The sequence below is a fragment of the Symsagittifera roscoffensis genome, chromosome 6 (genome assembly GCF_963678635.1).
Source record: "Symsagittifera roscoffensis chromosome 6, txSymRosc1.1, whole genome shotgun sequence".
NCBI classification, from domain to species: domain Eukaryota; kingdom Metazoa; phylum Xenacoelomorpha; order Acoela; family Convolutidae; genus Symsagittifera; species Symsagittifera roscoffensis.
The window spans coordinates 47,690,206-47,762,294 of record NC_087067.1 but is presented as its reverse complement, the minus strand read 5'-3'; the positions used below and the strand labels follow the sequence as shown (position 1 = coordinate 47,762,294).

The following is a 72,089-nucleotide window of genomic DNA, read 5'->3' as shown; positions in this document are numbered from 1 at the left end:
AAGGCTCTATATAGAGCGTAACTGGCAAAGAAGAAGAAGAAGAAGAAGCGATAGTGTTGCCGCAACTCTATCAGACAGAACTATTATTCAGGTCGCATGATCAGATGGGCCATCAAGGGATCGACAAAGTGTATCAGAGGATCCTGAAGTGCTTTGAGTGGCCTGGAATGAAAAAGGCATGTGAGAAGTGGGTAACAGCGTGCCTGTCATGCCAACAGGCCGAGGATCCAAGGAAATTGCGATTTCCTTTACAATCGATCGAGTCGTCTGAATTCAACGAGGTGGTGCAGATAGATCACCAAAAGATATGCATGACAGACAGCGGTTATAACCAAGTCCTGGTCATGATAGATCACTTCACGAAGTATGCAGAGACCGTGCTCTGCATAACTGCCTCGGCGGAAGAGACATGCGACCATTTGATCAATACGTGGATAGCGAGACATGGTTGTCCGATGACGTTTCAATCAGATAATGGAACAGCTTTCGTAGGAGAGCTTACGAAAGAGCTTATGAGACGCTCACAAGTTGCTCAAGCTCACTCCACGACATACCACCCTCAGACGAATGGCTTAGTGGAAAGACAGAATAGAACGTTAGTGTCGATGCTGAGGGTATATTGTTCCAGATACATGACCGATTGGGACAGGTACCTTCCACAAGTGATGGCAGCCTATAATATCACGCAACACTCCACCACAGGGGTTAGTCCACACATGATACTAACTGGACAAGAGATGTCTTTACCCTTAACCTTTTTCTACCCAGAGTATGAGGGAAAGAAAACGTCTCCGCAGGTTTACGTGAGGGATGTGACCAGGCGTCAACAGGAGTTGAACGATTTATGTCGACGAAATACTCAGCAAGCACAGGCAAGGCAGAGGAAAAAATTCGACAAGAAAGCAGCTGGTGCAAAAGCTTATTCGGTGGGGGACTACGTATGGGTATTTCAGAACGTTATACTACCGAAAGGGACGAAAAAGCTCCTTAAAAAGTGGAGGGGACCCTTCATTATTACAGAAGTGCACCAGGAGGGACGCTTTTATAGACTGAGTACTTGCCGAGCCGCCCACTACGAGAACATTAAGCCACACAATCCATCGACAGAAGACTGGAAAAAGGGGACTATCTGATGATGGATCCTGCTTGTGAGGTCAACGAGAAAGGCACCAGGGAGAAGAACGATGGAAACGAAACATAGAGGAAGGAACAAATACACCACTGGACCTGGATCCAAACGAGAAGATCGAAGCAGATGATGAAACCTTACCCTACGCAGAAGAAGATTGGCAGGATCCCAAACAGACTGAGGTTCCCAAAAATCTGGAACAGATCTCCCGTTCACAATACAGACTCGACAAGGCGACGGGAGATGACCCAGAAAGAAATACAACCGTTACGGTGACGACTTTGTAGTAGACAGGATAGATCTGAAAAAGATAGTGGAAGAAATGGTGGGTCTAGAAGGCATAACAGTCTCACAAGACATTGACGTAGTAGATGATCACGACCAGGAATCGATCGAGGACAGGTCGAAACCCGAAGTAGAATTTGACGAGGAGCAACTGGAGTCCTACGAAGAAGATCTCATAAACCTGCGAGTCTTGGAGTGGCTGAACGAAATGACATCAGACCCTAAATAGACCAGTGTCACGATTCAAGACGTAGATCGTGAAAGCATGAAATACATCAAGACCGAACGAGATGATCCTTCCTGGGCTGCCCAGGAAGGGCAACTACTCATTCCGGCTTCTAACCTCGACTTGATATCCGGTATGCGATCGACGGGGACGTCGAAGGATCTTTTTGTCTGGGGACTGGGGGTAGGAATTACTCACACTGAAAACCTGATAATAAAAAAAATAAGAATAGCAAGAGAGACAGGAGACTTAGAAGCAGAAACAGGCAAAGAACCTAAGAAATCTGACATAGGGAGGGTAGTTGAGTCAAATTTTAACTTACCAAATGAGTATTCAAGTAACATAATATTAACAGACAGTGATTTCATACTCACAAATAGAACATGTGCGATAGCAATCACAGCAGACATGAGTTTTAGGACAGCGTTAGCGGCAGATTTTAAGAGAGAATACAAAAACGTGGAATTCCTTTGGAAGCAACGACCAGGAGTAGGGGGCGTAGCAGCCTTACCTCCGGCGGCGTCACAGATACCGGAAAAATACCTATGCTTCTTGGTGACGAGGGCGACGGAAAAGCAGCACGTGGACCCAGAGAACCTAGTCTTGTCCTTGACGAGGTTGAGAGTATCCTCGTGGAAATGGACGTGAAGCAGCTCTCGCTTCCAGTGTATAATCCGAACAGAGGACGACTGCATCCTAGGGAATTTACGCGCTTGTACACGTGATATTCTCTGATACTAATATACAAGTATATCTACATAAGAAATATTACTTAAGTATAGGCTGAGTGACGTGCAAGAGGGTGATAGGCTAAAGACTAAGTTATGTGGCGTGTGATATGTGTGTTATGTTATGTTATTTGTTATGTTATTAAGATCTTGGGTTAGAAGGGATTAGTGACCATGAACAACTGGATGACGATCTTAGGAATAGATCCAAAGTTTGGACTGTCCAATCTTAGGTCGAATTCCAAAATTTTAGAGACCGATTGATACTAATTAATTTTAGGAACAGAATCTTTTTATCTGACTGTTTTTAAATGAATTTTAACGAGAAGTTAAGGCGAAACTGACAAGTGTGATGTTCGTGACCTCTTTTCTAGATGCTGATTGATCATTTAATCGCTCACTTGAGTCAAATCAAATCAAATCAAACTTGAAGACAAGAATGGACAATTTCAATTTGGATGAATTAATGGACCTGGCAGAGGCATATGTGGGACCGATGGTAGATGCGATCTATCGTCGGCTGATGGAACGAGACTTCGCTCTGGAGGACCCAGAGGTATTCATGTTGCTGACCGCCCTGATAAACATCTTGGGGCATGACAACCGTGGGGACCGCCCCACGGAAGTCCTATTGATGGCAGCATATGGAGAAAGGGAGTACTAGACCGCCCGAACATGAGAGTGATGAGGTGGAGAAACGGGGCTCTCTCAGGGATTGACTTGGCGAATGAACCTGGGTTGGGAAGTTCTAGGACTTATCAATCAGGTGGGATGCCCATGTCCTCCAAGCCTAAACCTGGGTTGACGAGAATGCATCGGGAGATGAACAGCGAGGCTGCCTCTTCTGGTTCACAACTGAGAGCAGCTGTGCCACCAAAGAGGGCGAAAGTAGAACGAGGGGTTCAGACGAACCGAGCCATGCAAGACATGGATGGAGTAGACGACGAACTGGAAAGGACGAGAAGGGAGCTAGATGAGATGACTAAGACCATGCTCAGTACGGAGGAAGATCCGGACATGTGGAAGAGATTGTTCGAGGACCGTAGCAAAAAGCAGAGCGAAGAGATAGAGCGCTTGAGGCGGGACTACAAGGAATGGATGGCGTTGAAAACAGCCGTGGAGAAGGTGATACCTGCAAGGAGTGTTCCTCGTGGCAGTCCCCGATGGAGCTCTTGAAGCCTCGAGAAATTAGTCAGACAACGGAAACACGACTCCCGACAGCAACAGGTCGAGTGACAATCCCGGACCCTAGTGAACCCTTGGGTGATCCAGTCGTGGAACATACGGTGAAGAGGCTGATAGAGACAGCTGGACGACTAGTCGCCAACAAGAATGCACAAGGTTCCGGGGTGACTGCACCCTATGGAACAATCGACGATGCGGGCAGAGTACGGCTCTCTCGAAGCGTGATGACCAGAGAGGGAGTTAGCGACATGACACCAATGGGGAGTTCTGAGGCCCCAGAGAGAAAAATACGGAAGATGCCAGCGAAGAAGGTATCTCGGGTAATAGACGTACAGATGAACAATCAGTTGAGATATAGCTTCACGGGAGTCCCGGAGACAGATCAGAGAGCTTGCTTCAATCGAGCAACTTGGAGCCCGGCAGTAAACCTACAGCAACCGCCACTGGGGACATCACATCTGATACTGGGGAACAGCTTGGTCAGAGTGCTCTCGAACTTGAGGACCTCTTGGGTCACCACGGTGATGGCCTTCGGAGGAGCGACAATAGCCCAGTTATATCGGATGGTAGAACTAATGAATCCAGGGCGGATCCCCAGTGTGATGATCCAGGTTGAAACGAACAACATCTAGCGAAGTTCGAATGAGGAGGAAGCACTATGGGAATCGATGATGGTGTGCTTGTTTACTAATCTCTGGCAGAAGTTCAACTGCGCGGTACTGACCGTTTGCACTGTGCCAATGAATGCAAGGAGCTTGACAGCAGCAGGGAGAAGGCACAACGAAGGAGTTGTCAGATGAAACAATATTTTGAGGAATCTCGCAAATCGGAATGCCGGAAGGATGATCCTCATGGACATCGAACATGAGTTGAGAGCGATGGATCAGGCCACGCTGACCACGGACGGCATCCACTTCGATAGTATAGAAGGACAGGCTTGGCTGAACAGAGTCTTCCAAGAGAAACTGGATGAGTTGGAAGTAGAACTTTTGGACACAGGAGTGCTGAGGGAAGAAGGATCATCGAGCGAAACGGTGATTACCACCTTTGTGCCTCCTTACCTGGAAACACGCTTGGGGACGGTCCCAGCCGTCACGAATTATAGACAGCAGAGCTCCAGCGAACCAGTTCAAAGGGCGGATGTTCAGGATCGATTAGGAGAAGCACCGGTAAGGAGGACCATTCATCCTCGGAGAAGACTAGGACCTGTCAACCCAATGGAAGAGACAACTAGCACGTCCAGATCAGACACGAGATCGGAGACGACAAGTACCAGTCGAGAGGAGAGACGCCCGAATAGAGGCTCGTTGATGTGGTCAAGGCCAGTACCATCTCCCTGGCATGTATACAAAGACGAACTAATGAAGCTGGATCTCCAGAGGGTGAGCTTCATCGAAGATGCCACGAGGATGCTGAATGGAGCGAGGCTATCCGTCAGCAGACTGTACTCGATAACAGGCTTAGACTGGTTGATAGCCGCTAGCATAAACTTCAGTTCCACGACGGCCTTGAGATTTGCTGACCTAGTGGGACTGCCCTCTAATAACGCAATGGGACCAGTGAACGCCAGACCATTGCAGGATGTGAGGTTGAATCATGATGAGGGGAATCGAGAAGAGAGACCAGGAAGATTTCTGACGACGAGAGCGCCGATTGGACAACATGTGAAGATGTTCAGGCAGCTGACGACACCCCCTGGTCATGTGAAGGAAAGAATATACCCGACACTGGTGAGTCAAGATGGTGACGTCCAAAGATACGGCGGATTGAAAGCGATAAAGAAAGATGAGACCATCTTCGCCGCGTATGACAAAGCAGAAATAAGGAAGGCCAAAATCATGATAGTAGCGAATTCAAAGTTCGTGTAAACTTCCAAATCTCTGTTTTGGCAGGATGTCATAATGTTGGCAGCGGTCGATCTGGACCTACTGCAATCGGTATCTCTGGCTATAGGGGTACAAAGACAGACGGACATGAACCCAATTACGATCGTGTTTGCTGGCATCAATGACCATCTACACAGTAGAGGTTTTCTGAGCAGACTCAGAGATCCTACAACGGCAGAGATTGATGTGTGGCCAGCGATAAAAGATATCCTTGAGTCAATGGGTGAAGTGGTGGATGCGACGAAGGAGGGGTCGTTCACCAAGGTGACACCGAGAGTAGTATTCGCGCTGTCTCCGGGGTATTCATATCTCCCGGATGGACTGAAATTCGTGTATGCGATCGTGACCTTGCTTTCGGAAGGGAAATATGATGTGATCATATCGGCCCCAAATCGCATGATAGAGATGGAGAACCTGAGACCATTCAGGGCTGAACTACCCGCGGTGTGGTCAGATATCTCGAACGCGATGAGAGGATTCAAGGACCATGCGCTGCACATGTTAGTGTTGGACGAGGTGCTGGGGTTGGAACTGTCCAGTTTCAGTCGACAGCTCAAACTGAAACCGGGAATAGGCGACGAACATCGAGTGGTCATAGCGATGTCCAACGAATTATGGTTCCGAGCAAGGGAAGTGACAGGTGAAAACACGAGAAGGAAAAATTCCCAAGAGACTAGAGGTCAATTGGAGGCGATGGTTTTGAGAACCAAACCGGAAGCCAACCAGTGGCTACACCTAAGTCCTCGAGTAGCGGCATTGGGTGCAGATGCTTTTGAGCAAGGCCCCGTGATGATCACGAAGATCCATGCCTACTTGTCAAAGGAGGTGAACCTGGCGGAAAATGCTGAAGAAAAGACAGCTGAGTTTGTGAACAGAATGTGTCAGATCACCCTGGAAACCTTCTGGATCCAGGAAAAGAAGGGCCAAGAAGGCTTTGAACGGAGAGACAGCATGCTGGAAGGGTTGGGAGCCGGATGGACCGCGTCCTTCTTGGCAAAAGTCTACCCTAAAGTCTCTCATTACTTGACAAAGGAATTCCTCCAAGCGGTAGTGGAAGTGTCAATAGTGGAACTACTAGCCTTGTTCGTGACGTTTGGAGCAGAGAGTTTCGTGAAAGGACCGGCGATACTGCTCACCAAAGAAATTCAGAACCTGCGGTTAGATGGGCTTCTAACATTCATTGCGATTACCCACGCAAACTTGGGAGGACTAATGAAACTGACATGTTGTCCAGAGCAGATGAGAGAGAGGGTGAGGAATGTAGATATGAAGAAATCCACGGACTCGTGGAATAAGATAAGAGACCTGAGACACACTCTTATCCAAAATCTCTTACAACAAAATCGCTATGGAACGGGAGAAGATGAGACTATCGAAAGAGAAGAAGATGTGAGACGACATGTTGGGGGCATGTCCCTATTAACCGATCTGAGCTTGGCTATGAGCACCGATCCTTTAGCATTGATCAGAGGAGCCACGGAGTTTGTGACAGTGATCTATGGACCAGCAGTCACGTTTGCGTTCCCTGATCTAAAGGTGGAGTCGTATAGGAGGTCTGTGCTGCACCTGAACATCATATCAGCAGTGGACGGTAGTGTGCTGAACTGGTGTGAGCAGCACACATTGCGGGAGCTCATGAGTGAAGATCTATTGTTTGCGAAAATATCAGAGCCAGAGATGACAGTACTCAACTTTGACGATCACTTCCGTGATCGTATGGGAGAAGTAGAGAGAGGGCAAATCGAGGTGTTTCCGAAGCTCTGGAATCTGACACCCTATGACAAAACGAATGGTGAATTGACCGGAGTTCCTCGTCTCACTGCAGAACATCACAAGGTGAGAGAAGAGACGAAAGACTGGGGTGATTACGAGAAGCTGCCGGAGTCAATCCCTGAATTCCCTCTGATAAGAAGGATGTTGCTCGAAGCAGTCTCCGTGGTACAAGCTCCTAGGTTGAGAGCATTTGAAACCAATGAAAGGAGAATAGGGCAATTCGTGGCAACGATGGATACATACTTTGTGGGAAGGAATGCCGCCGTGTTACAGTTTACGCGATTTGCCTACACGGATCAAGCGACGAGGAGGCGAATAAGCAACGCTGCGACTCCCAAGCTTGGAGGATTTGATAAGGAGTGGTCGGGATTAGGCCTAGCTTCAATGAAGATGAGAGGCAGGACCGAACTGCCTGAAGCCTCCTTGATCCTGACTAGTGTGAAACCGGAGCTGACGGTAGTAGGAACGTTGCAGTGGTCCTCAAAGTGGTCCATGGAGAAGACGAAGATAGATCGGCCGGTACATTGATCATACCGAAGTTTCCGGAAGGAGCCGACACTGGAATGCAAGGACCCTCACGCTCGAAGAGGAATACGTCAGAAGGAGATGATGGACAGGGAGGAAGCCGTCAAACAGAAGAACCCATGCAACAAGATGCAAATCAAGCTGGTGGGGAAGACGACAGGGCATCGACAGGGGCAGTATCCAGCCTGGATTTCAATTTTCTCAGTGATTTTGAGAATAACGCGGATACGTTGGAGGCGACTGAGCCAGCAGATGAAGGCACATCGACACTGGAGCCTCCGTCAGCCTTTACAGAAATGAAACGGAATTTGCCGGAGAGCAGCTCTCCTGGCAATTCGAGAAATAACGAACAAAGGATCCTCATGGAATCACCTAGAAGAAGAAGAATAGAGGGCTCAGCCAGAGTACCTCTCTTGGGAACGCTGCCCGAAGAAGAGTGGGAAGTACATCACCGAGACCATGACAATAGGACAGGATGTAGATTGGACAGAGTGACGTTCATAGATGAAGTCTGGACAGTAGTTCAGAGCTATGGGACCCAGTCCATTTTGAAAACGGGTCTCAACCGACCATTGATGCGGGAAGTCCTTGACAAGCTGGATGAGTGTGAAGGGAGATTGAGTGAGTTGATTGACTCAGCCACTGATGAAAGTGAAGCGAACTCTCCCATCAAGATGACACCGCAGGACGATAAAGGAGAGGTGGTGTATCTGTCAAGAACCAGGAAAGGAACGATGCGATCGAAATTGGTGATTGATAAGATCAACGAGATGAAAATGAAGTTAGGCAGCAGAGTGATGCCGAGGAGAGTAGGAAAGACCAAGGTGGATTCGGAGATATCGGTAAAAGCTGTCAATTCAGCGAAACGAAAACGAGTCGAGGAGGTCATGGATTTGGGACAAGGTGATTATCAATTGCCTGGCACGGACAAACTGTTGTCCGATATAGCGATGGTGCCACCCATTCTCATGGCGGGGATAAAGTCAACAGGTTACAAATCCAAAAGGAGTGACCGCGCACTGACTGGAGCAACCTTAGAGATGGAAATACTCAGCCAATGTGGAGAGAGCACAATGAAAGACTTTAAGCCATCTCCCATGAATCACGGAAAGGGAAGTGTCGCAGGACAACTCGTACCAGTGGAGTATAACCGGCTGACAGTATCGGAGGCTGTGTCGATAGATGAACCCGCCGGTGGATACATGGAGATGTTGGAGTACCGAAACTCGGCTAGAGGGTGTGTGATGGCTCTGGAAGACAAGAGTGCCATGGAGGGTTATCTGGAGACAATGTTGCAAGGCACCACCCTCAAGCAGAAGGCGTACGGGACTTTGGCGTCGTCTGAGATACATGCAGAAACGATGGAGCAGTTGGTGAGCCTTCCATGGAAAGCAGTGGTGTTACGGCACTTCGAAGAAGAGATGAGGACTGCGCCAAGAATACACGCTCTCATGGCAGTACCTTATGTCAGAACCGAGTTACAACTGAGGTTTGCCTGGTGCATGATGGGACTGACTCGCGAATAATACGATTCAGAAGAAAGGAAGAGGTCAAAAGAAGAGAGGATTTTCCTTATGATGAACCTGAGGGATCTGATAATCCAAAAGGGAGCAGCAGTAGCGTGTGCGAAGCGGAGAGACGCTCTCTGTTTCATTCGATTCATGATAGAGCAGATTTCAGTACCAGCAGTGAACACCTGTGTCAAGATGCTGAGGGAGAGCGATGAGCGAGCAAGAGCCTTAGTCTTGCTAGCACTGCTTCAAAGCAAACCGAAGAGGGTGAATATGAAAGAACCCGAGGAGTTAGAGCCCATGAGAAAGATAGACAAAATCAGGAGATTTTCAAACAAGGAGCTGAGACTCACTAAAGAATCTATGGGGGCACTGCCGAAATCCAGTGAATACTGTGGACCGATCAAGGTGAAGTCGTACAGCTACGTATCCGGAATCGTAGGGATAGCGTACAACCCGTTCCTGAGTGAAGACATACGCGATTACGAACAGGCAGTGTTGCTAAGATTCTGGACGTCGAGAATTGTAACGATTAAGAGCGCTACCAACCCTCAGATCAAATTGGGACTGGTCTTGGAAGAAGAGGTGACTGCACCTTCCGTACCAAAATCCGACAAAAGAGTGGAATTTGGGTTGAGATTCTCAGATGAATTACTGAGAACGAGCTTGATGGCAGTGTGGGAGTTGATGAGGCCATCATGGTGTCCTAGTCCCAACGCTGACTCGATATTACGGGCGACACAAGATGTGCAGAGGGATCTGAATGCAGACTGTAACCTGCGTGAACTTAACATCATATATAATGTGATGATAACGGCCTCTAGAAGCAACGGGGAAGACAGAGTGGAGTTGCCTGGCTGGGGACCAGAAGACTGGGTCAAACCTGGTAGCTGTCTGGCGGAAGTCTGTGGACTGGAAAGTCACTCTATGGAGGTCTGGATTGTGTGAAGACCCTAGAGAGACAACACAAGCAATTGACGATACTGTTTGGGAATGTCGCGATGAAAGCAAGGACGGAAACGGAACTGATCGCGGATTGCCATGGAGGAACCGAGGTGAATTTAGTGACTGCACTAGGATTCTACAGCATGTTTAGTTCTTTAGAGTCACTATTGAATCTAGAACAGAGACATGAGATGGTCACCGCCATCAGTGTAGAAGTATTCCCAGGAGTTCTGCAAACCGAGCAGAAACACATAGGCAAATTGAGGGAAGCGATCGAGGCGGAAATGAACATCAGACACAGTGAGAGTTATTGTAGACCGTCAGGAGCACAATATTTGGTGGGATCGACATTGGCTCCAATGTGCAAGAGCAGATACCCGGTGCATTTCGTAGCTGTGGATGTAAAGAGTACGAGAACGATCGTGGATCAAGTCTTCTCAGTGCCTAAGTGTGTGAGACTGACAAGAATGTCCAAAAATTCTACGAGTTGCTATGTAAGATGTTCTCAGCAGTTCCAGAGAGAACAAAGGAGGAGTTGGAGCCGATACTGGGAAGGAAGTTCATGGGATACGTGAGTGAGAACTTCAGTGACTTTGAGAGACAGAAGCAGAGAGGATCAACCGTTACAGATTACAATACAGTAGACGAGAATGATGAAGTCCGCCGAGTGATGATGGAAGTGGAACCATTACTGGTAGCTTCGGGAAAACGTAATTGGAGGAGCATCATGTTGACACATGACGAGTTTCCCTGCCACTGCTTGCCGCAGACTTGGTGGTATCCCGAGCGTAGTAATCTGGTGTTGATCTGGGACTCTGGAGAGCTTCTCTCCATGGGTTTACCAGACTCATCACAGCCCATAACAATAGTGATAGTGAGAGTTATGATGGCGATACGATGGCTGGAATCTCATGTAAGAGAGAACAATAGTCAGGAAACGCCAACGAGAGAACAGTTGCAGAAATTGGATTGTCTGAAAGATTTAGGTCTTTTTGAGACAATGTGCAAGATTCTAAAAATTCCGATGGAAGTGAAGTGGATATGGGCAAGAAGAGGATTGATGCCATGGTTCAGAGCTAACATGACTGCATGGTTGTACAAATATGCTAAGAAGCATATGTCGAAGCACGGCAGAGTGTACAGTGAATATCAGCTGGACATTGGAGCAAGAGCTTTCAAGCGAGCTTTCGTGACTCATCGGAATGCAGTGACCACCGCTGTGAAAAGAATTTCCAGGACAAAATAACGCAGTGGAAAGGAGAAGGCAGAGATGTTGAAGGAAGATTTGGAGAGAAATGTGACGTTGTGTCTCCACAACAGCTTCTGCAGGAACAGACAATCTAACGTGGATCCCCTACCTTGTTGCAAACAGAGGATAGAAGAGCAGAAGTGTTGGAGGACTGCTTCCAACAGCGTCAGAATAGCTAACGATGTGTTGCAAGACACAGAAACTGAAAGTGCAGAGTCAGTATCACAGGAGGAAGAGATGGAACATTGATGAATAGTCGAGAGAACAAGAGGCAAAAAGAAAGAAAATCTGAAGAATTTAGAAGTTTTAGAACTTCTAAACGACGAAATGAGAAAAAACAAAGGAATGATGAAAAAGAAGAAGTTAAAACTCAGAATTGTTTTATGTGTGTGAAAAAACTCATAAAACTCATGTGTGTGAAAAGTGAGAAACCAAGCAACCAAGTTGCAATTGAAAACTGAAACATTTAGTTCAATTTTGAACGTTAAAGAATTTGTTGCATTTATAAATTTGCATTTTGATTTTTTAGTTAAGTGGCTTGAGAGACACTTATTATTTATTTAGAAAGGCTTGAGTAAAGAATATAGTTAAATATTCAATATTCCAGCCTGCATGATTGTTTTTCATCAATTAGGACGACTGATCACTTTGTGGTGACATGAAGGACTTGGATAATCTCTTGAAGAGGGAGATTGTTTTATTGTGCTTTCTAACCACAGAGTTACTTAGTTTTAATATTCAGGACAATGACAAGCAAGATTTCCGAAGGGAAGAAGCATAGTAGGATAATTTTAGCTTGTTGGTTGGCAGGACTGTCCTGCAAACCAACACCTTTTAAAATCTAGGAGAAAAAGTTTTAAAATCAGGATATGACATTGGAAAACAGAAAAGATGTTTTTCTCTTAGGTCAGATCCTCAATATGCAGATTAGTGAAAAATTTGAAGGCTATAGTGATGTAGTATGATGCCATTTATGTTCTGCAGTGAGTCTATATGACGCGGATAAAAGTGATTTCGTGCATTTTGTAAATTCTGTTCGATGACACTGTACCAATTTTACGAACATTGCGAGATTCAATGAGGACATTGACCAGACTGTCCGAGGAGTATGTGACATTCGACCAGAATGGAAAAAATGCAGAAGCAGCAATTTCGAGTTTTTAGCAGCGAACCTTCCGAATTGGCAAGTTTGATGGAATAAGAGCGTTATTCGAACGATTGGACAAATTGTGAAGGCTGAAGGATTCGGAAATTTCTAAATTTTAAAAATTCGAATTGATGACGTAATAGCTCTAAGAAACGTCAAAAACGGCCATTTTAGAGAAGAAACTGAAATAAACATCATAACATTAGTTGCGATAGCGATAACAGTGAAGATTGTGATTGAAAAACAACGACAAATTGCAGAGTTAGCACAGACCGTTCTGAGTTGCAACTATTGTGTCGCTACAATAGTTGCAAGGCCGTTGCGAACAACGGTGAAGGGTGGAAGACAGCCCTCCGGGAGGAAGATAAATGTCTTATTTCCCCGGATTCAAGAATCCGGAGGGGTCTCGGGACTGAAACTCTCAGCCTTTTATATAAACTTTTAGCTTCCCTATTATGTCCTGAATTGAATTTAATTAACATCTGAATTCATTTTACGAGGATGAGAAGCTAGGAGTTGGGGGAAAGGGTTGATCCATCTTCGATGGAGATGATGATTTTTATCTACTGAACAAAAACAATCATAATCCAATAAATAGTAGTAGCCCTGCTTTTAGGAGTGACCTCGTGGTCTGGGGATACTGAGACCTAGCCATGAGCTCACTATTTCTGCATGTAATTAAGTTAATTTGAGTGTTTTGACCGAAGCCGAAAGCAGTAACGTTTTTGTCGACCCGATGTTAGAAAGAACACCAAAAGAACTGGCTTTGGTAGAGACGGTGAAAAGCATGTAAATCTCTGTTCAGACGTTGGCCAGTCGTCTTAGGACTTAGTTTTATTTTCCGTCGATATGTACCTTCCGGGCGAATGTTACACAATTCAACTTTCTTGAGTGTGTTTTACATTATTATGTTTTGAGTTAGAGAGAGTTTTAGATTGATCCACCTGGAATGGATCAATGGTCCACTGTCTACTAAAAAGTACTGTATACGTAAGGTTGTGACTCTGTTTTTAACACGGCGTTCGCGTGTTTTAGGTATTTAGAGACCTGACCAAGGGGACGTTCTTTTTTTCTAGAGTGGGGTGGTATTTTGGTAGTAGCCTTTAAGCTGTAACACGCTTTGTAGTCTCGTGTCACATTGAACCGAATTGGCTTCGACCGTTTGAGGTAGAAAAACACAAGAGATAGTGTCCCTGACTCTTGACCCAATGGTTAGAGGGCCTTTTTTTCTTTAACCTCATACGTGACTTGAGTAGGCGACTCTTACATGATGTTTTTACGGCTCTCCTGGATGTTTGTACGACATCATGACTACGGGATTGAACCCACTTGACGCAGCTCCGGGCCACATGCCCATTCTAGAGTTCCGGTGGTACGGTTCAACGGGAACGTGTCCACCTTCTGGTTGTTTCGTAATAGTTTTTTTTTTTAGAAAACTCGAGAAAAATTCCCGGTGCGCTTTCCGAAACGAGGCCTAGCTAATCGAGTAAAGGGGGCCACTAGGAGGACAAAAAATGGAAAAAAGACAAAAAGCAAAACAAAAAACCAAAAAAGATCAGAAATAGGAACAAAAAACGAAATAAAATACAAAACGGACAGATCAGGTGGATCAAACCTTAATTTTAATTTGAAAAATATACACATACTGTTTTCAATAAGACCGATCGTCTCGATCAAACCAGCAAAGATGACTAGGTGCCCGACCTAGGGGCGTTAAAAGGGTTTTCAGATAGCTTGTAATCAGCGGACCACTGGGAGACATGACTGGAACAGGTGACCAGCCAAGTGGGAAAGTGGTACTCGGGATAGAGACCTCAAAGACAGAGGACACCTGAAAGGGAAAGAGACATCCAGCAGTTTGATCAAGGCAGAACAGAACAAACAGAGAAGGCTTTTCAGAGGTGTTCCGTTTGGTCAATCGGGTATCGGTAAAATCCATTTTACATTATAGGTGTAAGTGTATAACTGAATACGCGAATACCCACCGTTTTGAGGGAACGTTTTTACTTGAGCAGAGCTTGGAAACAGGTTCTACGGATTTCTCTCGAATGTTTTAGCAACCATGGCGCTCAGGGTAATTTTTGGCTTAAGTGGGGGGCTAGATAGGGGAAAGCTAGCAGAGGAGCTGGTTAAGTTAACGGTTGGTGGTTGAAAAATGTAAAAAGTGAGACTTTCTAATATTAATTAAACAATCGATATCGTTGATTTAGTTACATTAGAACAACTGACTTAAAGACTCACAACAAGAAGAGCAATGCAAAAGTACTCGATAGCGAACTCGTTATAAGGTAGATAACCTGGCCGGATCGGGTGGGGGGATCGGAAATAGACAGTTTTTGGAAACCAAAATGTAAAAACCCCATAAAACCGCTAGTAGGGATGAGGAAAAATGCGTGACAGTCAGGTACCACACTTTTTTTTACGAAAGACAAGCATTGTCGAAATTGCATTTCAGGTGCACAAGTTTTTCTTGTTTTTGTGATTTTTCTTGTTTGACCTTTACGGTTTTTGAGTTTGACTTTTGCTGATTTTTAGTCAACAGCGATCATAAAATAAGGTTAAAAGCAAGTCATATTTCGACTTGCATTGGAAACAGGAAACGAAAAGAAATTTCAGGGAACTTAGAAAAAAATACAATAACAGAATCTGGTTTTTGGGGATTTTTGACACAAGTTCTAGAGGAGGTACTGGGATATTAGAATAGACACCCTAACACTCGAGTTAGGGTACAGGGAGACTCTACAAACGATTTCCGGACATCAAGTGGTACTAGAAGGTCGGATACAGAATTTTAATACTTGGGCTACGGCAGTGGAAGCAGCACAAGAGTCTTGTTGGCAGTCCTGGGATAGTGATCTAAGGGTCCAAAACACCTGAGTGCTGGGATAGTTATCTAATGGTCCCAGGACCCTACAGAAAAGTCCACACGCTAAAGCGAATTGTCCTAGGACAGTACAGAAGGGTACCAAGACCCTTCCTAAGGATTACAACACTTGAGCGAATGGTCCCAAGACCCTAAGGGAAGGTAACAACACTTGAGAGAAGGGTTCCAGACAGTACCAAAGTGTCCTAGGACAATACCGAAGGGTCCCAGGATCCTACCGAAAGGTCCCAACACTTGCGCGAAGGGTCTCAGGACAGTGCCGAGGGGTCCTAGGACAACACCATAGGGTCCCAAGACCCTATCAGAGGATATCAGAACTTGAGGGAACCGTATCAGGGCAATGCCAAAGAGTCCCGGCACTAGAGTGAAGAACGGAAGGATCATTGGAATAGAGCGAAGGGTCCCAAGACCCTACCAAACGATCCCAAGATCTGATCAAGGGTCCCAAGACCTGATCGAACGGTCCAAACACTTAGTTTAGGTCTCTAAGTCTTGCAGAGACGAATTGGACTGGTTTTTAATGAATAAAGTATTAGGGATTTTTTATTATAATTTCATTTAGATTTTACATTTGGAACGTGTATATAATAGAATTGTAGATAAAGTAAATTGTTTATAAAATCATGAAGAAAACAAGATCATCACTAACAGAAAGGAAAGGGATAGGACTTAAGCAAAACCAAACCTCATCGCAACGGAAACTAGCAGCAACAAATCCGAGACTAATGAGGAAGAATAATTCAGTGAATGTGGTCAATACAAGAAGCAATAAGGAACAGAAGGCCAAAGAGAAAGTATCGGAAGAATCTACTATACCGGCCAAGGAAACTGATCTTGAGACACCAGACCAAAGTATAGACAGGGTGGAACAGAAGACGACGGAAACAACACCCATGCCAAATGTAGAACAACGGGAGAAGAAAACAAAAGAGCTCTCACCTATAGCCAATGTAGACGAAACAACTAACAACACAACGGAAGCGATAAAAGACGATCCACAAACAAAGACAACGTCGTTCACAGAGTGGTTTGCAGCAATGGTCGGAATGATAACTAAAGAAAAAGAGGAAGTAATAACAATGCCCGTGAAAAGCAAAACGTTTGGGACAGTTTCCGCAATAACGACAGAATTTAAACAAGATAAAGAGCAAGTCACACAAGAAGCAACGGCTAACCAAGAAAAACAAACTATGGAGTCAAAAGTACCTTCACTTGAGCTGGGCGACTTCATGGCAAAGTTAGAACAAATTGACAAAAGCTGAAGTGCAGCGAGGAAGACCGCTAAGAGCTGAAAAAGGGAAAACGACACAACAAGAATGAGAACATAGACAACTACTATGTCCTGGCGAGGGCCACGGAGGAAAAGCTACAACAGATGTCGGACAAGGTAGAGACGACCGGCAAAGAGCGAGAGAAACATATCAAGAAAGATATGGAGGAGATGAAAAAACGGTATGGCACCGTGAATGAAAAGTTGTGGAATCTAGAGACCAGAATGGACACAATGAGCAAAGAACAAGCAGAAATTTCTGGAACCATACAGTCTAAATTGGATGCACTCTTGAGAAACTCTCTAGCCCGAAGTAATTTGGTGGCAGACAAGCGACCTGGAACTAGAGTCGACTTTGTAGAACTGCAAGGAAAGAAACGGGAATCTCCACCGTTACCCCGGATTGATAGCAGCATAGGGTCAGGAGGGACCAGGACTGCTATGAAGGTGCCTCAAACTCGACGAGGACACCAGAGGACTCAAGTGCCTACACGGGTCTCACCTGATGCCATGACGTGGGCGAGTACCTGGGAAATGATGAACAGGGCGCTTGAAGCATTCGCAACAAGTACCACATACTCAAGTGAAAGAGGAAGTGGCAAATCCGAAAAACAATTTCAAAAAACCCAACGAAATCAAAGACGATTCAGATGCTTGCATTGACACCTGGGTTGAAGTAATGAGACTACAACTAGTACAAGACATCTTGAATGACGAGAGACAGGCCTGCACGGCGATATTAAGCAATCTAGAGGGCACATCACTAAGAAGCGTGGTAGCAAAGAAGAAGGAGCAGCGTGATACCGCAAATAAGTTCCTTGAGATACTATCGAATGGATTTGGATCCGGCATGAAGGGTCATCAGGCGATAATGAGATTCGAAAAAAGAAGAAAAAGAGATGACGAATTGATTGATCGATTTCCGGATAATCTTGAGAGCTTGAGGAGGAGAAGCGATCCAGAGGAATCGACAAACAGAAGAAGCTTTAGCATCGCTTCAAATTTTATTGACGGAGTGAGATCTGACTACTCGAGAACGGCGTTGGCAACGCATTATACGCTATCGAAGGACAAAGCACCAACTCCAGAGGAGATGAGACAAAAGTTAGGAGAGTACATGTTAATGAAACCAAAGAAGTACGCGTTCTCGGAAAGCAGAAACATGCAAGGGGGAGGCCAACAACAAAGGTTGCCATGGTATAAACGTAGAGACGACATTGTCAAACGAAAGTCATGTGCAAACTGTGGATCGGCGGATTGCACAACATACAAACAAGGCATGAAAAGCTTGGGAAATGCGCCAGACGATGAGGACATTAGTCAAACGGAAGAACACGAGTTTTACAGTGACTTGATCATCAGACTAGGCGCGAGGTGTTTTTTCTGCAACCAAGAGGGCCATCTCAGAGTGGATTGTCCCCTGTTTTGGGAGTCAGTGAATCAAATTCATCCAATACACAAATTGGCACTGGCAGCAGCGCAGAACACCAGGAACAGACAAGCTGAAATTGACTCGCAGAGCAAAGAGGCAGGAAATGTTGAGTTATCAACGAAGACAGTAAAGGCCGTATCACAAGTCAAAGATGCCGCGGGGGCCGAGACAAGGAGTCCACTAGAGATCAACTTTGAGAAAGCAGCTGCAGACGCTATCAACAGAGTGAAGCAAGACCGGGTGACCGAAAAAAAGAAGCAGCGGCTAAAACAGGAAATAGAAAGACAAAAGATGAATGAGACACTCTCGTCGACGAGGCCAGAACCATAGACCGAAGAAAATTTAGTGAACAGGAGTAATTGCAATATCTTCAAGATGGTGACCGGCAAACCATTCGGTATCACAAAGGTTGGAGCGAGAATCATGTCAATAAACAAAGTGGACGGTCATGAAGTAACGAGGAACTTGAGTGAACCGAGTGATCAAACATTAACGCACATTGATGTATATGCGGATTACTCGGGAATAATAAGCCCGCAAACCCCTTCTAGAGCACTAACAACATTACTCACGAGAGTTGGTGGCAAATCATTTCGCATAGACAACAGATACACGGAAGCCTATGGTTCACATGAGGTCATGTTGAACATAGATGGAATAGACATCTATACAAAAACGATGATAACATGTGACGAAGATCTAGCCGGAAAAATCTATGTTGACAGAGAAGAACTAAAAGTGAGATCCATTGGGCACTGTGCAATGCTCGAAGAAGATGCAATGATCTGGGAAAGGAAGCAGACATATATGCAATTGTACTGGACATAAGCGGGAGGAAGAGACAACTGCGTGGGTTGTTGGGCACAGGAGCCGTTTGAGTGTAATACCAATTGAAACTTGGAGCAAAATGCGATTCCACAAAGATAACTTGATTGACTCAAGAATACGGCTGTCAGCAGCAAACAAGGGGGCGCTTCAAATTCTAGGCAGGACACCAAAATCTGGGGGAACGCAATTTGTGGTTGAGCTTTCTGGTGGTGGAAAATCTAGATAAGTCTGACCAATTCATTTTGAGCAGAGATTTCATCAGGAATTTCGCCGTATAAATTGATCTTAGCAATGCGATGTTCAGGATTCGAAACCCGGAAAGGAATTACGTAATTAAACCCGTAAAATTGATAATGACGAATGAAAAAAAGGCTCCAAATTTCTTTAGTAGGAGGGTAAGGCTGAAAACGAATGAGGCGGCAATAGTAGGTTTTAGAAAAAATTTAATGCACTAAGTGACAATAAACAAGTATGTATAGTAAGGAACCCAAACAGTCAGAGTACTGCTATTTAAGGAAGATCATTCTCGATGATCAAGAGTGGCCTCTGCGTCAGTGTCTTGTTGAATACTTTTGATATACCAATCACAATCCAGAGGTGGATGAAGATGGGATACGCACTGCCCGTAAAAACTGGATATGAAATGACTGAAAATGTGAAAGCAAGTGAAGTTCTTGATTGCCCAAATCGTAGGGATAAAGTTTGTATCTTGAGAAGATTGAAAAGAATAAAATGTTCATCAGGTCTTGCGAAGTCTCTTAAGGCAGAGACAGACGATGGACTTTCAAGCTGTTTGAATTTTTCAGAAAGACCCACAGAATAGGAATTGGAAATGGATAAACCAGTATTACCAAAAATTGAACACTTAAGGGGAAAAGTAACAGGCGAACAGCTCGAAGCCATCAAGATTGTTCTAGATAGGAATCAGGATGTTTTTCTAGACATAAAGCGGACATCGGATGCTGTACTTCTGTTGAAGTTGAAAAAGATCTGGAGGAGTTGGCGGTACCGCACAGTGAGGGGGCGAGGAGTATGACCCCAAACAAATCGGATGCATCTAGAAAAGAGATAGAGACCCTACTAGAGTGCGACACGAAAGTACCATCCAAATCACCGTGGGTGTGTGGAGTAGTGATGGCTACAAAGAAAGGAGACCAACTTAGGTTTTGTTGTGACTTTCGATATCTGAACTCCGTCACGGTGAAGGATGCCTATCCCATACCTGGGATAGATGAGAGTCTTTCGAAATTAGGAGATGCTAAATTTTTCACATTTCCTGATCTAGGCTCGGCTTTTTGGCAGGTACCACTGAGGAAACAAGACAAGGACAAGACGGGAACTGCTTGCGAGCTGGTGTTGTTTCAAAGGAAAAGGATACCCTTTGGCGTTTGCATTGCGACAGCCACGTTCCAACGACTGATGCCACAAGCACTGACAAGCATAACGAAGAAATACGGCAAATTGGTAATGTGCTACGTAGATGACGTGATGATTGCAACAACTACCCTGAATGACCACATTGAACGACTGGACGAATTGTTTGCTTGCATGAAGAGAGCAGGACTGAAATGCAAGCCATCGACGTGTGAGATTCTTAAGGACTCGATTAAATAACTGGGGAGAGTGGTGGATAGACTTGGCACTAGACCAGACCCAGACGCGGTAGAGGCAGTACTGACTTGGATATTGCCAAAAACGGAACACCAGTTGATGAGCTTCTTGGGTTTTGCGAATTACTACATGGAGTTCATCAAAGGCTATGTGGACAAAGTATATCCAATGCAACAATTCATCGGACAGAAGGGCAAGAATTTCACGTGGAATAAAGCAGCAGAAGAGTCCTTTCAAAGAATAAAGAAAGAACTGTGTGAAGTACCTGTGCTAGGCATGCCGACAGGAAAAGATATCTACGTGCTGGATACGGATGCATCGGTAGTAGCGGTCTCTGGCATATTCCATCAAGAACAAGAGTGGAACAGAAAGACAGTGTTGAGACCGATCGCCTACGGGAGCAAAGTCTTGCGTGATTGGGCAATGAAATACGGGGCACCCAAAGCGGAGATGTATGCGGTCGTCACTTTTGTGGAAAAATACAGGACATAACTGGGTAGCGAGCCATTCAAGCTACGGCTCGACAGCAGAGCACTCAGTTGGCTGAAAACGTAGTCATTGAACACAGAACGAGGGACAAGCACCAAAATGCTGACATCTTCAGTAAAAAGACGGAATTCTACGAGAGATAGGAGCAAAGTTAGGCTGATAGACCGGAGATCAAAGATGGTTTTTCTTTCATGAACAAGGAAACATATGACAGCCTACCGCTGACTAGATGGCTAGAAAAGACAGGAAAACCGATAGAGGACCATCCCGATTTACCAACTGAACATAAAGCGAAAAGAAATTCTCAAAAGAAATTTAGGGATGCCGATGAAAATAATGCTCAAGTCCAGGACAGTGAGGGAAATGCTGAAGGCAAAAAACTACGACCTCGAGGAAGTGGAAACAGGAAAGGTGACGGTAGGAGAGGATTTAAGGAGACTACTCGAGAGACTAGCAGACGACAAACCTGTGGTCTCGGAAAGTGGTAAAGACAGACCTGAATATAGACACCATATTGAAAAGGGGGGAAGTGAAGAATGACGGAAAATCGATGAAAAGCAGGGAGCCAGAGAATAAGGAGTTTGTGCGAACAGTAGTCGAGATAATCCCAGAGGAAGTACTCAGGCGGACGAAGATACGAAAAAAGAGAGTGTCGTTCAAGGAGGAAGCTGAATACCTTGGACTAGGGCGAGAGTCTGGGGAGTGGCCGAAACCAGAAAGAGATGGTGCGGAAGAGACTTTGTCCGGGGAGTCGGAAGAATGGGATGATTGTTCGGAGGAGAGTGATGATGAGGAAGACAGTCTTTGCACATTATAAGCTGAAGAAAAAATGAGTTACATTGACAGGGAGTTGCAAACAGACGCTTCGTCAGGGTCGTACAGCCTGGAACATCATGACGCGTAAGGAGGGGAGGAGATTGAGAATCATGAGGAATGAGAACCAAGTTTTAAGAAATCGATCGAGTCAAAACACTGTCAACTGCCAAAAAATCTTTGATAAACCCAATGCTATAATTTTAACTGAAAGACTAGAAGTCTTGGATTATGAAGATGAATGTGTTGAGGATAGGATGACGAGAAAGATGCCATGTCAACGCAGTTCTTGAGAATTCAAAAAAAAAATTGGCTGATCGACTTGAAACAGCATTTGGAGCGCTATGTTAATAGCTTACCGGTGTTGGGTTTCAATAGCGGCAGATACGATCTGAACTGTATGTGCCAGTCGGTTATATTTGGAAGTTTGACCTTGAGCAACGTTTAGTCTTGATTTTGGGGTAAAATACAATTTTTCAAAAATTCGAATTGAGCCTGTCATGCTCAAGTTTCTCGCGACTTCACAAGAATCAAACTATAAACGCGGGAAAGTTGTCCGAAACTTAGGAGCGTGAAATTGGTATTCGCAGTTCCGCCATATAAATTGAACGAGAGTAGAGCTGTCTTCTTCTTGGCAAAGGATCGAGAGTGACAGGAACAAATCGCGACGGGAGCAAAAAATGAAGATCGATTGGACCAGAGTGAACCATCGGTGGAAAGGTGGACAGCTGAAGTTGCCCAATGGTCCAAATAGAAACCTTTTGTCTGGAGTTAAAACTTAATCATTTCAAACTTCTTGAGTTAAACTTGATTACTGGGTTAACTCTAGAGTTACTTTATAGTTTAGTTACTCGGTTCTAGAAGTCGCGTCGTTATGTAAGTGTCCAATTTAAATTTCGTGATAGTGTTTTCAGTATTATTTTGAGGTCGGGAGAGTTTTAGGTTGATCCATCTGAAATGGATCAAAGGTTCACTGTCTAATAAAAAGTACTTCCGACCATTTTTTAACGGCGTTTGAGTATTTTAGGTAGTTTGAGACCTGATTATGGGGACGTTCTTATTTTCTAGGGGGGTTTGGTAGTAGCCTTTAAGCTGTAACACGGTTTGTAGTCTCGTGTCGCAAGTGAACCAATTGGCTCCGACCGTTTGTGGTAGAAAAACACAAGATTTAGTGTCCTTGACTCTTGAGCCAATGGTTATAGGGCCTATTTTTGTTTAACCTCATTGTTGACATAAGTAAGCGACTGTTACATTATCAAATCTTATTTGATCCCGCACCTTATACATGATAAAGAGATCGAACCAACAGTCATTAAAAAAGCAAAATTTTTCACATCATTCAAATTTGGAGATGTACAGTTTCTAGACTTAATGAAGTTTCTTGGAGGAGCAACAACAATGGATTCAATTCTGAAAGCCTATAAAGCGATTGAAAGCAACGGTTTTTTCCCTTAAGAATGGTTTGACAGTCCAGACAAGATTGACTGTACGGAATTGCTACCATATAACGCCTTTTTCAGCACACTGAGAAATCACAACCCTCTCGAGAAACATTTTAACGGTTACCAAAAACTTGTTAATGTAGGGCTTGATCAACAAAGTGTGCTGAAACAGTTACATATTCAATCAGTTCCACCAACAGGTTTCGAAAGTTACTCTTATATGAACGGATCTGGCAACGACACAGCATGGTCCTTTTCAAGGACTTCCTACGATGGTATAACAATAAAGATGTAGTTCCAACTCTTAAAGCTAGCAGAAAATGATAAAATTTCACCACGATAAAGGTTTTGACATGATGAAACTGGGATGCACGTTCGAAATCTTGCGAATATCTGCTTACACAAATCGACAAATCACAAATTCTACCCATTCTTTGAAGAAGATAAGGATTTATGTGAGAAAAATAGAAAATACATGACAGGTGGTCCCTCAACAGTAATTACAGAAAAAGCTGTTGTCGAACAAACGTAACTCGTAACAAATGTATATTCGTAACTCATCAAATGTTTGCAAGACAATAGATGGAATTGGCGCTAGCCAATTATATCCATTCTCAATGTACCAAGAGATGCTGACCGAACTTTACACAAGATGGGACTATGACTCTGAAACTCATCGATTTAAAGCTAGAAATAACAGGACAAGAACTTTTGAGAACATGGTTACGCCCTTCTATCAAGAATTGAGACCAGAGTGTAAATTTGAGAGTTTTTACACAACGGAAAGCAGAAGAAAATTGACTGTTTCCACGTTGATGGCTACTGCGATCTCTGTAAAACAGTATTTGAAGCTATGGGTTGCTAATATCTTTTCTTCTCATGCCAAGGAACCCGTCCATCTTTATCAGAACAAGATATTGAAAGGGACAAAAGAAGCGAGAAATGAATGATTTGAGGCGAGAGTATATAAAAGAAAGGGGTTACAATACTCAGGAAATGTCGGAGTGTGAGTGGTGGGAGCATTTTAAAACGGATACTTCAGTCAAGATTCATGTGAAGACATATTTTCCTCATAGAAGATAAAGAGGAAGACATGAAAAACTAAGCCGAAGAAAATCATTTGCTGAAAAACCCACAACTAATGTTGATTTCCAGTTATAAATTAGAAAATGGTAAAATCATCACACCACTTCTTAACTTCTATCCAAGCCTTGGACTTCAAAGTACAAAAACTTATCGGATCGTTGAGTACACACATAGGAAACGTCACATAGGAAATCGAAAATTTGTTCAATCTGTTGTTGATGACGAGTAGGAGACGAGAATCCAAAATCTGGAGATGTTGCTGAGACGATGAAGCTTCTCAGTAACAGCTCATTCGTTTATCAAATTATGGACAGATCTAGAAACACGTTCACCAAATATCTCGGCAATGAGAAGACACGCAAAGCAAAAAGTCAGAAATTTTTCAAGCGGTTGATTCTGAAGAAAGCTCAGTGGACACTAATTCATAGAAATGATTGTAGAGACGAATTTATAGCGGACGCAAAGTAGAATTTTTGTTCCACGTGCATGCTGAGCTATTCATAAAAAGCATGACAAACGAGAAACTCGCTTTTTTAATGAAAAATGTCACTGTACTGAAATGGTGTGCCTGTGATGCAAGACGTATTGCTGCTATGAAAGTAAGAGCGGCAATTTTATTTTCATTAGTGAAGGATCAAACAAAAGAACACTAGAAGATACTGGGGATAGACCAATGTCCAAATACAGACGAGTTCTTGATGAAGCTGTAAATTTGAAGTCGACGAATCGCGGATTCAGAACCTCCAATCTTTTTGTCGGAACATATGAACAAACTAAAAAGGGCTCAGTTACTTTTACCCGAAAAGGGAACTACGTAATAATGGAATACATACTAAGCCATTGTATCTGTAAACCTAATTTCTAAGCTGTAGTATAAATTGATTCAATGATTCGAACATTCAATGATTCATATGTTATTCAACTTTTCAACTGTAAAATAACAATTTACGGTAATTTGGTTTTTTTCTGAAAAACTTTATTTCTTCTTTGAAGCTTCAGTTAGGTTTCAGCATAGTTTCAGGCACTTTCAGTATGAACTCAAAAAGCTTAGAGCAACATTAAAACATATCTTATTGCGTTGAGAAATCTATAGCCTAACGGATTGGTGTAGAGAATCTTAAAACACGGTAAGATTGTGCACCGAGAAGGTTTTCTGAAGCTTACCATCTGAAACCTAACCATCTTAATACATTGGGAATTGGGAAACCTCAACCTTTTTTATTTTTTAGGGAAATCTTTTCCCTATTTTAATACATAGCTTGCAAACCTCTTGCTCTATTCTCTATCTAAATACATGGCGGTCTGCAACCACCCCGCCCCCCACCCACTTCTCCTCACACATATAATACTTCAGCATTTTTTTTGTACTACGCATGAAATCTGCTCTAAGAGCAATTGAAACACCGTGGCCGTGCTGTAGAAAGCGAAAAGCAAAAACTGGAATGCCAATGATCTTTGGAGCGTTTATGTTACTGCCAGCTGCCTTTTTCGAGATTTGGGTTCGACTATTTTGGATTATTTTATGTAACTAATCGTTGATCTTCCGACAAACACTGTGGGTTTTCTATTCACAGTTTTAAACATTGGCTCAATCCACATTGAGTTGGTTTCATCAACGGACCCAAGTTCAAGTGTGATTGCTATCCATAAACGCTTTACCTCTAAGCAAAGAACACCCTTGATAATTTTGTCTGACAATGAAACCAATTTTAAGGAGGCCGAAAAAAGTTTTTCTGTGCATCGAAAATTTGAATGCAGAAGCTCCATTGTCGCTCGTTCTTTAAAGCTTTGTGTGAAAGTATAATCCTCTCAGTGCACCAGATCATGGTGGAGCAGAGGAGGAAATGATGCGCAGTTGTAAGCGCTAGTTTTATGCAATCTTAGTGTCAATAAAAATGACTGATGAGGTTTGAAAGCACTCATATGACTAGTTGAAAGCTCCCTTAAAGCCTGTTTGCTCATTCCAGCTTACATTAATGCAGACATTCTTGATTGAATCTTTGACGCCGAATCATATTTTTTTAGGTCTGCACATTCTAACATTTCCGTCATTAAGGTCGAGCGAAAACTAATCTCATTCTAAACGCTATGCCCATGTGCAGTCTTACGAAAACTCAACTTGGCAGCGTTGGTTACCTGAGTACGTCAAGACACGCAATAAAGAGTTGGGTGGCCTGCTCCTTTCTAAGATAATTTGAAAACGGTAGGTCTAGTGTGGTTCGTTAAATCGGTGAATCGACGATTAGCCTTAGGAGCTACTACCCAATGAAGCGCTGAATTTCGTTAAACTACGGCAAAGACAACATCGCCCAAGGGCAAAGACAACGTCGCAAACCTTAGGACCAACTCCGAAAACTACACCCGAACACTCGTTAAGCTCGTATTGTTTGTCGCTTCTTCGGGAAAGCTACATAGCATTCAGTTGAAAGTATGTGAAAGCTAACTTTCGGACAAATAACCGAGCGTATATGCACATAATTATTAGAACGTTCCTGTGGGTTTGGCGTAAGATCGAGTATCGCCTCTATATCTCCCTTATAAAACTCAAAAAGAGCCGAATTTGAGAGAACATAAATTGCTAAAAAAAAAAACATTTCAGAAATTGGGTTGCCATTGAAAATCCGTTAAGTCAACTTCGTGAACTGAAAACCACAATGTCACCAAACCATTGCATAATCAGCAGCAAGTTTTTTGCTGGGTACATTTAAAATTGCAGCATTTTTGATCAAAAACTCGTGAATTTATAACGAATCTATTTGTTTTTTTTTTATAATATACTGAGAAGAAAAAAATTGTTCAATTACTTTTGTGAGAATTTTTTTTTCAGCACAGTTCAACAAAAACTACAAATATCAACAAAAACCTACAAAACTACAAAAAAAACATAGAACAATTGGTTTTTGCTACAAGCTAATTCCATGACACTGATTTAAGAAAAATTCAGATCAAAAATCAGCACAAAAATTTAACTGAAAGACCTATACTTTTTGTCAAATTACTTATTTTATTGGATGAGCGAGAATGCGATCAGCATAAATCCTTTAATAAATTTGATTTTAATCTGTATAAAATCTGTTGATGGTCTGTGTATAACCTGTATATAACCCGTAAAACATATGTAGGTGTTCTGCTTACAAACTGTAATTGTTCTGTATAAAATCTGTGTGAGATATCTATAAAGAGGCATAAAAACAGAAGCAAAGAACCTGTTTTTAACTGTTTTGGTTTTGATTATAATATCAAGAAACATCAAAAAATTTTAACCAAAAAACGCATCACTCTCGATTATTAAAACTTTATTATCGAAGGTTTTCTATACAAAATTATAAAAGATCTGAACTCTGCATATCTAAAGTCAAAAGTCAAATCATTCTCACCCTTAGAGAAGAGGGTAAGAGAAAACTACGCTTAGAGAAAGTAAGCCAATGTTGAAAGAATCGAACAAAGAGTAACGACCATGGGCCTAAGGGAAGGGGCGGAGGACACCCCAAATCTTATCGCAAAAAGGCTTTTGAAGTGTCTAAGGTACCGCCAAGAAAACCGGCAGGGAACACATCTTGCGAAACTTTAAATGCTACGATACTAGATTTAGCGCAATATTGCAACTTAGGAACATCAGAACAGCGGTGGTTACAGGGCTTGTATACCATTAACCTGGCCATTAGCGAGATACAAAGTAGTTACTAAACGAGGCCATGGATCCGTCCCATTTTCTGAAACTGACAATAAATCTGGAGGAAAGTGAATCAAAGCGGCAGAAAACTCTGGAAAACAATAGAAGTAATTTGGAAAAATGACATCATGAAGTCAAAGAAGTCAGATAAAATCAATCTTAGTCCAAAACAACTGGAGAGTGAATCGTCTTCAAAAAAACAACTGCGGCGGAAATAACCGTTTCGCACAACAAAAGGTTTTTCCAAACAAGGGGCAGGATTCGAGTAGTTTATATTGACAACGACAGGCCAGCTTTGATGACAAAAATCTTATTCTGCAAGATCGAATATCGAGATGCAGTGGCAGATTTATAATTGTATGGAGTTTCAACATCCGAAGATAGCTACACTGCAAGGTGAGGACTGCTTCCGACAACCTGGAATCAGAGGGCAAAAACCTATGAGTTTTTTGAAGTTCAAAAAAAATCGTAGGAAGATTGAGGAGCTTAACTCGCAAATAGTGGCAGTGTAGTTCCAAAACGGATGGCTGAATGGCTGAAAAGTGATGAAAAGTGGTGGAAAGTGCTGATGAAATGTTTTTAGTATCTTGATGAATTTTTGCCTGCAGGAACGTGACACCACGGAGTGAAACAAGCTTACGGGACTCTAGTGACGGAGTTAGAATCGGCTGGTTAGCGGGTTGAGGATTCCCAAATCAAAACACTGATAATGGACCAAAGCCAATTCTGGGACAAGCTTATTGAAAAAGCGTAGATTGCGGATGAGAAAGGAACGTTAGTACAGCAGAGATGCAGCGAAGGTTAAAATTTCGGAAAAGTAACTAGACAAGTGTGACTTAAAATTTAACTTTTTGAGACCAATTTTAAAAAACTTAAATATCTTTAATCACACGAGTAAGTCTCGCAAGCAATTTATTGTTTCGGACCAGAAATTCAAAGCTAGAAAATATCAAGTCCTATTGGAAAACCACTTCGAACAAAACAAGGATATGAGGATCGGTTGCGATGCCTCGCTTGATGGGCTGGAGAGCGCATTGGAATAAACATCCGAATTCCGTTGGAACTCTTTTCGTATCAATTCTTTATTTGATCACCTGTGAGTTATACTGTTTTTAGAATCATTTTTGATTCTATACGAGTATAGAATCAAAAATGGGCCAAAACTACTATAAACATTGGAGGGACTACCACGTAGACGAGAAAGTGATTATCTCATCACCTTGCAAAACGGATATGTGCAAGTTTTTTCCGCTACTCATCCCGGAAACTGGAAAAAACTTCGGCGTCCGATCAGACGTGGTGGCTTTCCAAACATAGAAGCATCATTAACACGACCGAGGATTGCAAACCATGTTTCACGATTCCTTCGAAGCCTTGCTTTTGAAGGCCAACTTGAAATTTCTTTAAAAACAGAAAACCTAATAAGAGAATCCAATTATAAGTCGTGGTCTCTCTACATAAAGAAAACGGAAGCGAAGTCTATATTCCTCTACCAATCGCGAGGGCTCTCGAAACTGCCTACTGCCTAATGCGACAAAACCAAGAGATAGACGGAACTGCGCGAACTTTGCGAGTAGACAAAGCTTCATGCTTAACGGTAACTGCGATAATAGAACTTTAGAAAAAAAGGGACCTTATCGTGGATCCGACAAATGATCACTATATTACAGTAGTGGTAGAAAGATGAAAACGTTCAAAAGTCGATTGGAACGTGCGAAAGAAGATAGAAGATCACTTATGTTATGAATTGTTGTTAGAACTACATACCTGAAGAATTTTGTGTTGACGCCATTCGATGGACAAATCGGGCGCCACTTTCAAACTTGCCACTTCCAAACATTAGTACCAACCTTAATTGGGTTAATCTAAATTGGGATAAAATTAATCAAATCTGCGTGGACAAGGACAACTTAAGGACATACTGATGTCAGAGGATCAACGAGGAGATACACGTAGTAACATCAGCATCAAAAAAGAACAAAAATGCATCAAAAAAGGTCCTCGTCCAATTTTGGTACCTTAATTTTTTTAATGGTGCTATACAATCTAAAGTGTCAAGGCCAAAATAAATGACATTGATCGAAGTGTTCTTTGTCGTTCGAACTAGGTTGCGAATGCGGTTAGATAATTGTTTGTTCTCAAACCAAAAACTCTGCCGTGAATTGATCTTCGGTTACTAATTTTAGTTCTTCCCTTTAATTGATGCTACAAGCAGGGAGCTACCAGGGAAACACACCCTCCACCCTTTAGTTCGGGTGTTTAGTATTAGCTTCTTAAATCCATCACCACAAGGTGAGGAACATCCTAAGGAACAACAAGTAGTTAAAATCGTTAATGAGACTCATTCATAACATCCAAATGTATTCACAGTCGTTGGCTGAACTACTATTTCCACTCAGACTCTATTTGAGCAAAAACAGCGAACCAGTTGAGCCAGAATAAAGCCAAATTGCGATCGAAAACATGATAAAAATAATTTCGTGATTACGCTATTTTTGAAAATAAACGCTTCGACATCAACAGAACTGTGATAAAAGAGAAATGCAATCAGTTGTCGACACAATTCCACGTGAAAACTCTGAGGGGTTTAACAACATCTTAAAAAAATATAACCGGTAGCTTCGTCAATATTCTTGGTAAATTGTTTTTTTTTTATTTGAAAGTCGACTTTTTTGTGCGCGGTTTGACACAAACATTGGCGAAAAAAACTTTAGCAAAATGCTCTCTCTCTCTCTCTCTCTTTTTATAAAATTGGCAAGTTGGACAACAGGTTCAGTCGATAACAAAAACAAGAAAAAAAACTTAAAAATTTCCTTAATTTTCAAAAAAAAAATTTGAATTTTTTTCGATATTTTGAATTACAAGCGGCGCTAAGAAACATCGATAACTAGTTTAGCTAGAGCAAACTCATTTTTTCAGTGCTTGAATAGGCTCATCCTTCTTCTAAAAGAAGCCACTTTTACTTCTGCTCGCTTGCTCTCTCCGCTCGAAAGTAGACTACAAAATTAAAATTTCAAAACTTTTAGAATACTAAGTTTTTCAAAATAGGTTGTAGAATTGATCGAGCAACGAGTTTCAAAAATTGTGTAATAACAAACAAATTGAAATACCTATATCACTTCAAAAAATACCTAATAAACCAGATTGCTGAGGTGCGCCGTCGGAAGCTGAAAAAAATGACTGTTGTAAACTAAAAACGAGAACCAGAAAATGCTCAAACCTATGGTAAACAGTTTCTGGGAGCTAAGGTTCTCAAACGTTATTAAAAATGATTCTAACCAGGGCAAAAAAAAACATTAATTTACACCGATTTTCAAAATTGAACGAAGAAGCACAGTTCGCAATTTCAGATTTGGGACAACGAAACTAGCCAAACAACGATGACCCCTGGTTTGATAAAAAGCGAAATCCTAAGCAGCCTAACTGACACAAAAAACCAAGAGTCAGAGCAAAACTATGGAAAAGTTGACGCTAAACAAATTACCAACCAGGTGTGCAGTCGAGCTCTATCAGAATTGAGATTGTTAAAATCGGAAATGTGTTCCCAGAGTAAATACACCATCAAACTCATTATTAATTCTGTAGAAAAGCGTCTCGGTTTTCATGCAAAATTGGACTGGAGAAATTTCAATGATATAAGTCGCCCCTTTTGAACAATTAGTATGACAAGATGAAGAAATCCGAGATCCGAGAGACTAAAATTCAAACCACGAATAAAAATTAACCAAACCAGCAACAAGAGTGGCTACCAATGATACTAATTTAAACTCAAAAACCGAAACACCAAAAGCCCACCGCTATCGCTAGAGCAAAACCAGAATGGCAGGAAGCTCATTAAGAGCCCAAACTGTGCACTGGATAGGCGCACATTTTTGTGTCTGTATGTTCCTTGATTCCAGAGGCTAATTTCTAAACATGTTCCGAAATGTAACTGGATTCCACCTACAACATTTCTGAGATTTCCGCGTACAAACACCTGTAATGTCGGCACATTTGTTTTGTCAAGGATTCCGCAACAGGAGAATATAGCTAGTAGTTCTGGATTCCGTAACTGAAAGAGGATTCCGCAAGTGTTAGTGGATTTCCCAAATTTATGTGGATTCCGCTTCCAATTTGTGAACTCCGCTTACAATTTTTGCAATCCACTTACAATTTGCGGATTCCATTTACACCTTGCGGATTCCACCCACAGTTGCGGATTCCAAGACAGCTTAAATTTATTAAACACATATTATTATGTATTTGTGGCTTTCACAAACTGTTCTTGATTCCGCTAATTTTGGTGCGGATTCCACAAATTTTGTTGCGGATTTTGCAAATTGCCTGTTTTGGAGCGATTTTAAGCAATACATTGATTTAGCTATTTGTTTGTGGAATCCAAAACAGCAAGAAGATCAAAGAAAAGTAACAAGGTTGTGGATTCCGCGACAAATTTGATTTTGGCCTGTTCCGGAATCCGCTTACAATGCATAAAATACACAGTATGGCCTTGTAATGCTTGGATGCTCAGCCAATGCACGAGTCCGAAGCAAGCTCGAGATTCCACGGTGAAATCCGAACAGAAAAAAAAACAAGGGGAAGCAATACAGAAAAAAAAACATCACTAAGTCAGGACCAAAACGCCGAGTTCTGATCTCGAGGGACTACTTATCAAACAGTAGCTAAACATTTTTGGACGGAAAAAACTAGACCGGGCAGACGAGAAGCAGCACAAGACAAAAAACGAAGGAAAATATAGAAAAATATTGGGGGATGTCGGTCATCACAAACGAGCAAAAGCAGTAGAATGATCAAGGGCAGAGAGTTTAGACCCCAGAAGGAGGGCTCGATGACCAAATTTATTAGTGTTAGTAAACTCGCATTGCTGGGCCAGAGTTTTGATGTTATACTTTCATGATACAACCAGTGCGCTGACAACGATAAGCGAAAGCTAATTATAATGGATTTTAAGCAAATCATTAAATGGGAAAATGTTCTGGGAAGCAATTAGCCTTGAATTCATTCTTTTTTGTTAAGTTTTTTGCTACGATTGGCCAGTGATGTTAACAGGTACTCTGTCTCTGTGGGTTAGTTTTTGTTATAAAACAGAATGTATTTAAGATAGCCCACCTTTTTTTGGTTTTGCCCGTCGGGCTCAAAACATTAAAATTTATGTCATCATCCCACATGATCTAATTATCTAATGTACTGTTTTACCATTGATTTTATGCTTTAATTGGTTGATGATAGGTCGTCTGGATTGAAGAAATGGCCCTTTTTCTAAGTTTTTGTGACGTATAATGAAGTGTCTAGGCCGGGCGGTAGTATAGTTTCTCATTTTTTCTTTACTCTGATATCCTTTTTGCTGCTGCACTGACCAAGGCTTTTAAACCGCTAGCTTCAAACATTTATGTGATTTACTCGATTAAATTATGGCTTTTTGTGTCTCCGACAATCAGAAAAATCATTTGGTTTGAATTCACATAAAAAATTGCACCAATTACTATTTTTAGCTTTCGCATTAACATTTGCATTAAAAACATTTTATTGTTTTTTTTTGGTATTTGCCTGGTAAAAGACAACTTTGCTTGAGCTTTTTAAAACGTTTTCAAAGCAAATGTTGATGCGAAAGCTAAAAATAGTAATTGATGCAAATTTGTATTTTACCAGGCAAATACCACAAAAAGAAAAAAGATAAATTAGACCAATAATCATTTAATATTGCGTGACGTCGAAGTCAACCGAATCTGACGTCAATTTCTTTTGATGTATCTATTCATTTTTAAGCAATATGCTTTAGTCCATATTAGGTTTTTTGTTCGAATGTGCTTCAATATTTTGTTTGATAATACCTTGCGAGATAAGCTGTTTTTCTGGATAGAAATATTATATAGATTACCTAGCCGATTTTATGTAATTTCTCTAATTGCCGATTACAGTAATTTCTTTCTTAGTTTGGAAATAACATTTCCTGAAAAAAAGAACCAGATATCAATTCACTGCTCAACCGCAACGAGATAAATATGCTTCGAGTAGTCACAATATCAGTAGCAATCCAATGCAAATTAGATTGGTAAAAACTATCGTACAGTATCAGGACATGTGGCATAGTTGTTAGCACTACAGCGTTGAAAATAGTAGGTTGGGTATTCGAGCACCGCATAAGAGGGTTTTTCTAGCTAGAAATAGCCAAGATTTAGCTAATTTCCGTCAGAAATAACAAGTTTTAAGAACGCCCTTCTTTTTTTAAACATTTCACAAAGAATTTCTGGCCATAAGAAAATTTATATTTAAATTATTCCCGGTCAGAAATAAAGGAATTTCTCTGTACGCGCCATTATGTCATTTGAGAAACAAAGGATTTGCCTCAGAACAAACTTCTACTCGTAGCTCGTAGAATACCAGGGGCGGATCCAGGGTTTTTCTAAGGGTGAGGAAAGATTTTCAAAAACGTTTTTGTTATATATTTTTTTAGTTGACCAAAACTTTCCAAATTTCAAGCTCTCTCAAAAAAAGACGTCAGGAAAAGCTTATTTTGATCAAAATTTTCGCGAAGCAGGCGAATTGTTCAAATTACAGACCAAAAAAGCGTTCCTGGCGCTTTTTGGAAATTTTTCACCTTAGAAATGCGTTTTTTTTTTGGCAAGCGCTCCCTCCTAAAAGTTACTATAGATTTACTACCGAGAAAAAATTTAGACTAGTTCAGACAAAAATTCAAGCATATCGCCAATGAAAATGAGGAACAAAAGTGATTCCTCTCTGAGGAACTCCACTAGTAACGTGTGAAAAATTGGACAGCATTCTAATTTTAATCATCTTCTGAGAACTATTTTGAAGGCTAGAAGAAAACAGATCTGAAAAGTTTAAATCATATTCAAATCTATTTAATTCAAAAAGGCGAAGGCATTGGTCAATGAGTCGAAAGTTTTGCTCAAACCTAGATAAACAATCCAATCTGTTTTTTGATAGATTTCATTTTAAAACCTCAATAAGTGCGTGACCGTCAAAGGACCTTTACGGAAACCATGTTAACTAAAATTGATTATCACCTTAATAGCAACGTAAGGGTGGTAAAAAAAATCTCAAGATTAAAAGATATATTAGTAAGCAAAGGAATTGGGCGATAATTTTCAATAACTGCTTTTGATAAGTTTTCTAGAGTTTCATTTGTGCGCATTTTCATATTTCACGCCTTTTTCTCTACTTATAATTAGTACATACTTGAATAAAGAATAAAGATAAGAAGAAGCAATAAAATCGACACTACCTACAATAAGGGGAAGGAGAGAATCATAGGCTGTTGCAGAGCTACGCTCCAATTAACATAACCATTTGATATGTTGATGTGTCTGTGTGTTAACTGCGAATAGTATGATTCAAGCTTGTGTCATTTATGATAAAATTCAGTATATTGTTCCAATTAGCAGTGGGCATATTGAAATCACCGAGTACATTTAGGTGGATGGTCTCTGAGTTGACTTCTACCAGATTACCTTCCAGAACCTTCAAAAGAAGTTCTCGAAATGAGTGCTCAACAAATTACGGACGAACATGGAACGACGACTCACGGGGTGTGAGGTATCATAAAAATCATGTAAATTAGTGAATTGGGTATGCCGAGGACATTGGAGTAGAAGTCAAGTAAGGTCAATTCGACAATATGGCAACTCGCAGCGAATGTGTCACTGAAGGCTGTGAAAATGCCAGCATGTTATTCATAAGATCTGTCGCTCCTACATGCGCACGTAAATGCATGATCAAGAAACAGAGATGAATCGCACTCCGAGCAGTCAAACCAAGTTTCGGATGAACACAAAATCGAAGGGCTTTGCAGCGAAGTTTTGTCAAAAAGCTTAAACTTTTTTCTTGAAAGAAAACTTTGACAGGTGAGTAAAATACGGATACAGTATCATTTGCGTGTTCAATTTTTCGTCAATTAAACTCAATAACCCTGTTATCTTTAAATCTAAATTTTTTAGAGGGTTTCTCGACTTCTAATTTACGTTTCTCTTCTCGCATTTGGTATTGGTTTGCAAGCCCAGTGGGAGTCAGATCAGGATTAATGCGCTTATTTTAGAATTTTTCTGAGGAGCGTAGCTTTTGAGGCTTGTGAAGAAACCTTTCTCTCAAAATAGCAGAATTTCAGGATTAGAAGTTGGCGTTCTGTCTGTTCATGTCATTTACCGATTCTTTTAAATTCTACATCATCATCTCTTACTTCGATTTGGAGTTCTGCAGAAATTCTTGAATGAGAGCATGTTCTGTTTGACTACTGCTGGAAATATCTAATTAACAATTGTAACCGATTAAAATGATTTTTTGTTCAAAGTTTAATGATCTCATTTCATGTTTAGTGCAGTTATGAGCAGTTTAGAAAACGTAAACAGCTCACAGTTTACGTTTTCTAATTTCTTACTTATCACATTGTTTTTCACATTGAAAGCAATAGTTTACATTGAAATGCCAAACTAAAATTTTTTTTAAAATACTCTCTAATTATTTTTTTAATTTTTAATTTCAATATAAACTATCGCCCACCTTCACAACCGCCATTCACCAATTATCCCCCCTCACGGTCAAGTAGAGGGTTCATTTCCATGAAACTTCAGTGTGGGCATGTGATTATTGCTAAATGCCTGATGTTTTGAAGTAATGTTTGAGGGAAAAATTTATTTACATTATCAATCACCATGCAAATTTTCACTGCATTATCATAACGATGTGAATATAGTTTTCCATAACAAATCTCAATTTCGTCGGATGGAAAAGAGCCGTCATAAGGCATGTCGAGTTATGTGTGATACACTAGTGGACAATATTTAGCGCACATTTAGGGTCTTACTTTCTGAGTTGCCATTTAGTAATTTTTTATATAGATCTAAAGGAAATGATAAGACCCATCTTCTATGAACTTTTCGATGTTTGGTTTCAAAAATTATCAATCTAGTACGGGTCTGGAAATACCAATTTTCTTCATCTGCGCTAAATTTTGTATCGTCATAATGTTTTTCTTGAATAAGTGGAGTAAGAAAAACTGTTCATGCGACATGAAACAATCTCAGCGAGAAAATGGAAACAATCATTGTTGAATCTTTAGTATACTCGGACGTTTCTGATTTTTTCACGCGAATTGAAAAAGTAAGTGCAGATGAGGAAAATTGGCATTGGTAAGTTTTTGAAATCAAACATTGATAGTTTTTTAAAGGGTAGCTCTGATCAGTTGCTCATGTTCTACCTAAATTTTACTGAATTTTGAAGTTAGTGTTGTCCAAAATGGATTTTGAAAACAGGCATTGAGAGAATAAAGTCCTGAATTGGCGCTTAATTTTTCCACAAGTGTAGCTCTGATCCTTTGCTTTTGATTGTGTAAAAAATTTACTATATTTTGAAAAAAAACTTTGTTCGAAATCGTCATTGAAAACTATTTTTTCAGAGAGTAAAAACCTGAATTTGCGTTAACTTTGTCCACTAGTGTATGATGTGCCTTTAAAAAAAAGACATAACGTTTTTAATTAAATTACCCTTTTTTATTAACACTTCGTCTTTAATAAAATCATTATCTGAGTGAAATTCATCATCACCATCCTCATTATACATTCAAAATTTTATACGGGTACAAATACAAGTTTGTTGAGTTTTGTTGATATACACTAGTGACCTCGTAACTGTGACACCCTTAACTTTATGAGAATATCCCTCAAATCTTGAAGGTATTCATTTAGTTCGACATTCCAGTCAATCTCCTTCCTCCTGTTCCTCTGCTCTTGACCACGAGCCTTAAAACTCAGGGCCAGAAGAAGAGTGCGCATTTGATCGTGAACTTCAGGAAGCCACTGCTTTCCAATCAGACGAGTCAAGCCATTGATAAAGTCTTGGTTGGAATTTTGAAAGTCTTGTTCGTTTATCTCGAACTTTGTGGCACAATTGAGAATAAATATTTGCATATGCTTAACGAAATCAAGTCGCATTAGACAATCACTGGGAAGCCGAAGACGGATTATATTGTTCAGGTCGTGATGAAAGTCCGTCAAGTCATTGCCGGTTAGCAGTCGTAGCTTCAGAAAAGCACGAAAGTCCGATTTTGTTAATGTCACGATATTCTCCCAATTAAACAAATCTAAAAAAAAAAGATTAAGGTTAAATTTTGCGCTCAATGATTTTTCGCGCAAATTGTTTCTGTGTACTCGTCTGAAAAACTCATAGGGTCACTGACGCGCGTTTTTTTACATATTCAAAGCCAGAGAAAATATTTCACCTTGAGTGTCGTCGCGTTTTCTTAATTTCAATGGTGCATCTGACGGATCCAGTCGCTCGCCTCAAACATTATGTTTTTTGTCTATTGTATCAGAATCAAATTTATTTGACCCCAAACCTCGAATTGGCCCTTTTCCAGTTTCCCACCCCCTCGGAAAACTACAAAATTAGGCTGTTTAAAAATTGTTCACACGGCATTTTGCATGTAAGAAGTGTTGTTAAATTATGTTCACTTGTTCACGCTGCCTCGTTTAAATGCAGTTTATAATGAGAAAACTCACTTTAAGTTGACTTCCTTATATTGAAATTCAGAAAAGAATCAAAAGAGGGGACTGGAAAAAAGCCTCCAATGTCTTTTTTTGGGCTCCTCTATGGAAATTTTAACTGTTCAATTTTTTCCAGATAAATTTTAAAGGGAAAAATGAAAAAAGTCACATACCGCTAGGAAGATTGTCCATATAGCTCGCCAAACCTTTCCTTGCTTTTTCAGTGGTTGAAATTCAGAAGATCGAGATGCCAAATTAAACTAAATAAACTGAGAAGGATGATCACTTTCGAGCGACCATTTTAACTATCAGGGGGCGGATCTACGATTTTCTTGAGGTGGGGGGTGGGGGGGGGGGGGGGGGGGATGGGTTGGTAGCGGATTTTTGGAACAATTTTGAAAATTTTGTCGACGCTTTTTTAAGTCGACCAAACTGATTTTCCGAGCCCTTCCAAATCACAAAAAAGTCCTGTTTTGGTCAAAATTTCTGCGCTGCAGGAAAAATTTGACCAAAAAATTGCGTTTTTTGGCGCGCGCTCCACCCTCAAAAGTAATTTATATTGGCGCCAAAGGCGCCTTCAGAAAATTTTAAGGGCCCATCACCAAATATGGATACCTCAATTTACTACAAAGTGGGAAATTTGGGTCGGCAGGGGGTCGGATCCCTGAGGATGGGCGTGCGCCGCCCCCCCCCCCCCCTTAAATCCGCCCCTGACAACTCTAATGACCAATCACTATAAAAAAAGAAAAGTTATGCTCACTCTGCCTTCCAGGTACCTAAATTTTTGTGATATTATGATTATTTTGTCAGGACTAAAGGCCTATTTTACTACATAATTTTAGCTTATTTCAGTATGTTTGGAATTAAAATGGAAAAATTCTGGAAATTTTTTATGCTCACCTTTGTTGATAGTAACGACAAACGGGTGAATTAGAAGTTAAACAATTGATGATTGCTTGCATATGAAAGTCGAAATCGTTTAAAAAGTCTGGTTATTTTGCTCGCTAATTTATTTTGTAATCATACCTCAGTGCATAATTATTTAATCAGCAAGAAATTGCACGTGCAACTCCTTAGTGATTTTTATAACTCAAGTTTGCTGGTTATAACAAAAGTATTAACATTGGAGGCGGAGCAATAAGCAGAATGGTCCAAGTGCAGAATGGGTCCAAGAGTAGAAAAACAGAAAAATAATGACTTATATTAGTTTATACGGGCTAATTGATAAAAAACAATTACTAGAATCGTCAAAAATTACCTAGAAAACAATGAATTATGCATGTATTGACTAATTTCATTAATTTTTTTACTTCATTTTTAAAAAAAGTTCTTGATTATTTTTCTCAAATTATGCATAAAACGTTCATTGCTTTGGTATTATTGACATTTCTGATAAGTAATTCACAGATTAGCTAATAAAAATTGATATTTTTCTGTTATTCTGCTCTTGGACCCATTCTGCTCTTAGACCATTTTGCTTTTTGACTGGCCACCCGTAGCATCAGTCAACTAACCGCGCAAGTTTAGTTTTACCGGTCCTTGCATTATTTTCAACCAAGCCATCAAGTTTTGAAAGCAAATATTCGCATAGCCAGCACTCATCACAAAATCCGTTCATTGATGAACAGCACATATGAACAGCACATTTAGAATTTGTGAACACCGACTTTCCAGCACATATGACTGCATTAAGTTACCATGAACAAAACAACAAAACGTGCAGTTTATAATGAATAACGCCAAGTCAACTACTCCAATCGCAAAACTCCAATCGCAGATTTTTATTTTTATGTTTATTTTTAGCTCCTCTAGCAGCATTACTGAGTTAATTCTTTCTCATTTTGTTTTCTCTCTTCGAAAAGAATTTAGCAAATCGCAACACAAAGACTTCACGTAAGTTTTCCGCGTATGAGCCTGTAATCTTGACTTTTTTTCGCGATAAGTTAAATTTTCCTTTATCTATCTAGACTTCGGCTCTTTTTCCTTTTCCCCTCCCCCACCTCATACAAGCATCAATTTTATGTTAAAACGAGTAGTTTTACAAAGTTAAATGTGCAGACTAAATATGTTTGTCATGGCTTAATTTATCTGCATGCCAAATTTCATGAGAATTGGACTATGTGAACAATATGTTTAATTATAAAAAGTGTAGGTGGGGGGAAAAGAAAAAAGAGCCCTGATTTCTCTATAAAAGAGAACCAGGACAACAGCTTTGTCTCAGAAAAGTCTATCTAAAAGAACAATTCGTCTCATCCTAGGGTGCAGCCTTGAATGTTTCGCTTTTTCCGTATGATCCAAGGAAAACGTCAGAAGGTTTGAACTAAATTGGAATTATTTGTTGTTTTTGATAAATATATTTATGCGCAAACTTGGTTTATATTGAGAAAATGTTGTTTTGGTTTTTTTGTTTAAATCATATTTATCAGGAAAAAAGTTTGTTTTTGGAAAAAAAAACAAAACGTTCTGTTCCGACTGCACTTTAAAGCCAAATGGTTGCAAAAATTGAAAGAAAAAACTTCTATTTTTCCATTTTTGTTGCCCAATTGTTTTATAAAACACAAAGGGCGAGTTTAGCGTCTCGTAATGTTTTAAAAAGACTAAATTGCTGGATTCACTTCGTTTTGCAAAGCAAGCACATCTTCGCTGACAATTAGCCTCGAGTGTAGAACACTTGTCAAAAAAGCTCCGTTAAGAAGACAAAAGTTGACGGAACAAAATCCACCCCGAGCATATTATTTTCCGCGCCTTCTTAGAAATTCAGAACTGTATCGATCCACCGCGAGAAAAGTTCTTTTGAAAGTTGGTCCGAATAAAGAACAACCTTGAGCATATCTATTCCTCACTTTCTTCGAAAATCATAAAAATAAGAACTTACTGTTAAATCAGCATGCTAATAGTTGGTTTAATCATCGCTACATTGATTATTCGCTTAATCGATCTGTTATGAAACATTCATGAAAAATTATTCTATATTTTTTTCCTAGGTTGAATAAAAAATACGAGATAAACGATAAACAGTAATAAAAAATCAATGAAATCAGGGGCAATTTATGTTTCGTGCCATTTCTATCACAAAGCTGTTAATTTTAGACAGATATTTTTCAACTGCACCAAACAGTTCGAAACAATAGTTTTTGTTTCATCCGAGAAACAATATTAGAAACAGAAACAAACTGAGTTAAGCCCGAGGTGGTCTTCTCTAGAGTAATTTCGGATAAGCTCCACCGTCTGTTCATTATGCTATCTACCTTCGGCTGGATAGGTTCGTGCAACTTCATAGCCTAATACCTTTCCTAGTGAAAATGAAATAAGCACCAGCCCTAAGGAAGTTCAAGTGACAAGGCTATGTATACTTGCGTTGCGACATCGAGTTGATCATTGTTTGCTGTCAATGGATACCTTTAATGCGGCGTCGACTCCAAACATTTTATCTTGTTTGGGTTGTGACTGCGGCAAACGAAACCAATAGATTTGCCATTCATAGTCAGAAAGTCGCCGAGTTTTCAACTCCCTTTTGCAGCTCATATATTAGACTCGGTGAAATACTATACATTTACTTCAAAACTTTTCTGAACTTAAGTGGTTCATGTTTAGTGATGACCTTATTTGTGATTTTTGCAGAAGCTACAAATCTGCTTGACACACATCGTAATTACGATCCCGTTTGTCAAATGTACATATTTTTTCCTAAATTGGATCCCTTCCGCATCCAAGAATCCAGCCCACTCATTGTACCACAAGAGCCTGTCCAACCTATTGAAATTCCCCTTTTAGAAAAGATCCGTGTAATCAAACTTAACCGCAAAATATTTAATCTCATACAACACACTAGCCACAACTTCAGTATCACCGTTGAACAAGTCAAAATCATTCAAGTACTGGAGCTTCTCTGGCCACTTCTTAGTACTAAAAACTTAATAGCTTGTAAAGACCCCGCCAACAATCGGTAAGCTTTATTCCAAGGGACTCTTTCCAGAATCAGATTCCACGTAACCTATAATTTTCCTTTTCAAACTAATAAGTTTAAATAATACATACTATTTAATGACGATATTCTCACCCGTCTTTTTGATTTCATTACTTGCTTCTATAAAACTCAAAATAAATCTGAAATACCCATCAAAAGTTTTGTAATGAATTCAAAAAAGCTAACAAAGTGCAGCATATTCAAAAAAATTTATACCAATTAGTATTTTCACTAACACAATACCCAATTAGTAATTTCAATATTTTTTACATTTTAAAAATGGGTAATAAGTTACAGCAAAAGTAAGTTTTCACTGTGCATCATTTTTCTCATGTTCTCCGCATTGCCTCATGTATTCACCCAGTTCTACAGAAACTCTTCAAAATTTTTAAATAAATTTTTCACGACAAATTTTGATAATTAACTGAGTTCAAATTTTAAAAACTAATTGATACCAATTTCAAACAGCTGTCACACGTTTCAAACATTCCTTTCAACCGGTTGGAATATGGATATAACATTAAATAATCAACGCAGCTTACTTCAATCACACTGTTAACATGAACAGTAAAACTTAAACTCGGTTTAAGTATGATAAAAATGGTTAAAATTTTCTTTTGAAATATAATTCCACCCTTTATTAAAACCACATGAGACCTTAGTGAAACTCAAGAAGACGGCACTAAGCAATAACTAATTTTTTGAAAGAAAAGGGCACAACCATGATAAGAAATCAGGAAACACAAAATAAGGGAAAAGTTACTAACAATTTGAGATTCTACTCAATGAGACTTACACAGATATACCCGAAAAGGCCTAATAACCCACCAGTCGCTCGAGGGAAACCTTAGCATGTGCTCCGGCAGTCCCACGCTCTTTTTCTTTTAAAAAGAGGGGCTGCAGTTTGAGCAATTCTTCAAAATAAGCGAACTGACTAATAGCTTGTGCAAAAAATCAAACAACATCAAACTTAAAAATGAGCCACTAAAAGTGCAAATATATTTTAAATGATTTCTCAAAAAAAAAATTATAAATAACAGCAGAAAAAGGGAGATGAAACTCAATGGTAAGTCGATCGCCTTTGCTTGCTGCAGTCTCAACCCTTAAAGGATTTAAAGTAGAGAGCTGGTACCGCAGCAATTGAATCCATTGAAGGAGAAAAATAGCAATTTCGATGTCTAAAACTCAAACATGCATGTCCTTGTCACTTAGCACTTCACTCAGAAAAATCTAAATTTTTTTTATCTCGGAACCAGAGTAACCACGAGCAGATGGTGAGAATGCATGTAATCTCGCTCTGGTCTTCGAAATCAACACTTAACAAGAACTGTGCTTTTCGATACGATCTCCTTGGATTCACAACAACCCTAATGCCACCATTACATCAAAAGTAATTCATAGGACTGGCTTTCTCTGCACAACTACCTTACAAAGAACTTTAAAGACACTCTTCATCCATCCCTCACAAGAAAAAACCTATTTTTCAAAAAACTTACTACACCCTGGATGTGTGGAACCAGGTTAAAACTAGTATTTACTTTATAAGTTGAAGTCTTCACTGTAAAATTATAATAAATAACGAATCATGATCCAAAACTAAACTTTTGTTTATTTCTAGAAACTGAAATTATCCGTACTTTAGTTCAGAGATTGGAAACGAAATATCACAAACAATTGTTTTTTGTCATCTCCACTAACCTCGCACAAACCTGTATATTACCAGCTCTATTGAGACTAGGAAATATAAGAGTAAGACAAGGATCGGTATTGGAGTTAGAAGTTGTACGAACTTATCCGGCCGAAAAAAGATTGCGTAACGAGCAGACCGTATATATTACGAGGCCAAACTGTGCATTTTATGAATTGTAAACGGATTTAGCAACAAGCAAAAATCAGATTTGTTGCGGAATCCGCGACTTTGCTTTTTTTCTTTGAAATTCTCTGCTGTTTTGGATTCCACAGACAAATAGTCAAAACACTGTATTGCCCAAAATCGCAACCAAATTTGTGTATTCCATGAGCAGTTTATAATATTTGTGTTTAGTAAACTAAAGTAACTGTAACAAGTTTGTTAAGGAATCCGCAACTGTAAGTGGAATTCGCAAATTGTAAGCTGATTCGCATGATGAAAGCGGAATCAGCATCAATTAGCGGAACCCACTTACATTTGCGCAATCCGGAATAACTACCTATTTTCGCTCGTTGCGGAATCTGCAGCAAAATCAACTTGCCGACAAAATTTACATAACAGCTATTTGTACGCAGAAACCACTGAAAATTTGTAAGAGCAATCCACTTACATTTTGGAACATGTTTAAAGATTTGTCTCTGGAATCCAAGAACATCCCAGTTCACAGTTTGACCTCTTAAGGTACCTTATCTGAAATTACTCTATGAGAAGAAGACCACCCCGGACTTAGCTCACAAAGTTTTAGAGTTGTCTTCTTCTTTGGATTAAAAAATTCAATAAAAATATTTCAAGAGGATTAGGGGTACTTCAGCTGTTTAGCAGCCATTCGAATCAATTTCGGTGTGGGGCTTTTTGTTGAAAATTGGCATCCAGATGGAATAATTGAAAATTCAAATCATCTCTTGAGGAGCAGTCTTGACAAATTTGATTTGTTTTTTTTTCTCGCACTGCTGGTTTTACTGATAGTCGCAACTATTTGCATAAGGAAGCTAACTGTCTGTGGTTCAATGGCAATCTTTTTTAATATCCAAAACCCTTTTAAAAGTTTAGTAACTGTGAAATTATAGGACCTGCATGGGACAAAGTTATGGGCTCTTTTCCAGTCCCCCTTTGAAAAAACCGAGTTTTATGTTTGTTGGTTCTTTTCCAGTTCCCTCCCTTTAAAAAGCTTATTTAGCGTTGTCATAATGCAATGAAGTTTGGCGTTGTGAACAAATCGACAACTGTGAAAAGAGTTGTTCTTCATACTTTACAGCGTAACATCACGAATTTAGCCGTAATAACACGTAAAACAAACATAAAACTCGGTATTTTGAAAAGGAGGGAACTGGAAAAGAGCCTGGTTGTTTTACGTGTTATTGCGGCTAAATGCGTGATGTGACGCAGTAAAATATGAAGAACAAATCTGTTCACATTTGTCGATTTGTTCCCCATGCCAATTTTCATTGCATTATGATAACGGTGAATAAGCTTTTCAAAATTGAATTTGAAAGGGGGGAAGAACCACTCGCAACAAAATGTGTGGAACCTGTAACAAAATGTGTGGAATCCGGAACCAGTTTGTGGAATCAATGAACAATTTATAATATTTGTGTTTAGTAAATTAAAGCAACTCGAGTCAGCGAAAATGGAACACAACGGGCACACAAACTTGGGGAACTTCGAGTTTTCGAAGTGTTCGTCATTTATTACGAGCGATAAAAGCAAGTTTGAGCCGAGGAATGGAAGTTATCGAAGTGGCGAGTCAATCCGAATGTCTATCGAAGTGACGAGCCAAAGGGAAAGAACCGAATCTCAAGGTAAATTTTTGCTTAATTTTATTTGTTTTTTGAAAGTCAACAGATGTTTTTTAATCTATGTAAGACCATATCACAAAGCACTTTTATTGCGACTCAAGTGTTCTCAAATTGTTTTATTTACGATGTTTACGGCTTGCGATTTAATCTTTTTGTCTTAAGTTTTGAAACTAGCCTTTTTTCTTGAAACAATTCACAGGATAACTTTTTGATCTCTCGTTTCTGAAAAAATGCCGCAAAATATCAATTCTGATTCTTCAATTTGATAGTTTCAGCTAATGGCCACCCCAGCGGTTGTGAGACTTCGGATTCTTGGGCTGCATCGATAAAGAAATATTTGGATCGTTTGGTTGAGCAGTACCCTGCTGCAAAAGAGATGAATGAAACCAAGAGGTTGTTAGAGGTCTTATCATACCTTCGTGAATGCTCTAACGGTCATAATGGCGAAGAAGCGAAGTTACACTTTGTTCTGATGCTAATCGAAGAAACTGTCGGATTCATTCGATTCAAAGTTCAACGACATGTGAAACTGACAACAGAAATAAAATTATTCACCGAATCCGACAAGGAGGATTTGGAAGCAAGATTTGAGGAAATAAAGGAAAAAGTGAATCAGTTGAGCGTCTAAACTTTCCTAGATAACTCTGATTGAATTATTCAGTCCCCGCCCTCCTGATTGTTTTGTTTCTGAAGTTCAATATAAAAAGTCTTTTAATACAGTAGATTAATACAGTACATTTTAATACAATGTTTACTGTCAACTGGGAAGTCAATTTTACTTGAATTCTTTCTCTTACTTCGCGTAGCAGGCGTAACAGATATAGAAAGCCAAAAAAACTGTCACAGAAATTTGCGTTCGAATTGGAACAGCTTGTCGTGTTAGCAAGTTGGAGTAACCAACAATAAATTGATGCAAAGCAAAACAAAATGATTACAATAATTTACCTTATTGGATACATTAACTTTAACAACAATGATGAGAAATAGTTTAAACAAACAAGGCTAATTAATATTGTCAGCTCGAAAAACACTTTTTCGCAGATCCAAGGTGGTCATCCATATAAAAGTTGTTTAGCACGGCGTAAGCGGCTTCGGGGTAACGATCTTGGTTATCGACGGCTGTTCGGCGAAAAGCATAGTTAGCACATGTAAGAGAACCTTTTGCTCCAAATACATGCCCTGTGTATTGAAATACACTCACATCTGATGTGGGGTCCTCCCGCCACAAAACACGCAAGAGATCCAGATTCAATCGATGAAGGGTCAACTTGAACTTGATGTGGTTGTAGAGGAAAGCCGTCAAAAGCTAGCCGAATCAACTATCGAAGAGGCTAGATATCTGGACGACGCCTCTGAAATCTTTGGGCTTCGCCGCGGCAGGTCGAAATTGGCAATGGCCGTTCAGGAGAACCAAACGGAGGAAGACAGGACAAAAAGTTGGGTGAACACTCAACTCGCAGCTCAGGAAGTAGTTCAGCCCGTGGCGCCAGTCCAAAGTGTCAACCTGGAAACTGCTTCCGAGTTCGTGTCATTTTCAAGTATTGACCGCCTTTGTTAGAATTCTGACGATGATTCACAACTTTCATCCATATTCTGATTATTTCGAAACCACGTGTACAAACTCACAGAGTGTTAACGTCCCTCATACGTCAGATACAACTGTCAGCTTGGCAAATCCAAATGTTAATAGAACATATGAGCCGCGCGAAAAGCGACCTTTGACAAATTTATACAGCTACAACCCTTCGATGCAGAGTAAGTTTCATCAGTCTGATGTCACGTCGATCTCAATGCCCACTGCTCAACAAACTTTTTTCCCATATAGTTCTGCAAGTTTTGTGTACCAACCGCTTTAACCCACTAACGTTGATCCTCTCAGTCCTCCAGCAGTCACCTTCCCCCTAACCCAAATTATGTCATCGAATGTTCAACCGTTCTCAAGTGGACGGACAACTTTTTATGTCGGCAATCCTAATGCTGCAGACGCCGCTACCTATTCAAATTCGCCGATGGCCTCTTTAACAAGTGAGAACAAACAATCTGGTCCAATTGCGTCCTCGGGCAGTAAACCAATGACTAATCAAGATCTAGCTGAAATCTTGACACTGAGCCAGAAAGGTCCCTTGCCTGAGTAGAAATTGTCTTCTTTCGGCGGAAATCCAATGCAGTGGCTCCAATGGTTCAGTTAGTTCAGAATTGCAAAATTTTTTAAGTGATGATGTTGACATATCTCAAAATCCTCGTTTTTAGCCAAAGCGAAGCATGCAATTGCCGAATTCGCTTACAGTGGAATATTCTACAAGAACGCTTTGAAAACTCTGAAGAGGAAATTCGGACAGCCAGAATTGGTTCTGGTGGCTCATCTTGACAAACTTTTGAACTTTCCCCTCTGAAAAAGCAAAATTCAGAAAGCATTATCAGTTTTGCTTCCTTTATCCAGTTTTGTCGCTGTTTTAAAACCGTTAGAATCTGAGTACGCCTCGAAGAGAACATCCGTTTTGAAATTCGTTTCGAAGAGTACATCCGTTTTGAAGTTAATTCGAAATTGCCTCCAAATATGAACGAATCGTGGTGTCTTCACTCTATAAAGAAAGGTTGGAGATAGCCAACCGTTTCAGGTTTTAATGACTGACTCGGCGACAAGGCGGAGGCACATGAACTTATATGCTAGTCAGTCAGAATAAGTCACGACAAGAGGAGACTCTAAAGACCGGTTTCCATAAACCACCCAAAAAAGTTTTTGCCGCTGCTTGAAAAGTTGAAAAACCAATTTATTCTCTGTGCCTCCAGTGTAAGGGTAAACACACAATCTGCAGTTTTTCTGTATTAAAGGAAAATACCCCAACTCAACGAGCTCAGTTCTCCGCGCAAAATAGATTATGTTTTGCGTGCTTGCAACCTAACCACTTGTTCCAGCAATGCCCTCAAACCCGCAAATGCACTAAGCATGGTTGTGAAAGCACCGACAACGTCTTGTTGCATGGTGCTGAGAAAGTTTTCAGCATAAGGCCTGCAAACAAAGAGTTGAGTATTAGCAAAAATAAAAGCCATTCAAAATCAAACAATACCGCCTTGCCGAATTCAAATAAGCCGCAAACTTCGTCATCGAACAAAGCCGGTTCGCCGTCTTACAAGAAACTAACGGGACTCCTAAACTCGGAGACTAACGGGAAATAAGTTCAAGCACAGACGTGACCACTGCTGTTGCGATTCCTGTTGACCCACTCATGGGTCTCGGTGGACCTAGCACAGCGTTTAAATTTAACTGGCCACAAGCTAGATTTTCTGGTAAGTGGCTTCAATTCGACAGAATCCGTTCCCAAGCAACAAGTCGAAGTGAATGTGTTTGCCAAATTCGACCACCATGAATACTCGAATAGGGTTACGCCGTTTGTCAAAGACACTTTTAGCGTTGGTTCCGAAACTATTGACGGTCCCATTCTGCAGGACAGGTTTCCACATCTGCAGCCAATTAAACTTTTTGTCTACCACTACTCCGACGTTGAGACGATATTGGAGCAATATGTCTTTCGTACAAGCAAGCCTCTCGAATACTTCCATTGAAGAAATCAAAATACTCCTGTCGCTGTCCGTATGCCCATTGGCTGGGTTCTCAATGGCTTGCTTCCCTCACCAATTGGTGTTCGAGCCACCACTTTCAAGTGCAATGTTGAACATGTAGCACTTGCGGACAAGTAAATAAATGGTACGAGTTAGAATCATATGGCACGTTTAAACAAGCTGATTCCCGTTCCACAGCTGATAAATGTGCTAAAAAAACTCTTGACTCTAACAAGCTTCTTGATGGCAGCCTTTATGTTGTAGGAATGCTATGGGCTGAAGACAACTTTCACTTCCCTATGACTTTTACGCTTCATTGGTCCAATTTAGGTCTCTTGAAAATTGTCTAGAGAAAGATTTGAATTTGAAAACTCAATACGCGTCGGAAATCCGAGTTGATGTCGAGAAGAGGTAAGTAGTCACGGTTAGCCCTCACGACACAAAAAACCGTTCATACCGAGAGTGGTACGTTCCACACCACCCAGTTTTAAACCCGAACAAACCCAGCAAATTGCGGCGCGTTTTGAACGATGCTTCTAAGTTTCACGGTAAGTCACTGAATAATTCCCTTCTCGTCGGCCCCCAACTGCTTCAGAACCTGAAGCAATTACTTTTATTGCGGTTCCGAGAGCACAAATACGCAGTTTCCGCAGATAATGAAGGCATTTTTATGCAGGTCGGTTTACTAGAAAGCGATCAACTTTCCTTGCGTTTTTTGTGGCGGGAGGACCCCACATCAGATTTGAACGTATTTTATTATACAAGGCATATTTTTGGAGCGAAATATTCTCCTACATATGCTAACTATGCTTTTCGCCGAACAGACGTCGACAACCAAGATCGTTACCACGAAGCCGCTTACGCCGTGCTAAACAACGTTTACATGGATGACTACCTTGGACCTGTGAAAAATCCTGAAACTCGTTGAACTGCTCAAGCTGGGCGGTTTTAATCTTACAAAAAAATTTAGCAACGTTCCCAATTTGTCCTTAAAACTAAATCCCCCTAAAACCGGCGCTAACAAAAGTAAGTAAATTCTTACCACTGTGATTAATCCCGAAACTGCATCGCAAGTTTTCGGTCTCTAAAGGGATCACGTCACCGATACGTTGGTTGTGAGCAGAGAAGTTAACCGCCAGCTCAAAGACTCTGCTACACAGCGATCGGTTCTTAGTTTTGTGTCCTCCCTGTTCGACCCCATAGGTCTTGTCGCCCCGTTTACCGTACGCGCAAGTTTGCTTCTGAAAGATACATGGAGATTGAGTGGCCAACAGTGGGACGACCCACTGCCAAATGAGTTGTGCCGCAGATTCACTGAAAGGCACTCCGGATTGCCAATTTTATGGCAGCTCAAATTACGTCGCTGCTATTTTGTTTTCCCAGTAGATGAGGTTGAGCTGCACATGTTCGGTGATAGCTCCTTGGACGTTTTCTGTTCTGTAGCATTGCTTCGCGCTCAGAAATACGCCTATTCTAGATGTCAACTACTGTTTGACTTCGGTAAAGCAAGAGTAGCCCTGATGAAGATGCTTTCAATTCCGAAGTTGAAACTTCAAGCTGCGCTTCTTGCTAGTCGCCTGAAGGATAATATCGCGAAAGCTCTGACACTGAATATTTCCAACGTGTTCATGTAGACTAACAGCACTACAGTACTTCAGTGGTTGAACTCGCACTGCAGTTTCGACTGACTTTGCCTTCCTTTGGGAAGAGTATAACTCGTTATCCAAGATAGAGCTGCTGGTCGCATATACGTTGAGACTATTAACTAAAAATAAACTTTTCAGATTGCCAGATAAGGTCAAAATTCATAATTTTCATTGCAGAGGAAAAACTTTTGAAACTTTCCCAGTTAGAGTCCTTCCCAGCGAAATGTAAGCAAGTAGCAGCCGAAAAACATGTAAGAATATCGAGCCGTATATCATCTTATTCGCCTCTTATGTGACCGAAAGGTTTAATTAGATCTACAGGCCGTATCGAACTCCTCTCCGCAACCGCATTGGAAGCACACCATCCAAAAATTTTGGATAGCCGCCATCGCCTAATCCGATTGTTTCTACCTTTCTATCACATTAAGCACGAACATCAGTCCGTCGACTACTTTCATTCCGTCATTCATCAACAATTTGTTGTACTACACTTGAGATCTTCACTAAGAGTTATTGAAACACATTGCGTATGCTGTAGAAAGCAAAAAGCGAAATCCGTTACACCAATGACGTCTGATCTTCGCGCGCAGCGTCTAGGTTACCGCCAGCCACCGTTAACGAGCTGCGGCGTCGATTATTTTGGACCATTTTATGTCACAATTTGTCGATCTTCCGAGAAGCGCTGGAGTTTTCTTTTTACTTGCTCAACGACCCTCGCAATTAACATTAAGCTGGTTCCATCCATGGACACAAGTTCATGTGTGATGGTCATCGAGCGCTTTATTTCGAGATGCAATCCTGAATAGTTAAATCAGATAACGAAACGAATTTTATAGGAGCCAAACAAAAGCTTCTTCTGCGCATCAAAAATTGGAACACAGAAGCTCCACTGTCGCTCGTACGCAAAAGCATTAAGTGGAAGTATAATCTGCCGAGTGCACCACATCAGGATGGAGCATGGGAACGAATGGTGCGCAGTTGTAAGCGCGTGTTTTATGCAATCTTAGGGCCAAGAAAATTGACTGACAAGACTTTGAACACAACCATGTGCCTAATTGAAGGTTCACTAAACGCCCGTCTGCTCACTCCCGTTTCTGACAACCCAGATAGTCTCGAGGCTTTGACGCCGAATCATTTCCTTTTAGGTCAGCTTCCGTCTCTAAGGCCGAGTGAGAACTATTCTCACTCTAAACGCTATGCCCGTGCGCAGTCGTACGCAAACGCAATTTGGCAGCGATGGTTAAGTGAATACGACCCTACGCTCAATAAAAGAAATAAGGCGCATGCTCCTCCCGAATACTCTTTGAAAATGGGAGATATGATGTGGTTAGTTGAACCCACTAGCCCTAGGGGCCACCACCCACTAGCTCGCATAATGTCGCTAAACCACGGCAAGACAACACCGCCCGCTCCGCAACCCTCAGGACCTTCTGCAGAAACTACACTCGGCCACTCGTTAAGCTCGTTCTGGTTTTCGCTCCTTCGGGGTAAGGATGTTAAAGCAATATAGCATTAAAGTTGAAAGTATCGTAAAAAATCAGCATAGCTGCTTAGCAATACCAGCTATATAGCTCAGCGTTTGCATAGTCCGTTCCGGGGAGTTCGGCGTAGGTTCGATTCTCATCTAAGTCGTTTTATTTGAGAGTCTTATTTGAGCCGAACCTGACAGAACATAAAAAGCTAATACTTTAATTGGTTCAAACTTGGTTTGCAATTGAGTTTCTGTTAATTAAACTTCGTGAACTAAGTATGAATTCATTGTGAAATAAACATAAATCACATGAATCAGCGCATGAATGAGCCCACTTTTAAAGTTCATAAGTGTAATGTTGTTGCTAATCACGTCCAACATAATTTACTAAATTTTAACGTTTTCTGACTCTCTTGAATTAGGCCGTTTCTGTTTCTTGTTTTTATTCGAGTTGTAAGAAAGGCCAGAATAGTTCTACTAAGGCTTCTGTTCAGTACTATTTAGGTTAACGAGTACGGTTTATTGGTTTAACCTAACGATATTACGGCTAAACCCTAGTGGTAACGGTCGCCCCGGTATGCGGCCAAAAACGGGACGAGCCGAGTAAATTTTTGAAAATTGTCCAACCACTGGAGGAAACCGAGGTCGGGATTCACTCAAAAAATTTGCTTGATACGATTGACGAATTTAACGGTTGAGCGGGAGAGACAAAAACGTTTTCCGGTTTTGCTCTAAATTCAGGCAAAAATTTTTTTTGTCAGTGAAAATGTTGGGAAATTTTGGTTTAACTTTTTTTTTCGAGAAATTTTTTTTAAATATTTTTGTGAAATTTTTTGGAAATTTTCTTGGATTTCCTTGTCACATAATTTTTGGGTTCGAGTCTCTCCTGGGGTACTAGGGTACTGGGTATGCACAAGAATTCGGGTATCTGAAAGGGTCTTTATCGGTTTCCAATCAATAACATCGTAAATGAAAGTATAGCACTGATAATCAAAGAAGTAGTGTGCCATTCTGCCAGATTGGCTTAGCGCGACCTTCCGGCGGGACAAGAAAATACGACTAAAGGCCTTTGTATTGAAAAAGTGCTGCGAAAGAGGGTAGGAGTTTTCTGGAGTTTTTATTTTTAAAATTTCGATCGAAGAGTGAATATTTCTCAGAAATACAAAAAGACGGCCATTTTGACGAAAAAGAACGAAAAAACAGAACAACGACAAATATAGTGAAAAACGGTCGTGCGGGAACACCAGAAAAGCGGAGCCTCCTATAGTGGCAATAACACACGATAAGATCCTTAGCAGTGGAAATTAGTGGAAAAGGAAGCTTCAGTGGGGAAGGAATATTCCGCGAAACCCTCCCGTGCCACAAATTGGGAGAGATAAGAACGTTATCTCGAGAAGATTACGGGAGCGGAGGCTTGGTCCCCCAGAGACTGTTATATGTTGAAGGACTGCTTAAAACTAATTTTTTAGCTACTCTGATGCCATAGAACTTTGAATTAACACCGGTATAACTTGATATTTTAGAGTATGAGTAGCTTAGTTCTATATTAAATCCATATTTTAGACTATGGATTTAATATAGAACTGTCACACAAAAACATATTAAAATAGGGTTTCGAGCCGTGTTTTTAATAGCAATCACGTAGTCTGAGGATCCGAGACTCAGCTATGTGGTTGTGTTCGCATGTAAACGAAAGCTGATCAAAAGTCGTTTGACTGATGGCCTAAAAGTAGTAATTTTTTACTTAGCCCTAGACAGACCAGAAAATCAACTGGCAAGGTCGAGACGGTGAAAAACGAGTAGGATTAAGGTAACTGACGCCTGACAGTCGTTAATAGGTACTTTTTCTACGCTCCGTCGCTGTGTAGTATTTGGGCGAATGTTACATAGACGTTTTTATGGCGCTCCTGGGTGGGCTTGTCAAAGGCATAAGACCATCATGATCAGCAACCGTTTCAGGGACGAACCCTCCGCTCCAGACGTAAGCCCGAGTTAGAGGCCTTAATGACCGTTATTGTACTAGGGGGAAGGTGCGTGCCCTCCGCCTAGTACTATTTAGCTTTTTAACTTAGTTAACACCGAAAATTCCGGGGGCCGGAGGGTTAGGTGGTAAGTCATGAGTTCGCTTGTCCCAATGTCCCGGGACCAAAAGCGATTAAAAGAGAAAGCGTAAAACCAAACAAAAATAGTGTATAACCAAGAAAAAGCCAAAAATAAATTTATTTGAAAACAAAAAAGTACAAAAAACAGTTAAAGATCCAAAAAAGACCAAAAACAGTAAAAAACATAAAGGGACAGTTTATATGTTATTTCCGGACGAGATGTGATCAGACTTTCCTGTTTGTTGTTGTTTTAGATTGATTTATGTCATTTCTGATAGAAAGATTGTGTGTTTTGGTGAAGGGTTGGATACCCTCCCTTGAGTGTAATTTGAGTATTTAAGCACGTTAATGGTGATTTTGCCGGTGGCCGGAGGTTAGAGTGGCAAGCTGACCGACGTGTTCCACACTCAACAAGGACATCCGGGACAACATTCACAACGACTGTTGGGTATCGTTGAAACAATTTTAGTATCGTTCGGGTACTATTTCATCAAAACTTAAGTGGTGGGGGCAAGATTGGCGTTGTCCGATTGTACCCTGCATCGATTACAAATTTCCGAGTTGAGGGTTTTAATTCGGGCATTTTGGTGCAAAGCAGGGTATAGTACTATTCATTAACGACTACTAATAGGTTATTATCCTTATTATATATTACTTATCTCCTAATTAGACCCAAGAAACACCCAAATCTTCTCGAAAATTACTGATTTTCGACAAACTATAGACCCCCAAATTTTTGGATATCCGAGATTTTCCGAGCAGCAAAAAGTTTTTATATAGGGAGTAGCTATGTAGTTCGATCCCCCTGACTAAAGAAACCGCGTGAGAAAGGACTCAGTAGAAGTTGGAAAAAACGAAAATTTTTCGATCAAAATTTCGATAATTTTCTGAATTTTGTCAATCTGTTTTGGGGATCGAGTTTTTGAGTTTTTAGAGTTAGAGCAATAAAATTTTCGGTGTTAGGAGCGTGCTACCGTAAGGTGCTCGGCTGCCAGAAAAATTCTTGAGTAACCCTCCGACTAGCTCCGTGGACAGAGCTAACGACTTAAGGATTGGAAAAGGAAGGAATCGGAGGGTCCAAATTTGATACTTATTGGCCACAATTTTGTCTCCAAACCAATTTTGGTCCGGTTTTTTGCATTATTTCAGTGCCGTACAGGGCTACTACGCTTGTTTCAATTATTTTTAGGCACTTTCAATAGGAATTGCGGTAAAAGTTTCTCAGAACCTATATAGGTGGTGAAAAAAGGCCATTTGGACAAACAGGTTTTTGGCAATTTCTCAAAGACTAGCCAACCGATCGGGATAATTTTGATACCATAAGTCGACGTTTTTGACCACATTTCTGGACCGCAACCGTCTTTGGGTTGATAATCTCGGAAAAGAAAATTTTTTTTAGAATTTGTTGGTTCGGAAGGTCCAAACTATGGGTAACCCTCCGAGCGGCAGAAAATTTTATCAAAACAACTTTTTATCCTGCTGGGAAGGTTGACCGTGTCAGCCAACCTAGTTTTAAGTCAGGTGGACCGCTTCTGGAGACTTTAACGCGGTAAAATAATCCGTTTTCTTGATTTTTGCGGAACCCTCCGGAGTGACTTAAGCGCTTTAGCAACCCTTCTTAGTGGAGATTTTCCACGAGACCCTCCGAAGAGATATCAGCTTGTTTTGACGCTTTCTTAAGCTAGTTGAAGGCCCCTTTTCAAAAAAACTTGAAAATTTTGGAAGAACCCTCCGAAGTAACCCTCCGGAGCATATTGAGCCTCTTATTGACCCTCCTTAGTGAGTTAAGGGGGACCCTCCGAAGTCTCTTGGGTGACTAAGGTACCCTCCGAATTAACCCTCCTAACAACCCTCCTTGTTAGAAACTTGAGGAAACCTTCTGTAGCAATTTGGGAAACGGAAAATATCCATTTAATTGTGATCATATTAGGATATTAGGCATGCTTATTAGGATCATAGGAGCCCATTTTGACCCGCAAATTCGTGATCAACTTTGGATTCTAGATGGAGTGTATCAGAAGTACCCGAAACAAAATTTTTTTTGATTGTGATTTTGGTTGTGTGGTTGCCTTGAGTTACTTAGTAGGACAGCTCGGGCAATCGCAGGACACCTAAAAGAAGACCTCGGTGGGTGTATTAGGCAAACACACACACACTTGAGAAGACTGTGTCCTGGGCTTCGTTCTTTCGGATCGTTCCGATTGAGGGAAGTCTTTTTCTTTAAGACTAAATTTTATTGATCTGTTTCTGAATCATCACTGCTTTTTACCAAAGATTGTTTGATTTTAACAAAGCAGTGACTTGATAAGAGTGTGGCGGTAAATTGATACTGACGAAAAGTGGCTGTCACATGTAGGATATTCTTATCTGATTATCAATTGTGTTTTGTGTATTGATTGTATCTTGTGAAAATTCTGTGATACTGTTATACCATACAACGGGTAGCAATGTAGCAAAACTGAGTAGGCCCTGTGTGTAACTTTAGCTGAGTCACTAGTATTGCCATTAAGAAATCTAAGAGACATTTTGATACTAACGGAATTGAGAAGGCAGCGTTAAGTAATTTAACTTGATCCTGTTTGCGGTAAGTGTGCATCGCCATTAAATTATACGAATATTATGATTTGTTACAAAGTATGCAGCGCAGGGACTCGTTAGGATCGACTACTAGGATTCCCAGGCTAAGCAAGGGAAGCACGCGAAAATTTAAAACTAGGCGTAGCCAGTCCTCGTTTAGCAGCGCTTCCGACGTGTTTGCTGAAAACTAACCGACTAAAGAACAAACTGATCTTTCAGTGAGCGAAATGAAACTAAGGAGCGAGAAAAACCTCGATGGCAATCAAGGGCGGAGCGCCGAGGCCGGACCCGCGAGCGAAACGCTTGTGGATCCCTTTGACGAAGGGGAACGGACGCTTATTCGACCCGACTTTGAGCCGAGCGAGGACCTCGAGCGGGAGGAAGTTGAGAGGACGGAGGAGACCTCGGAGCGTTCCGAGGTCGAGCCGCGAGAGGAAGTGTTATTCAGGGGAATGTCCACTGGCCAAGCAGAGCAACAACGCGATGATGTCGAGTATAAGCCCGAGTGAAGAACAACCGGGTTCGAAGGCCAAGAAGAGCTGGAAGTCTTTGTACGTTGAGCGCATGGCGTCACTACGAACTGAAGGTTTATCTTCCAGTTATGACCACCCGGAGATAACCCATCCGGACGTGAACTTCACACCGTGCCCAAGGAACGACATGAGCAGGAAGGCGTCGTCCGCCTCACCGACCAGGGCCATGTCAGATGGGATAACGATGGGAGCGTCATCAACGTTCGACAGATTGATGACGTCGATGAGCAAGCAAAAAGGCGGTGCGTCATCAAGTACCAGGCTGCAGCCGCAGTTGAACTCATCTTCTTTGGGACTAACCCCGCGTTTGGGGCAACTGGCGATGTAAGTGACATTTTCGCTGGCGTAATGAATGATCTGGATGAACTGAGACGGGACATGACCAAGAGAATAGATCAAGTTGACGAGAGAGCTCACCAGGGTCGAGAGAATTTGAGAGACGAACTAACGCACATGAAGTCGCAGGCGAGGGTTGATCAGGCTCAATTGATTCGCAACACCGATCAATGCCTGGCGGAGAGCCTTGGCACAGGCAAACAAGGAGTCAGAGGAAAGAGAGGCTAGGACGACAAGAGAGATTCAGCGATTGCTGAAGGATCATGATAATACCTACGCCCATGCGCTGACTAGCCTGGAAAAAAGGTTAGATGCAAAATCTGACTTAATGATGTGGAAGCTTGACGCGATCTTGAATGGGAGCAATTGGGAGGAGCGTTCCAACCCGAGGGAGCGCTCACGCCATGCGAATGATGGAGATGGCACGGGCAGCTATGCCAGGGCCCAGCAAAGTTCGAGAACGAACTACGAACCTAGGAATAGGGAGCTGCCAAGGGCAGCCCCGTCGAGGCCTGGCTGGACGAATCCGGTCCCGCCGGAGGCAGATGCTACTCCGGAGACAATGTTGCCAACTGTGCCACAAGTCAGTTCAGTGCCAGATCTGACTAGTCTCACAGGACACGACAATGTATGCCTCGATGTTTGAGCCTCTGAATAGATCTCTCGAGACATTCATCACTAAGCTCTCGAAGTCAACCGAGAGAGGAGAGAGGTCAAGAAGGACACTGAAAAAGCCGAAGTCGTAGAAAGACGAGTCAGACGGCTGCATTGACACTTGGATAGAAGTGATGAAGTTGCACATTGAGGAAGAGAGTATCTCCAAGAAACAAGAGTGCAGCGCGCTAACAAGCAACCTGGAGGGTACTGCACTAAATTGTGTAATGGCGAAACGAACCGATGAGAGAGACAGCGCTCGCAAGATATTCGACATCCTGCTGAATCGTTTCGGCTCTGGAGTACAAGGGCACCCGGCTATGGTGAAGTTCGAAAAGAGGCGTCAAAGGGATGACGAATCCATAGACAAGTTTTTGGACGACCTTGAATTGCTGATGAGGAGAAATAATCCCGATGAGAAAATATCCGAGGGAAACGTGGCGATTGCTTCAAAGTTCATGGACGGAGTAAGGAGTGAGGAGTTGAAAACGATGTTGGCCACACACTTCACCCTGTCACTTGACCAGGTACCTACGCCCGATGATTTGCGTATGAAGTCACGCGAATATTTACTCATAAGACCGAGGGCGCAAAACCGTTACAGCAATTATGGTAACTACAGCGGGACAAACACTGGTGTGAACTCCAGTTGGTACAAACCTCGCGATGACATGGATAAGAGAAGGTCAGGTGCGAATTTTGGTTCGATGGACCATCACGTTTCCGCGTGTTCTGCATACATACAGAGCATGAAGGCAAAAGGCTACTTTCTAGACGACGTCGACGCGACCGACGAGGATCACGAAGAGTACGTCAGAGGGCTCATCATGAAATATGGTCCGAGGTGCTTCTTCTGTAATATGGAAGGACACTTCAAGTCGAATTGCATTGCGAAACATCCCCGCCACGAAGAGGCGCTTTCGGGTGTCATGGCCAGTCGAGCACGACTGATGAACGAGGCCGAGTCTCGGAGAAAGGAGACGACACCGAGCACCTTTACGACTAAGAAGGTAAAGACACTGCCTGATGAGGTGGTAGCCTCGAACCTGGAGGCAGAGTCGGCTAGCCCACTCAAAGTAGATTACGGTCTGGCGGCAAGGACAGCGTTGCAAAATGTCAAACAGGAGCTAGCCACAAAAGAAGTGGAGCAATGGGTAAGGTCGGAGCTGGAGAGCACAGATCTTCGGGAAAATTTTAATATTCTGGGTAAAACGACGGAAAAAGAGGCAAAGAGGAACCCAGGAAGCAGGGACTAAAGCTGAACGTTATATCTGATAGAACTTTCGGCATGACGAAGGAAGGGACGAAGATAATGTCCATTATCTTAGTCGCAGGGCACCAGGTGGTCGAGAACTTGAGTGAACCATCCGAGATTACACTAGTCCACCTGGACATTTATGCAAACTACCTGAGGGAGAAAGATCCCAAACTGGACTCCAGGGCAATGCGAGCGCTGCTCACGACAGGAGGTCCGAGGCTGAATTAGTGGATGGACATTACATCGAAGTCCATGGCCCATACCCGATTCTAATGAATGTGGATGGCACAAAAGCTCACGTAACTGATGCGAACGATCAGATTGGCCGGGTATACATTGGTCAAGAGGAGCTGAAGGTTAGACGAATCGGACACAACGCCATGCTCGAACAAGATGCGGTGCACATAGGTTGCGAGGCCGATCTGGCCGCACACGTGCTGGACGTGCAAGGCAGACAACTTTCAGTAAAGGGACTGCTAGACACGGGAGCAGTGGTTAGTGTCATGCCAGTCAAAACTTGGACCGACATGGGTTTCGACAGGTCGGATCTCATACCGACAAAAATCAGGTTGGCAGCTGCCAATCAGGGAGCGATCTATGTGACTGGACGAACCCCGATCATTTCACTGCAGCTTGGAGGAAGACATCTTTGGATGAGCTTCCTAGTAGTGGAGAATTTGGACGAATCCGATCAGTTCATCTTAGGGAGGGACTCCGTACGCAACTTTGATGTCACGATCGATCTCAATGACGGGTTGATTGGGATCAAGGATCCTGAGAGAAAGTATGAAAAGAAACCCCTTAATAAGATCTTAATTAACCAGGCCAAGGTGCCGATTTTTCTGGATCGAAAAGTTAGATTGAAATCAAACCAAGCCGTAATAGCGACGTTTAGGATGAGGAACTTGAATGAACTCAGCAATGACAGACAGGTGTGTCTGGTACCGAATCCAAACAGTAAAAGCTCGGCTATTTTAGTAAGAAGCTTCTCACTCACTCAGAGCGGACTGTGTGTGAGTGTGTTGTTGAACACAGAAGCAACAACAGTGACAATACAGAGGGGAAAGAAACTCTGTATGCTATGCTTTGCCTCTGAACACAGACTTTCAGAGTGTGGAGAACTTGAAAAAGTTTGATTTAACTAAATGTCTCTTGCATGCGAACCAAGAATGTATATTGAAGAGAGTAAATGAATTGAAATCTTCTAGGAAATTGTTTTCAATGAAGTCGGAAACAGATGATGGGTTGTCTAGTTGTTCGAACTTTTCCGAGAGACCGACAGAAACAGAGTTAGCAGCGAATAAACCGGTCCTACCTGAGATAGAACATTTGAAGGGTAAGATATCAGACAAGGAACTAGATTCGCTCAGGGCGGTGCTAAGTCGGAACGCAGACGTTTTTTCGAAACAGAAGGCCGACATAGGTTCCTGTAATTTTGTAGAACACGAGATTGAGATAGAAGAGGGCTCGGTACCTCATAGGGAAGGGGCGAGAAGAATGACCCCTCACAAGTCAGAAGCGTGCAGGAAGGAAATCGAGATGTTAATGGAGTATGACATGATCGAGCCGTCGAAGTCCCCGTGGGCTTGTGGCGTGGTCATGGCGAAAAAGAAAGGGGGGCAACTCAGGTTTTGTTGTGATTTCCGTTATCTGAACGCAGTGACTATAAAGGAATTATACCCGATTCCCCGCATCGATGAGAGCCTATCTGAGCTGGGAGACGCTAAGTTCTTCACGACGTCAGATTTGGGCGCTGCGTTCCGGCAAGTGCCACTCCGAAAGCAAGATCGTGAAAAAACAGGCTTCGCGTGCGAGCTGGGATTGTTCCAGTGGAAGAGGATGCCGTTCGGGTTGTGCAACGCGACGGCCACATAACAGCGACTGATGGCCCAGGCACTCAATAGCGTGACTAAGAAATACGGGAATCTCATCATGTGTTATGTCGATGATGTCGTGATTGCAACACCAACCTTAGAGAACCACATAGAGATGTTGGATGAGGTGTTTTATTGCATGAAGCAGGCGGGCCTGAAAAGTAAACCCTCTAAGTGTGAAATCCTCAGAGACTCCATAAATTATCTGGGCCGCCTGATGGATAAGCATGGAGTGAGATCAGATCCTGAAGCGGTCGAAGCGGTGTTGACCTGGAAGGCACCTAAAACAGATACACAACTAATGAGTTTTTTGGGATTTGCTAATTATTATCGAGAGTTCATCAAGGGGTATGCTGACAAAATATACCCCATGCAGCGGTTGATGAGAAACAAGGGCAAAAAGTTCACTTGGACTGATGAGGCACAAGTTCCATTTGAGAATATCAAACGTAAACTTTGCCAGGCACCGGTCCTCGGCATGCCAACAGAGAAGAGGATGTTCTTGCTGGACATGGATGCATCAGCGGTTGCGATATCGGGCATACTTCACCAGTAGCAGGAGTGGAACGTGAGAACGGTTCTCCGTCCGATAGCCTACGGGAGTAAGGTCCTGAGTGATACTGAGATGAAGTACGGCGCACCAAAAGCGGAAATATTCGCGGTGATCACTTTTGTAGAAAAGTACAGGGCCTACTTGGGGAGTGCTCCTTTCAAGTTGCGTGTGGATAATCGTGCCCTTGCCTGGCTGAAAACCTATTCGATGGACCGAAGTTATATTGGTCGTTGGATCGTGCGCCTGGATGGATACCACATGATCATAGAGCACCGTACCCGTGACAAGCACCAGAATGCTGATAGCCTCAGTAAGAAGACAGAATTCTATGAGCGCCTCGAAGAGAAGCAGGCTAACCAAGCGGAGATCAAAGACGGGTTTTCATTCCTAGACAAGGAAACCTACGACAAACTACCACTCACTAAGTGGCTGGATAAGTTAGGGCACCCTATACCAGGACACCCTGAACTTCCAGTGGAAACGGCCGTTGAGATAAAGGTTTTAGCCAGGGGTGAACCCTTTCCGCTGGATCTGCTACTCCGATCCAATCTGGTGCAGCAGGAGCTTATCAGGCTGGGTATAAACAGCATACCTCTGCTAAAAAGGACAGTGAATGTGGCGCCGGATGTCATGGGGAAACTTCGTGACTTGCTGGATAGAGAAGTCGACAGACATGATCGTGAGTGGATGGAGACCTTGCAGCGATTGACCGTAACTGAGAAGACGGAGAAGAGGCCGGTGATCATTCGCGGTCGCGATGTGGAACGGGATTGCCGGTCGATAGTGAACCAGCTGGTGACCTCAATGCCGAAGGATGTCTTGTTGAGGACTTCGTTCCCAGAGCGTGGGAAACCGATCCCGGTCCAAGTCACTGAGGAAGTCAGGGTCAAGTCGAAATCCAGCTTCACGAGAAAAGTACATTTCACAGATGCAAAAGCAGAATACGAGTCGGGCTCAGATTGTTCTTCCGGGGACGAAACCATGTCCGGGGAGTCGGACATCTTCAGGCCCGTACAGGATGATTTGTCCGGGGAGAGGTTGATCAGACCACCTAGGGACAGAATTTTGTCCGGGGAGTCGGATTCAAAGCAACCAATGGACAGAGTTTTGTCTGGGGAGTCGAGAAACATCACAGACAGAGTGGAACGTGATGGTGTGGAGTCACTCGACTCAAGTGATGACTCGAGACCGCAGTCCTGGGGCAACACATCCGAGACTACTTCTAATTCTGATGTATCGGAGATTGCGATTCATTCCTTGTTGGTGGACTGGAAACAACGCGGGCTGGACAGGGAAATGCATCAGGATCCGGACAGAGACAGGTATACCTCCGATGAGCAGGGCACTGTAGTGGATAATGCCGCAGATGAGCTTGAACTGATAGCAGTGTCGAAACGGTCAACCAGATTACTTCCACATGGTACGGTCGTTCGTACCAACCTGCAACCATCTGTGCGGGAAGCGACTCCTTTGAAAAAGATATGGTGTGTCAAGTTGATGGACGATGCTCATGCTCCGGAAATAATGAGTGGGCAAATGAACATGGTAAAGACGTATTTGAAAGCCAGGTACAGGCTGTCGGATCTCCTAAGGGCTCAACGAAATGATAGAATGACGAGCCGTCTGAAGAGATGGATCGAGAATGGAGCACCTGACAAAGGAGACTTGGAAGAAGACAGCTACAAGATCTTGAAGCATTTCTACCTAAAGAGAAAGGACTTGTTGTACCTGAACAAGGACGGAATCGTAGCCTGTAAACGTAAAGAGGAGGACAAGGTCCTTTATAATACAATTCGATAGTGTTACCACAGTTGTACCAGACCGAATTGCTCTTTCGTTCACATGATCAGATGGGCCATCAAGGCGTGGACAAAGTGTACAACAGGATACAGAAACCATTCGAATGGCCGGGATTGAAGAAGGCTTGTGAGAAGTGGATCGCCGCATGCCTGTCATGTCAATAGGCGAAGGATCCCAGGAAACTGAGGTTCCCCCTACAGTCAATAGAGTCGTCGGGATTCAACGAAGTGGTGCAAATTGATCATCAGAAGATCTGCATGACAGCAACGGGCTATAATCAGGTGCTGGTAATGATCGACCATTTTACGAAATATGCGGAGGCAGCACCCTGCATGACAGCATCGTCGGAAGAAACATGCGATCAATTGATAAATGTGTGGATAGCAAGGCATGGCTGCCCCATTACATTCCAATCGGACAATGGCAAAGCATTCGTGGGTGATCTCACGAAGGAGTTAATGAAAAGGTCGCAGGTAGCGCAGGCCCACTCGACCAGTTATCACCCGCAAACGAATGGCCTAGTTGAGAGGCAAAATCGCACACTGGTATCCATGATGAGAGTCTATTGCTCACGCTACATGGATGACTGGGACAAGCACTTGCCGCAAGTGATGGGTGCTTACAACAGCACCGAGCATTCCACCACGGGAATAAGTCCGCACATGATGCTAACGGGTCACGAAAAAGCGCTTCCGTTGACGTTTTTCTACCCTGAATATGAGGGGAAGAGAACAGCACCGCAAACGCACGTGCGGGATGTTATTAGAAGACAGCAGGAGCTCAATGACTTATGCAGGAGGAACACGCAACAGGCGCAAATTAGACAAAAAAGGAGGTTTGATAAAAGGACAGCCGATGCAAAAGCCTACTCAGTTGGCGACTACGTCTGGGTGTTCCAGGAAGTGGTTCCACCAAAAGGAACCAAGAAATTATTAAAGAAATGGCGTGGTCCATTTCAGATAACAGAGGTGCACCAAAGAGGTCGTTTTTATCGATTGAGCACTGGAAGAGCAGCTCATTACGAAAATATCAAACCACACAATGCCTCGTCAGAGGACTGGTGCATCCCAGCTGACATGCAAGAGGGAGACTATTTGATAGTGGATCCTGCTTGTGAGGTGAATGAAAGGGGTACTCGCGACAAAAACGACCGGAATGAGGTGGTGGACGATTGCGACCTACCACTGGATCTGGATTTGACCGAGCGAGTAGAGGTGGACGATGAATCTCTACCTTATGCCGAGGAAGACTGGGACTGCCCGGAACAAATCGAAATTGACAAAGGAATACAGCCTGACTTTCCTCTCACCATTGAAACACGCCAGAGCAAGAGAGGAAAAGATAAGAAGAAATACAATCCGTACGGCGAGGATTTCGTCGTAGACAGGATAGTTGTAAGTGATATGTTGGACTCGCTGGTAGGAATGGACGAAGTGGTGGTGCTAGAAGAAATCGACTTGGTGAATGACATGGATCAGGATCGGATCGACGATCGATCAGAACCGGAAGTGGAGTTCGAACCAGAAGCGGAACAGACTCATGAGCAAGAACTAACGAACTTGCGGGTGCTCGAATGGCTCCATGATCTGCCGACAGATCCAAAAGAGACGATCCTGACTATTCAGGACGTCGATAAAGATGGCATCAAATACGTCAGTCAAGACAATACCGAGTCCAACTGGGTCGCCCCATATGGTCCTCTACGTGTTCCACAATCCAACATCGATCTCCTAGACTTTGGGCGATCGACAGGGACTTCGATGGATATTTTTGTCCGGGGAGTGGTGGTAGGACTCACCCACACCGAAAATCTGATAATTAAAAAATTGAAATCGGCAAGAGAAACCGGAGAACTAGAGACAGAGGGCGAGAACGCTAAAAAACCACCTTTTGGACGAATTTTTGAATCGTATGTTGACCTACCGAACCATTATTCAAACAATATCGTCTTAACGGAGAGCGATTTCATACTCACGGAACGCATATGCGCTATAGCGATAACCGCGGACGTAAGCTTCAAAACAGCACTAGCGGCGGATTTCAAAAGAGAGTATAAGAACATCGAATTTTTATGGAAACAGAGGCCTGGTGTGGGAGGAATGATAGCGCTGCCCCCTGTTGCATCACAGATACCAGGGAAATGTTTGTGTTTCCTGGTTACTAAGGCCACTGATAGGCAACACGTAGATCCAGAGAGCTTGGTATTGGCCTTGACTCGACTTAGGGATTTTCTGGTTGAGAGAGGAGTGACCTCTCTCTCATTACCAGTATATTATCCTAATAGGGGAAAGCTACATCCGAGAGGGTTGTACGCCCTTGTACATGTGATATTTTCAGAAACTGACATAGAGGTTTACTTACATAAAAAACACTATCTGAGCATATGCTAGGAATTGCATTTGGTGATAAGTGGTTTTTATTAAGTTCACTTGATAAGAATTAGTGTCAAGTTTTAGATTAGGATCAGGTTTTAGAGACAAAATTAGGGATTATGTTTTTATGTGATAGTGTAGATTTGTAATGTTTATGTGTTATGTTATGGTTATGATATGTTTTATGTTTTGTGTCATAAAAGACTTAGACTACTCCAGGTAATCAAGGTGACAGCGCTCATTTGTGCTACCCTGACAAAGATACAGGTGGATGATCCACCTTGGTGCTAAATTTTTAAGTCAGAATTGAGAAGAGAATTTCAATGAAGAGTTTTAAAGATTTGAATGATGTTTTATCCAAAAATGATGGTTTTAAGTCGCGACTTGTTTTTTAGATCTTGATTGATCAGAAATTGTTTATTGAATTCAGTGAATCAAACGACCCGGAAGAAACTACACGATAATAAATGGGTGACACGAATGAACTAACGGAATTCCTCTCAGCGAGTCTAGGAGCGACTCTAGACGAGATCTATCAGCGGCTGATCGATTGTGACTTTACACGAGTTTGTGGCTGGCGATGTTTGTGGTCGCGCTCCTCAATGCGTTAGGACGAGAGGGTCGAGGCAATTGCCCTACCGAAGTGGTGTTGATGTTGGCCTTCGGTGAGTCCGGGACCGCCGAGAGAGGTCGAAACCGACTGATGAGATGGCGGCGTGGGGAAATGTCTGGCCACGACCTTACTCGTGAGCCAGGACTAGGTGAACAGAGGGACCATCGGCTAGGTGAGATGCCCTTGCCGATCCAACCTGCGCAGCCGCTCATTGGAGCGAAAGGACAACGTGATGGGCCAGGCCCGTCAAATTCGGTCGACTCTCCAACAGCTGCTCATCCTACGAAGAGAGTGAGGGTGAGCAAAATAGAGATTGAGACGTTGGAGAAGAAGCAGAGAGATCAGAGCGAGCTGTGTGCCAAACTCCAGGAGTATAGGGCGATAGAACGGGAAAGAGACGAATGAAAAAAAAAGTACGAGGATCTGCAGGTGGCCTACAAGGAGGATGAAATAAAGCACTGTAGGAGTTGTATATGGCAAAGGTGAGCCAAGTGTCACAGGAAGTTCTAGCGGCGATGAAGTCCTCGGAGGGATCCAGGGACACACGCCCCAAGACAAGAGTACAGGAGCTGTGTACATCGAGAGGGCCTGAGGCTCCTCAGCAGTCCCAACAGTCTGCTCCCAGTCAGAGGAACACCATACCAGACCCTTCTGACACCTATCTCGCTCCCCAGTTCCAAGAGTCATTCAATCAAGTGGCCAGAGCAACAATGGATGAGATTAACAGAACCACTGGGCGGACATTGGGTATGATCGTTCCTTCCAAACGTCGTGATCATTCATCCAATAGTTCGGAGCGAGCATCCCTCACGGTAGCGTCCTCGGGGACTGCACATGGTGGAACCTTTCAAAAGTCTCGCGTGGTAGACATTAGGAAGAATCTGATGGCACGTCACCGGTTCACGCAAGTGGCCGCGGAGCATCCTCGAGCCTGCCTGAATGACATGAGCTGTAACACCGCTACGAGCGACCAGGTAATTCCCCCAGGGAATCGCCACTTGATCATAGGAGACAGTTTGGTGAGAGATCTGAATGAGATCTTCGTCTATGGTCAGACTACCGCTCTGTCCTTTGGAGGAACCTCAGTGGCTCAGGTCATCAAGATGATGGAGTTCCAGAGCGAAGATTATCTGGATACGCTGGTAATAATGCTGGGAACCAACGACGTCTCGAGAGCCCCAGTGACTCCGGAGAGCAAGTGGGAGCCTCTATTGGTCTGCCTCCTGAACGAACTAAAGGAGAAGTATAGGCCCAGGCTGGTGGTGCTGTGCACGATACCACAGAACCCGATGGTGGGCACCACAGTGGCAGATTTTATGAATGGTAACGTGACACGGTGGAACGAAATGATCCGCAGTCTGGTGAGAAACAACCCTGGTGAGCTGCGACTGGATCTCGAGAACATATTGAGCATGATTGATCACATCGCGCTCACCAGAGATGGGATACATTTCAACACCCAACACGGGAGACACTGAATCAATGATGTATTTCAGACGCAGTTGAGGGAAGTGGAACAGGAGTCGAGGGCGACCAGTTCTCTGGCTTGGACCAGTTCGACCGGAGGAAATAGAATAAGGGCAAGCGTGCCCGAATCCCTCATCAACCGCCTAGGGCCCTTGGCAACGGAGACGGCTACAGCTGCACCCATCGCTCCGAGCTCAAAGGTAAGAGAGAGGCTAGGGACTGCTCCTCCTCCCAGAACACAACCGCTTGAAAGCCGACTCGGGAGATTAGTTGATCAGAACAGGAATAACTCCCAGACCGTGTCTAGGAGGAATGACCCGCCCGCTACGGCAAACCCTGCTTCAGCAGCAGGACCGTCGACGAGCGCTGTGCCAGTGGAGGGAGTTGAACGAGGCAGCGTGCTGCTTTGAAACCGACCAGACCCTAGTCATTGGGGACAGTACAAGACGGACATGTCACGAAGTTGAACATGAATACTTTGACGTGTCGGGAGGACGCAACGAGAATGATCGGCGGAGAAAGTCCCACAGTGTCGCGACTATATCGGATACCGGGCGTGGATTGGCTGCTAGCAGAGCAGGAGCAATTCAGCTCCACGACTACGCTCCGGCACGCAGACTTGAATGGATTGCCTCAGGACAATACCTTTGGACCTCTGAATACCCGGTATCTTACGGACGTCCGCCAGAGAGCCAGGGAACTGACGCCACCTGCTCGTAAGTGCCTAAATTGGACTGGGGACAGACAATAGGCATGATGATAAATGTGCGAAGGGTGGTCAGTATGGAGCCGCAGGTGATAGTGGTTGCAGGCTCGAATGATCATCTGCAAAGCAGGGGTTTGTTGTCCCGTCTGACGGATGGGTCGATCCCGAGCAATGAGGTCATAGGGGAGGCGATAATGACATTGCTCTCGGCGATGGATGAGGTAGAAACAGCAGCAAAACAACGTTTCACCCAAAATGTAGTGAAGGTGTTCATTGTGTTGTCACCAGGGTACGCTGTCTTGCCAGAACCCCTTCAGTTTGTGTACACGAAAGTAACAACGATAGCAGAGGGACGGTTCAACGTGATAATTCCTGCCCCGATCAGAGTGGTAGACCCCAACAATTATTACCCATCCCGATCTGAGCTTCCTGCCGTTTGGGCTGATATTTCCAATGCCATACAGGGACTCAAAGATTGTAGCACAACTCGGTTGGTGTTAGATGAGGTTCTGGGGTTGTAGTTGTCCAACTTCGCCAGATTGCTGAAGTTAAGACCAGGGGTAGATGACGATCATCTGTTAGTACAACAGGTGGTTGACGATCTCTGGTTCAGACAGATGGATCACGCAGAGAATGAGCAGGGAAGGACAGTCAGGAAAAACATGACATCAGCGGAAGAAGATCTCATGGCAATGGCTTTGCGCACGAAGCCGCACAACAACTTATGGTTGTACTTGTCACCAAGACTGTGCACCTTTGGAGAGGACGCGTTCGAGCTTGCGCCGGCAGTGATCAAAGAGATACACGTGTATCTGAAGAACTTGTTTGATGACCGGGAGTTAGCTGGGGGTATGATGTTGAAATTGATGCAGGATGTAAACACGATGTCGTTGGACAAGTTCCAAGCTGACGTACTGGCCACAAGGGCACAATATGAACAATCAGATGCCATCTTGGGTGGAAGTGGAGTGGGATGGACGCCATACTTCCTGTCGACGTGGTCGACTGGGTGATTTGCTTGTGCTGTTGCGTTACCCCGAACAACTCCAGGGAACAAGTCGTGAGTTCAACGCGCAGTTGGCAACCGCCTCGCTCAGGAAAATAAAAGATTGGAGGACTCTCCTGCTACAATATCTCTTGCAACAGAACAGAAGTGTCACGGGAGAAGATAAGGTGGCGACGGATGCGGGTGAGTGTAAGCAGTATTGTGGCATGCCCTTGCTGACAGATTTGGCTGTCATGATGCGAATCGATCCGTTGGTTCTGATTCACGGACTGCGGGAATTTGTCACGGTGGTGTATGGACCGGTGATGTCTTTCGTGTTCCAGGACGTGCAAGTCAAGGCATACAGGAATTCTGTGTTGTATGTCAACCTGATCTCAGTCGTGGATTGTTCCGTGCTGAATTGGGTAGAGCAGAGGGAGCTGAGAGGGCTGGCTAGCGACGATAGGCTGTTCGGAAGAATAGCGGAGCCAGGTTGGGTGTTGATGGATTTCATCAACAACTTCAAGTGCCGAAGACCTTTCCCACATCCAGTTTAACCCGAAGCTTTGGAATCCAGTAGTGAAAGATTCAGGAGCGGCAATGAGAGTCCCACTCTTGCCAGAAGCCTACGCACACGCGAAAGAGAACCAGCAAGCGTGGCTTTCCGGGTCCAGGACGCTGCCGGACAATGCCCTCGATACCCACCGATAAGGAGGATGTTGTTGGCAGTCACATCTCCCGTCATTGCCCCTCGCATCGGAGCAGCTCGTGATGCAGAGAGGAGAATGCTGAAGTGGAGTGAAGGGATGGAACCGCGCTTCATCAGTTGGAACGTTGCAGCCAAGCACACGTTTGACTTCACATTTCCTGATATTTGGAGCAGGAAAAAGATCAAAACACCAACTTCCAGGAGACCAGAGGTCTCGGCTGAGATGTGGAACGAGGTGTATGCTCCCACAGATGACTTATCAAGACTGAAGTGGTCAGGAGAAGTGAAAGTAGTGATGCTGGAAGTGGCAAAGGAGTGCAGAGGAGGCTCATACATAACGATAGAGGAGCTGGCACCACATGGCGAGGAGTCCTTAGAATTCTTGGTGAACGATGAATTGTTTTTATCACGCAGGAGACCTGACCGTACCGGCGCGGCCGGACTCGGGCATAGACACACGACAAGGACCTTCAGGACCTAAGCCAAAACCTGATCCGAATGATGATGAATTGATGGACCAGGACGATGACAACATCGGGGGAAAGACAGAAAAGCCGGGTGAGACGGATATAGGTGCGTTGGAGAGAGAATTGCTAGAATACCGGTTTAGTGAGGACGACGATGGGGAAGTCGATGGGAGTCTAATGCTGATGACGCCATCGTCTTTGATGTCCCCTACAAAGGACGCGTCGTCCGACTTATCCCCGGTGGACCCAATAACTCAGGCGAGAGAGTGCTGAAATAGGGATCCACAAAGATTGCTCGATGAGTCACCGAGGAGAAGAAAAATTGAAGAGTCAATG

General features: G+C 42.6%; 2 long non-coding RNA genes across 3 annotated transcripts; one reads left to right on the top strand and one right to left on the bottom strand.

Annotated features, from left to right (window-relative positions):
* Positions 1–37,606: 37,606 nt before the first annotated feature.
* LOC134847985 (uncharacterized) lies at positions 37,607–39,704 on the bottom strand. The gene is made up of 4 exons (XR_010162882.1): positions 39,517–39,704; positions 38,790–38,876; positions 38,352–38,411; positions 37,607–38,213 (listed from the first exon to the last, which is right to left on the bottom strand). It is a non-coding gene; the product is annotated as an uncharacterized LOC134847985 (long non-coding RNA).
* Positions 39,705–40,402: 698 nt separating this feature from the next.
* On the top strand, positions 40,403–46,829 carry LOC134848364 (uncharacterized). 2 transcript variants are annotated; one of them, XR_010162926.1, is made up of 3 exons: positions 40,403–40,509; positions 45,873–46,072; positions 46,345–46,829. It is a non-coding gene; the product is annotated as an uncharacterized LOC134848364 (long non-coding RNA). The 2 variants fall into 2 exon arrangements; XR_010162927.1 differs by having other exon boundaries at positions 46,339–46,829.
* Positions 46,830–72,089: the final 25,260 nt, after the last annotated feature.